Source organism: Copadichromis virginalis, linkage group LG7 (genome assembly GCF_057382275.1).
Source record: "Copadichromis virginalis isolate Kocher_CV1m ecotype Utaka linkage group LG7, C_Virginalis_male_GT1.1, whole genome shotgun sequence".
NCBI lineage: Eukaryota > Metazoa > Chordata > Actinopteri > Cichliformes > Cichlidae > Copadichromis > Copadichromis virginalis.
Window position 1 is genome coordinate 58,478,217 of NC_140624.1, and position 72,089 is coordinate 58,550,305.

The window sequence follows — 72,089 nt, forward strand, 5'->3', positions numbered from 1 at the left end:
CGTTGCATGTTTTGAATAATCTTCTTCAGAGTAGACTTTTGGTGTAAGCTGATAGTGAATGAAAAAAGCTATAAAAAGCTGCTGTGGTTTTAATTTTCCAAGAGAGGTAATGCACATAATGCAGAGACGAGCGCACGGGGGATATCCAAATTCTAGGAAGGCAGCCTGCTGCTGTACACAGGCGGATTCTTCTCAGTCAGAGTTCTTAACAACTTGACTGTTTTCTCCAACCACACAAAGAGTGCTGTTTCCATTCTGGGAAGTCTACTCATTGGTGTAGGTAGTTCTTCAAATTATAAGTAGCTATATATGAGCAGCTATATTAGCTTTGACTTATCATATGTTAAATATTATACTTTCCTGGTTTAAAATTTATGATGGCTCAAAATTCAAACCTTACAAATTAAAACCCTGAATCATCACCACCTGTGTGAACTACAAGGGTGCCATCATTTTTCTTTTCAATCCATTAAGTACCACATTTTACACACTGAGCAAGAAAGGAAGTGAGCTCTTCATGGTGACCCCAGAAATGTTAATGTATCACTTTCTAGCATACTACTGACACTGCTCGACATCTTCTTTTCTTTTTTTTTTTGCCTGTCCCGTTTGGTTCTTTTGCCATCAGAATTATTGTGTAAAGACAAAGAAAGATGCCCAACAGATTTACTTTACCAAATGGACCATCCCAGCCTTGCCTTAATGATCTGTTTGATTCACCTTTGCTTTTATTGTTTATTTTGTTTTATTTTCACTTGCTAAACATGGGACAGATTTGACTGGGGGAAAGAAAACGGAGAAAGAAAGAGGGAAAGAAAAACAGCGGGGAAGAGGAACGTGATAAAGGACAAAAAAGAAAAACAAACAGACAAAAAAATACATATATCAATCACCTGGATCACCTGTCAGGAAAGAAAAAAGAGAAAACGAGCAAAAAAAAAGAGAGCAATATAATAAATAACATCATCGCGATGATCTATGTGAATATAACAGTAAATACTAAATATTGAATATTATTGTGCAGCACGTAAGATCGACAGCGCACAGTGTGCTTTGAGGTAGGAGCCAGAGTGACGGGGGGGGGGGTGTCACTGCTCGACATCTCACAGTACAGTATAAGAGTCCCGCCACAAGGAGACACTAAAGGCTTTCAAACCAACAGTTTCTACTTCCAAAGTGGCGCCAGCCGTCACCACTGATCATCATACTTATGTAACATAGACTGTGGATGCATGTTTAAGTTGATACATCACTTAAAGCCACCACTGTTCAGGCATCACATCTGTCCATTAGGTTTCCCTTTCATACTCAACATTTTTATCCCTGGGTACTAACTTTTTTGTTTTTGCTGACTGTTTATTTATTTGTTTGTTTGTCTAATGCTCTTGTTGCACTGCTAAATAGGCTGTAGCCAACATGATTTATAAAGGGATTATAAAATCTAAGAAATTACTGCATTATTTCACCTACTCTTATTAAACTCACTTTCCTAAAAACTGATTGCAGCTTCTACTTTGTGATGTCAATGTTATGTCTCTAAATTATTTCATATCATTCATGGGAGATATGCTTGACAAATGATAAGTTAACAAGTCACTGCTACCAGCCTAATCTATTCATTGGGGCGACCTGCGTGTTGTGTTGCATTGTCTGATTTGGTCATAGTGTGTAAACACCTCTAGAGGCCACTGTTGTATAGCTGCTGCAAACTGAACGTGCCCGTACCAGAGGTTATACTTAAAATGGCAGCTGCCAGGAAGTCTCTTTGGACATTTGTGTTCGCCCTTTACGAAATAGATATGTTGTATTACAAGGTACTAATGCACCCTTGCATTGGTAAAATAAATTCTACTAGAATAGCTGATACTCCCTTACAGAAGATTTATTTTGACCTTTCTAAAGCCTTCTTTAAAAATTAGAAAATAAAATGAAAACAGGCATATCAAAACAAGCCTACTAGAAATACTACTCTGCATTACATCCTAACACTTGGCTAAATCCTAATATGTAATTCTGGTTTAATAGTTTATTTCACTAAATGTGATTATGCACTGAAAAAAAACATGTTGGTTTAGATAATTCAATAGTGGACACTGGTTGCACACAGATGTTTTGCTTTGGCACGAACTTAAACTATTGAGGTGAATTAACACAAGTTATTCATATTCAATAAACCTGTGCAATTTGTGTTGATAAAATATGATTGAAACATGTTTTGGTGAAGTAATTTGAGCTCCTGGATATTTTAATCCTTCACAATTTTCACACTTTATTCCAACACTATTCAGTAACTTTTACCCAAATACTATTTGGTCACTGAAATACTATATGTTATCTTGTCTGTGAAGGTTCTCAGTCATCCAGGTCATCGTAGTCAAAGGAGCTTGCAACTTCTTTAAGTTACGTCTTCAAGTAACTTAAAGAAGTCCAGATGCTTTTCTTTGCAAGCTTCTTTGACTACATGTTATCTTCAAATTACATGTTGGTATTACATTCCAAATATTTTCCAGTGAAAGCCTTATAACAGATTGTATTGTTCTCTTCCAAGATTGTTGCCAGCATCCCCTAGTAACCTTTCAAAACAAAAACGCTAATATCACTGCAGTGACAGTAGGTAAACCAGGGGTCTCAAACTCACGGCTCAGGGGCCACCTGCGGCCCACGTCACCCCTACTTGCCACCCTTACTGTTGACGTGAAGAAAGGAAATGCAATTTGGCCCTTGAAGTTAGTTTTTGTTACGGGGGATTTTGTGGAAATTGAAAATAAGTTGTTTAAAAAGCAAAAATGTTTTAAAATGAGGGCAATATGAGCAGAGAGTAAAAACATGTTGAGGGATTGGCTGTATTAGTTCAGTGAGAGAGTTATATGTAAAGAAAACAATTTTCACTAGCAGTCAAAAACTAATGTGTTCACTTATGTCTGCATTTTTATTTTGTTAAATATGGACAAAACTATTGTAGAAATGCTTCCACGTGTCTGGCCAGAAAGAGAGTATCTTTCCTTTTTATTTGTTAGTTCAATAACAAGGTTTCAGTTAGTTAAGAGTGAGAAGTTTTTTGCATTCACATTTGCAGTTTTGTTATACAATATTTGAAACTTAAAACAAACAAACAAAACACTACATTTTCTGAAAGATTTGTGGGTGTTTTCTTGTTTGTTTGTTTTTGTACTACTTGAACACTAAAGTGGCCCTCCAATGACATGACAGTACCAGCAGTGGCCCACAGCTCATTTAAGATTGACACCCCTGCTTTAAGGTGTTATTATGTGGATATGTTGGTTTTATTTAGTTGCTGTCAACAAGTGGAAGGTAACCTAATGAAGCCTGTTATGTCTTTCTGTGGCTCAGAAGTTGGAAATTTCAATAACAGTGCGTTATCCAATTACTCAGATTGTCAGAGGAGTTCACATTTCCCTATATACTCGATTAAAATACCCCATCTTCGATCCATCCCATACAGGTCACCCTGACAACACTGAGCAGTCCCTTCAGTGACAGGCTGCTGCTGCTGTCAGACTGTACACTGCACAACAGCAGTGAATGTACACCACATATGAACACACTGGGGTCTTTACATATATCAGTGTGCAATACTAAATACCTGCTACTATTAACACCCAAACACTGCACTATGTTTCATTCTTCTTCTACTAGTAATCTGTATAATTGCATCATATATGTGTATATATGTATGTCTGTATATGTATGTGTGTGTATTTGTGTGTGTGTGTGTGTGTGTGTGTGTGTGTGTACGTGTGTGTGTGTATGTGTAGATAGATAGATAGATAGATAGAGTGATTTACATATATAAGTACATATCTATTCATTGTACCTGCATAGTCTATATTTCTTCTATTTTTGCAAAGCATTATTGCTGTTAGGTATGCTGCATGTGTTCATTTGTTCCTGCCTTGTGTACTCTGCTGCAGTAACAATTTGAATTTCCCAACTTATCTGAACTGTATCTAAACCCAGCTGATATCTGGCTACATTTTCTGCTGAGCATCCAAATCACACTGGACTGAAGTTTACACTGTATAATGCCTGATTTCTTGTAAATATTTAACGAAATCTATCTGACCCCAGTAGGCACTCCCACACTCCGCGACCCGCCAGGGAAAGGGGGCCCAGGCCCATCCAGACCGGGGCCCAGTGCAGCAGCGCCTCCCGGCCCCACAGAGCCCAGGACAGTCCACCCAACCCCACCACAGAGAAAACTGCACCCACCCCACCATCCACTCATCTTCCAGACTACATAAGACAATAAACGCCCAGGCTGAGATCTTCCTCCACCTCTCCTGTATCTCCCCCTCCTGCAGAGAGAGTTCCTGAAGAGAGGAAAGCTCCTGCAAGATGTGACTATCTCCCCCACCAGTTGAAGAGCCCCCCAGGTGGCTCGACGCACCGGCGGCACCCTGCTCCAGGGCCGGGCCCCCATGCACCCACCCGCCCACAACCCCGGCAACACACCAACCAGGACCCAAGCCCCCGAGGCCCGGCCCGGGCCCCAGCCCAGAGACGGAGCGCCCCCAGAACCTCACGCCCATCCCGGACCCACCCAGGGGCAGCAAAGGCCACTCTTAATACAGACAGAAGTCAGGTAGTCAAAAATCTCTTATTCTGCTTTTTGTATTCTGAACTTCTTGAGTGGACAGCCAACAATCCTACAAATAGACTAGAGGATGTGCCTGAAATGTTTGTTAAAACAAATAACTGGACCTTAGTTGTTAAGCTCAATGTTCTGACTGTCACATGGAGTCTTTCAGGTTGTTTTACGTTTACTATCACAAATGAATGTTTTTTCCCCTAATGAATATACATTTTAGGTCTAAAGTGTCTAAAATCTGCAGTTTTGGAATTTTTCATGTGGATAACAAAATTAAAAAACAAAGAAAAAAAAACACTCCAAAAAAACAAGTGATACATGTGATGAAGGACTGACATAATTTGATTCATAAGACTTTATTTGATATTCACATACTGTAAGCAGAAAACAGCTTTAACAAAGCAAACTTGATGGAAAGGACTAACACCAAGCTTATCCATCGTTAAAACTGAAAAATCAAACCAAAGTAATAAATTACAGATCTCCCTTAAATGTAAAGTGAACTTTCTAATAGGCTCTTCTGGCCTTTGTCTGCAGTCATAAAACATGGCACGCAAGGTACCCACAGCTGTTTTGTCCCCGTACAGTTCTTTAAGTTGAAGAAAGATCTTATCTGGCGTATCCCGCTCCACTTGCTCCAAAATAAGAATTTCACGTTGTGGTTCTCCTAATGCACTCAGCACAAAATCACACTGCTGTTCTATAGACCACTTTTGAGCATGGAGCATTGCACTAATCTGGCTCTCCCGGTCTTCGTAATTCGTGTTAAGCCACAAAATTCTGGTACACAGGGTGCACCAATAAAAAATGGTGACACCATATTAACGGTTTCAGATAGTTCATCAGCCATATTGATCAGTCTAAGGCAGGTGGTTTTGTATGCTGGTCAAAAATCCTGTCGACAAACGTCAAATGTTACGTATGGTTCACAATGACTCCCGTACAAGAACGTAGTAAGGTCTACTATTGACCAGTAAGAAACTACCACACTCACACTGCAATGGGGTCCACAAGATTTAGTTTTCTTCCTCCAAGTCAGACTACAGGCTGAGGACACAACTCCGGCCTGGAATCCAAGGCCCAAAGCCATGAACTTCTTCTTTTTGCATGTTGTTGTAAGTTAAAATCCTAATAAAACGTCTAATTATTTATTTACCTGCTGACTGCAAAACAGCCACCACACCTCCGGCTGTCACTTCTCCTCCATTAGAAGCTGCAGCAGACGACATCATGCCTGCAGCGCAGGAGCCTGCAGCTATTCCAGCTGAATTGAAACCTGCAACTCCCAGAAGAGCAGGAGCAGTGACTACAGCACCTACTGCAGGAAGACAAGACATGTATCAGACATGGATTGGGCTTTGATTCAAATTAGCTTACTTGCTCCTGCAGCAGTACACACAGCTGTCACTATAACACAACATAAGAACACACATTAACATCTAACTGGGCCATAGCTCAGCACACAGCTGATCAAGGATTTAGATCAAGTAACTGAGCTACAGAGAAGACGGGGAGGCTCTACGCTACGATGGAGTATTAGAGCCACAAGAAAAAAGTTGTTGATATGGACATTACTGTTCCACAACAAACTGCTATAATTACTGTTTCTGCTACAAAATTCCTTATTTAGATGAGTTAGTGACACAAATTGATCAGCCATTGTGTGATACAACATTCAACCTCTTTATTGCACGAGGATGTAACCATCGATAACCTTGCATCTGTCCATTAGATCGTGGCTCAAGACTTGGCAGTTTGTCTTGTAATTGGAAGGTTGCCGGTTCAAGCCGCGGCTCGGACAGTCTTGGTCGTTGTGTCCTTGGGCAAGACACTTCACCTACCGCCTACTAGTGGAGGCCAGAGGGCCCGATGGCGTGATATGGCAGCCTCGCTTCTGTCGGCCTGCCTCAGGGCAGCTGTGGCTACAACTGTAAAAAAAAGTGCTATATAAATGCAATCCATTATTACTAGCCCTTTTTTTGGTACAACCTAATACTTATCACCACACTGTGTTTATGACCTAAAACTCCTGTGAAAAGCATTTTAAAGTTGTGTTCTGGTTATTTTAGCTCATGTTTCCTTCTTGCTAAAACCAATTCTGAAGTACGATTTCACCAACTCAGATGATATACAGTAGCAACCATGGCAGCTTGCCTTGAGACAGCTGTAATCTCCACATTTTGACTTTATTCTCAAAATGATCGATAATACCTTTCTTAACTTTGCCCTCATACTACATCGTATTATCCTGACTGCAGCACAGTTACATGTAATTGTTTCAGGAAGAAACACTTGGTTACTGATCATCAGGATGCTTCACAATGAATACATGTATTGATATGTATTTACCTATGAGTTTTAGAGATAAAATAAAAATACATAAATAAGCAAATAGGTTTGTTAAATGCCCGGCTGTGATGGCTAAGGCTGTCACTGAAACACAAGAAAGAAAACTAAAGATCTCACCACAGCTGAGTCTGGAAATATTAAGACATTTTCTGTAATGCTAGAATCATCAACTCATATAATGTAGAGATGATCTGAAAAAGGCAGCTGTACTCACATAGACCCATTGTTCCACTCAGGATGAGAAACCTAAGATTGGACTGTGTCTTAAACAGAAGTGAGCATCAGCTGTTATTTCCTGGATAATGAAACTGAATGGGCGTCACTGGGTCTGTGAAGTAAATAAACTTCCTTTAGTCGTCATAGAACAAGTGATTGTGAGGCTGGATCTCAGGAGGTTTGACATATTTATTTATTTTATGTTTTTTATTATGTATTTCACACATGTGTTATTTCAAGGATTGTTCTTTCTATTTTAATCCTTATGTTAAATCATCCATCCATCCATCCATCTTCATCCGCTTATCCGAGGTCGGGTCGCGGGGGTAGCAGCCTAAGCAAAGAGGTCCAGACCTCCCTCTCCCCAGCCACCTCCTCCAGCTTGTCCGGGGGAATACCAAGGCGTTCCCAGGCCAGCCGAGAGATATAATCTCTCCAGCGTGTCCTGGGTCTGCCCCGGGGCCTCCTCCCGGTGGGACATGCCTGGAACACCTCGCCCAGGAGGCGCCCAGGGGGCATCCTTGCCAGATGCCCGAACCACCTCAGCTGGCTCCTTTCGATGTGGAGCAGCAGCTGCTCTACTCTAAGCCCCTCCCGGATGGCCGAACTTCTCACCCTATCTCTAAGGGAGAGGCCAGCCACCCTTCGGAGGAAGCTCATTTCCGCCGCTTGTATCCGCGATCTCGTTCTTTCGGTCACTACCCACAGCTCGTGGCCATAGGTGAGGGTAGGGACGTAGATCGACCGGTAAATTGAGAGCTTCGCTTTTACACTCAGCTCCCTCTTCACCACGACTGACCGGTGCAGCGTCCGCATTACTGCAGCCGCAGCCCCAATCCGTCTGTCGATCTCCGGCTCCCTTCTCCCATCACTCGCGAACAAGACCCCGAGATACTTGAACTCCTCCACTTGGGGCAGGAACTCATCCCCGACCCGGAGTGGGCACTCCACCCTTTTCCGGCTGAGAACCATGGCCTCAGATTTGGAGGTGCTGATCCTCATTCCCGCTGCGTTACACTCGGCTGCGAACCGCTCCAGTGCGAGCTGGAGGCCCTCACCCGATGAAGCCAACAGAACCACATCATCCGCAAAAATCAGAGATGAGATTCTGAGGCCACCAAAGCGAAAGCCCTCCGCCACTTGGCTGCGCCTAGAAATCCTGTCCATAAAAATTATGAACAGAACCGGAGACAAAGGGCAGCCCTGGCGGAGCCCATCACCCACCGGGAACGAGTCCGACTTATTGCCGGCAATGCGAACCAAGCTCTTGCAACGGTTGTATAGGGATTGAATGGCCCGTAGCAATGGGCCAGACACCCCATACTCGCGCAACACCTCCCACAGGACGCCCCGAGGGACACGGTCGAATGCCTTCTCCAGGTCCACAAAACACATGTAGACTGGTTGGGCAAACTCCCATGCACCCTCAAGTATCCTCGAGAGGACAAAGAGCTGGTCCAGTGTTCCGCGACCAGGACGAAAACCGCATTGTTCCTCCTGTATCCGAGGTTCGACTAGCGGACGAACCCTCCTCTCCAGCACCCTGGCATAGACTTTCCCGGGGAGGCTGAGGAGTGTGATCCCCCTGTAGTTGGAACACACCCTCCGGTCCCCCTTCTTGAAGATGGGGACCACCACCCCGGTCTGCCAGTCCACAGGTACTGCCCCTGATCTCCACGCAACATTGCAGAGACGTGTCAACCAAGACAGCCCTACAACGTCCAGAGCCTTCAGGAACTCGGGGCGGACCTCATCGACACCAGGGGCTCTGCCACCAAGGAGTTGTTTAACTGCCTCAGTGACCTCGCCCCCGGAAATCGGTGGGTCACACCCCTCATCCCCAGACTCTGCTTCCTCCCCGGAAGACGTGTCAGTGGGATTAAGGAGGTCCTCGAAGTATTCCTTCCACCGCCCGACAATTTTCTCAGTCGACGTCAACAGCGCTCCGCCAGCACTATACACAGTGCAGGTAGAGCACCGCTTTCCCCTCCTGAGACGCCTGACGGTTTGCCAGAATCTCTTCGAGGCAGTCCGAAAGTCTTTTTCCATGGCCTCTCCGAACTCCTCCCACACCCGAGTTTTTGCTTCAGCCACTGCCCGAGCCGCATTCCGCTTGGCCTGTCGATACCTGTCGGCTGCCTCCGGAGTCCCACAGGCTAACCAAGCCCGATAGGCCTCCTTCTTCAGCCTGGTGGCTCCCTTCACCTCTGGTGTCCACCATTTGGTTCGGGGATTACCACCACGGCAGGCACCAACCACCTTGCGGCCGCAGCTCAATGCAGCAGCTTCGGCAATGGAGACGCTGAACATGGTCCATTCGGACTCAATGTCCCCAGTCTCCCTCGGAATGCTGTTGAAGCTCTGCCGGAGGTGTGCGTTGAAGATCTCGCGGACTGGGGCCTCTGCTAGACGTTCCCAGCACACCCTCACTACGCGTTTAGGTGCACCAGGTCTGTCCAGCGTCCTCCCCCGCCACCTGATCCAACTCACCACCAGGTGGTGATCAGTTGACAGCTCAGCCCCTCTCTTTACCCGAGTGTCCAGAACATATGGTCGCAGGTCTGGTGATACGATTACAAAATCGATCATCGACCTACGGCCTAGAGCATCCTGGTGCCACGTGCACTTATGGACACTCTTATGTTCGAACAGGGTGTTCGTTATGGCCAAACTGTGATTAGCACAGAAGTCCAATAACAAAGCACCGCTCGGGTTCAGATCAGGGAGGCCGTTCCTCCCAATCACGCCCCTCCAGGTCTCGCTGTCGTTACCCACGTGAGCATTGAAGTCTCCCAGCAGGACAACAGAGTCTCCAGGTGGAGCACCTTCCAGCACCCCCCCCAGGGACTCTAAGAAGGCTGGGTACTCCGAACTGCCACTCGGCGCATAAGCGCAGATGACAGTCAGGACCCGTTCCCCGACCCTAAGGCGCAGGGAACAAACCCTCTCGTCCACCGGGAAAAACCCCAACGTACCGGCAGCAAGCCGAGGGGATATAAGAATACCCACCCCAGCCCGCCGCCTCTCACCAGGGGCAACTCCAGACTGAGACAGAGTCCAGCCCCTCTCCAGGAGACTGGTTCCAGAGCCCAGACAATGCGTTATGTTAAATCAACTGCTTAAAATAAACACAAACAAAAAGGAGGTTATGATACGGAGCGTGTTTGAATGTTATTTGGGTCACTGAAAATGTGTCTGCATTATGTGTGCCCTTTCTTTGGGGTGTGGTATGTAACATAAGAAAGACCGCAGGTACCAATTAGTGTAGAATTTCCTCACATACTTGAGTCATACCTTGATTCTGGTTTAATCTTGTTAAGAAAAATAGTGAGAAACAGAAATGGAAATAAAATGGGTGAGTATAAAAGGCTTATCACAGCAGACACAAGAGCAGAAGGTGAGAGGAGTTATAAAAACAACCAACGTTTGAGAAGCCCTGGACAGGAGATCCTATGAAATGGCAGCACTGGAGATCATGACAAGACACACGTTCAGGAAAGTTTATTACACTGCATTTAATCCCAGTCATTTTCAGAGAGAGATTAAAGGTTGAAGACTGATTTATAACAAGTCCCCACACAAACATAGATAAAGCACTAAAAGTGCCTCACTGACGAGCAAGAAGTGCAATAAATAACTGAGAAGTGATACATGCTGTATGGGCGTCGCACATATGACGAGTTAGGAGTGAGAACGTGTTGATCTGTAGGGAAGCAGGAGACTGCTGTTATAGAGTGGATTGAGGATTTTTATTCTTTATTTCTATTTTTCAAGACTTTGTGAATTGTCTTTTTTTTAAATAACTTGGCTTACCCTTTTTGGTTTTGTTAATATTGGCAATAGTGTGAAGTACTATTGTTGGGTTCGAATATATTTATTATATAGGTCATCCAGTTAAGGTAAATGTCATGTTTTGAATTGTTAGAATCTGATGAACATTATTTTATTTTATTTTTTGTTGTTTTGTTTTTCTGTTTTCCCCCTGAGAGATTACCACCTTAACGTGGTCAGGCGATGTGATGGCTGCAGTTACAGCCACACAGTGGTAATATCAGTGTAGAGGCTTACACACAACACTGCATCCACATTGGGCTTTCTTTAAATATAAGGTTTAATTTACAGGATAATAAATAACTGGTTTTGGTCTCAGTTAGGTTTTTGTGTGCTTTACCCCTTTTTGTGATTTTTGTGGGCTGATCAGCCACTATTTAAGTTTCCCCCGTTGTCTTCTTTAGTGAGGTCAGTTTGTTTGAGGTATCAGTATTGGTTGTTGCTAACTTTGAGTAGAGTTCTGTTATTTTGACCTCTTTTATGGGCACATATGATTTTTTTTTTTTTGTATAATTTAACCAACTATGTTGTTGGGTTAAATAAATAAAAAAATGGGGGGGGGGGGGGGGGGGGGGGGGGCTGTACTGCAGTGGCCCTGAGAGGCCAAATGCAAACCATCAAAAAGGAAAGTTATGAGTTTAATGTTAAAATACGAGAGCGTTTCTCTCGTATCTGTCCTGATACTGCTATTTCATCTGCTATAAACAATAACCATACACTATTATTGCAATCTATACTACAGCTCAAAAGTCTGTAGAGAATTAGAAATGTCTTATTTTCTGACAACAGTAAAAATCGTTTAGAAGTTTTACTAAATTAATCAGAAGCGTAAAGAAATATAAATAATTAACGGTAACATTTATCATAAATCACAAATGAGATTTAGTGGAATATCTACTTAGTGTTGTTGAGACTCTCCGATTCTTTTTGTCTCGGTAGAGATCACGCAGAGATGTTTCCAAATTTCACACAATCCTTTTATTACCCATTTTCCTTACAGATGCATCTGGAGATCAGCACACTGCATCCTGTGCAGTCCTACTCTAAAGGCTGATCTGAAGAGTTTCACACAACAGCTACAGTTATAGTCTCTGGTCTCCAATTTCTACAGTAAATCCCCCACAATGGAAAAACACTGGTAAAGTGGCCTGGGGTGCTGACACCCTGACCCCCATCTCCTTTTAAGGTAATGTACATTGGCAATTGTCTGCCCCTCACCCTCAGTAAATCTTGCTACTGTCCTGTGTTTGGGGTTAATTGCCCCACTTCCCTGCACCCCAGTTCTTTGTTCCCATCCCAGGACTATTTTCTATTTTCTAATCTTAAATCCTATCAACAACAAAATCATACTACGACACACACTAATAAACTACATTCACTATGACCTCAATACCTATTACACAGTCCATTATTTCTACAGTGTACTGTTATGAAAACAACAGAATGATGATGAGACACTGTGGTAAAGTCTTACAGGTATATTTGCAGATAGTTATCAATACAGGATAAACACTGTGGGCTCCAGGAGACGGGGCAGAGGTAGGGAAGGTTGTCTGGAGGCACACTCAGACACTGTCACAGAAGGTCATGGAGATCCGTAACACTGAAACGTCTGCACAGAAACAAAGAGTGAGCAACCCATCTTGCCTCAATGATTACCGCCCAGTAGCACTCACCCCCATCATCACTAAGTGCTTAGAGCGACTGGTCCTAGCACACTTCAAATCCTGTCTCCCCCCCACCCTGGACCCCCACCAATTCGCATACCGCCGGAACAGGAGCACAGAGGATGCAGTCTCCATCGCAATGCACTCTGTCCTCTCACACCTGGACAACAACAACACCTACGCCAGAATGCTGTTTATAGACTTCAGTTCAGCATTCAATACAATCCACCCCTCACAACTCATCAGGAAACTGACAGACCTGGGTATCAGTTCCCTCATCTGCAAATGGTTACTGGACTTCCTGACCAACCGCCCCCAACATGTCCGGCTGGATAACCGCTGCTCATCTACCATCACAATGAACTTCGGTGTACCACAAGGCTGTGTGATGAGCCCTTTCCTCTACTCCCTCTTCACCCACGACTGCAGACCTGCTGATGGTTCCAACACCATCATTAAGTTTGCAGATGACACCACGGTGATTGGCCTCATCAGTGACAACGATGAGGCCGCCTACAGGGAGGAGGTGGATCGTCTGGCTGAGTGGTGCGACAGAAACAACCTGCTGCTTAACACCGAGAAGACCAAGGAGCTCATCGTGGACTACAGGAGGAATGCTGACCCACATCCACCCATCCACATTAAGGGGACGGCTGTGGAGCGTGTGAGCAGCTTCAAGTTCCTGGGAGTCCACATCTCCGAGGATCTCACCTGGACGACCAACTGCTCCAAGCTGGTCAAGAAGGCTCACCAGCGCCTCTTCTTCTTGAGGACTCTGAGGAAGAACCACCTGTCCTCAGACATCCTGGTGAACTTCTATCGCTGCACCATCGAGAGCATCCTGACCAACTGTATAACAGTCTGGTACGGGAACTGCTCTGCCTCGGACCGGAAGGCGTTGCAGAGGGTCGTGAAAACTGCCCAGCGCATCGCCGGAGCACCACTTCCTGCCATAAAAGACATCTACAGGAAGCGGTGTCTGAAAAGGGCTGGGAAAATCATCAAAGACCCCAGTCACCCATCACATGGACTCTTCACCCTCCTGCCCTCTGGGAGGCGCCACAGGAGCCTCCGGACTAAGACCACCAGGTACCGGAACAGCTTCTTCCCCACAGCTGTCAGACTCCTGAACTCTGCCTCCTGACATCTGACCCACGTTAAACTCATGGACTGAACATACACACACCCACAATGGACAACTGTACCCTCAAACACAATAATAACATGGACTGAACCACCACTCACAACCACTAGCACTTTATACAGCCTCTGTAGAAACTATCTACACCCTCACTTATCTTAACTGCACTACTGTATAGCTCTGTGTAAATAATCATTCTGTACATTCGATAATTTTTAATCCTACAACTGTTTACAACTTGCATAGTTCCCATTTCTGTATAGCTGTATATCCCAGATTCTGTAAAGTTATTTATTTCATATTCTGTATAGTTTTTCATATTTATATCCTGTTCATATCCTGTACATAGCTTGTACTCACTACAGCCTGTACATACTTATAGTTATAGAATATTCACAACCTACTTCATACCGTGTACATTATAACATACCATAATAGACCCATTTCTGTAATATACTCACATATCTATATTATTGCTAATATATATTGTAATATATCTATATCACTAAAGCACTTCTGGATGGATGCAAACTGCATTTCGTTGCCCTGTACCTGTGCATGTGCAATGACAATAAAGTTGAATTCTATTCTATTCTATTCTATTCTATTCTATTCAATTCAAAGGCAAGAACTGATGGAAAATGTGACATGACTGTGGCATAATACGTTACCTTGGTACTGCAATGATCTGGTTGTTTAGAAGCCAGCATGAAGACCTCGCGAGGAACAGGCGAGTAATCAGCTGATTGTTCACAAGTGACTGAGGGACGGGAAGATGGAGGAGCATCCCCTAAAAAAGACAAGCACACGGACAACAACACAGGCATACACCGAAAGAGGAGAGAGAAAGAAGCAGGCCAGCAAAAGAGAGCAAGGGAACCATGACATCTACTGAGGCCCATTTTTATTTGGTACATCGTATCACCAGATGTCAGTTTGTGATGTTAGATCCCAACTTGTCAGTGAAGAAATCTTTTTCCAAAGATATCAGCACAAACCAAAATCATTGTGTGGATTAAAAAGAGCAAATTGTTGAAGTTTGTGATGGATCACTCCATTTTCTGTTTGCACTTGTCAGATGTGTTGCAGGTATATAACCATGTGATCAGTCCATACAGCAGTGATCGTTACTACAAATGGGCCCATGTATAAGTGTGTAGATATTTCCTAATACATCATGGGTGATTTAACATAAATGATTCATTAAACACACATCTGTGAAAACATTTCTGATAAACTTTGCCTAATTTTATGTTATAGCAAATATAATTTAAAAATTAAAACAAGAATGTTTGAATCTGACCACAAACTTTTGAGCAGTAGTGTGTGTTGTATGCATGTGTCTGTCTGTATCTGATCAGGATTTTGTCATCAGTTTCAACAAAACGCTCATTTTTTAGCTGTTTCTATCATCAAAATTGAGTTGGAGTGTTTTAACTCTGATGGCAATCTCTCCCTAACAAGTCCACTTTATTGCGTGCTCATTTTCTCCTATTAGTGGCTCATACGTATATAATTAGGAAACATGCATTAAGTCAGCAGTCCTCAACCTTTTTCGCGCCACGGACCGGTTTATGCCCGACAATATTTTCACAGACCGGCCTTTAAGGTGTCGCGGATAAATACAACAAAATAAAACTAGTACCGGTACCGAAAAAAAGAAGATTTATTCATAACACACTTGAAAAGACCCAGGGACACCGAGTTAACAATAAAAACGATAACAAAATAACCCTGAAAACCGATAAAAACCCTGAAAACCATACATTTCACAACTGAGCCTCAACTCTCGCGGCCCGGTACCAAACGACTCACGGACCGGCAGCGGTCCGAGGCCCGGGGGTTGGGGACCGCTGCATTAAGTGCACTAATTTCTCACACTTATCAGTGGCTCATGGTTGCTTAAGGCCTATGTCTGTACTTGACCACAGAGGCAGAGCATCATTCAACCTGCCAGCTGCCTATCTTGGGAGCTTTTCAAGGATGACAGACTCCACTTTCTCTGCAGCAAGACAGCTCATAACTTTTTTACAGTGTCTCCCTGTCCTCATACTTCTATATATTCTTCTGTAATACATAACTATACACTATCATTGCAATCTACACTACAGCTCAAACGTTTGAAGTCAATTTTCACCTGGTTTATAACCATGTGATCTGTCCACACAGGAGTGATTGTTTCTAAAATTTGGCGCACGTATAAGTGTGTTGACATTTCCTAATGCATCATGGGTGATTTAACATAAATGATTCATTAAACACACATCTGTGAAAACATTTCTGATCATTTTCATGTAATATTATGTTAAAAGTAAATGTAAATTATTAATTAAAAAGACGACAGTTTGAATCTGACCACAAACTTTTGAGCAGTAGTGTGTGTTGTATGCATGTGTCTGTCTGTATCTGATCAGGATTTTGTCATCAGTGTCAACAAAACGCTCATTTTTTAGCTGTTTCTGTCATCAAAATTTGAGTTGGAGTGTTTTTACACTGATGGCAATCTCTCCCTAACAAGTCCACTTTATTGCGTGCTCATTTTCTCCTATTAGTGGTTCATAGGAGTCTAACTAATGAACTGTATGCATGTTTCCTAATCTGTCACACTTATCAGTGGCTCATGGTTGCTTAAGGCCTATGTCTGTACTTGACCACAGAGGCAGAGCATCATTCAACCTGCCAGCTGCCTATCTTGGGAGCTTTTCAAGGATGACAGACTCCACTTTCTCTGCAGCAAGACAGCTCATAACTTTTTTACAGTGTCTCCCTGTCCTCAGACTTCTATATATTCTTCTGTAATAGATAACTATACACTATCATTGCAATCTACACTACAGCTCAAACGTTTGAAGTCAATTTTCACCTGGTTTATAACCATGTGATCTGTCCACACAGGAGTGATGGTTACTAAAAATGGGCCCATGTATAAGTGTGTAGACATTTCCTAATGCATCATGGGTGATTTAACATAAATGATTCATTAAACACACATCTGTGAAAACATTTCTGATAAACTTTGCCTAATTTTATGTTATAGCAAATATAATTTTAAAATTAAGACAAGAATGTTTGAATCTGACCACAAACTTTTGAGCAGTAGTGTGTGTTGTATGCATGTGTCTGTCTGTATCTGATCAGGATTTTGTCATCAGTTTCAACAAGACGCTCATTTTTTAGCTGTTTCTATCATCAAAATTGAGTTGGAGTGTTTTAACTCTGATGGCAATCTCTCCCTAACAAGTCCACTTTATTGCGTGCTCATTTTCTCCTATTAGTTGCTCATACGTATATAATTAGGAAACATGCATTAAGTCAGTGGTCCTCAACCTTTTTTGCGCCACGGACCGGTTTATGCCCAACAATATTTTCACGGACCGGCCTTTAAGGTGTCGCGGATAAATACAACAAAATAAAACTAGTACCGGTACCGGAAAAAAAGAAGATTTATTTATGACACACTTGAAAAGACCCAGGGACACCGAGTTAACGATAAAAACGATAACAAAATAACGCTGAAAACCGATAAAAACCCTGAAAACCATACATTTCACAACTGAGCCTCAACTCTCGCGGACCGGCACCTTTCCGAGGCCCGGGGGTTGGGGACCGCTGCATTAAGTGCACTAATTTCTCACACTTATCAGTGGCTCATGGTTGCTTAAGGCCTATGTCTGTACTTGACCACAGAGGCAGAGCATCATTCAACCTGCCAGCTGCCTATCTTGGGAGCTTTTCAAGGATGACAGACTCCACTTTCTCTGCAGCAAGACAGCTCATAACTTTTTTACAGTGTCTCCCTGTCCTCAGACTTCTATATATTCTTCTGTAATAGATAACTATACACTATCATTGCAATCTACACTACAGCTCAAACGTTTGAAGTCAATTTTCACCTGGTTTATAACCATGTGATCTGTCCACACAGCAGTGATGGCTACTAAAAATGGGCCCATGTATAAGTGTGTAGACATTTCCTAATGCATCATGGGTGATTTAACATAAATGATTCATTAAACACACATCTGTGAAAACATTTCTGATAAACTTTGCCTAATTTTATGTTATAGCAAATATAATTTTAAAATTAAAACAAGAATGTTTGATTCTGACCACAAACTTTTGAGCAGTAGTGTGTGTTGTATGCATGTGTCTGTCTGTATCTGATCAGGATTTTGTCATCAGTTTCAACAAGACGCTCATTTTTTAGCTGTTTCTATCATCAAAATTGAGTTGGAGTGTTTTAACTCTGATGGCAATCTCTCCCTAACAAGTCCACTTTATTGCGTGCTCATTTTCTCCTTTTAGTGGCCCATACGTATATAATTAGGAAACATGCATTAAGTCAGTGGTCCTCAACCTTTTTTGCGCCACGGACCGGTTTATGCCCGACAATATTTTCATGGACCGGCCTTTAAGGTGTCGCGGATAAATACAACAAAATAAAACTAGTACCGGTACCGGAAAAAAAGAAGATTTATTTATGACACACTTGAAAAGACCCAGGGACACCGAGTTAACGATAAAAACGATAACAAAATAACGCTGAATACCGATAAAAACCGTGAAAACCATACATTTCACAACTGAGCCTCAACTCTCGCAGACCGGCACCTTTCCGAGGCCCGGGGGTTGGGGACCGCTGCATTAAGTGCACTAATTTCTCACACTTATCAGTGGCTCATGGTTGCTTAAGGCCTATGTCTGTACTTGACCACAGAGGCAGAGCATCATTCAACCTGCCAGCTGCCTATCTTGGGAGCTTTTCAAGGATGACAGACTCCACTTTCTCTGCAGCAAGACAGCTCATAACTTTTTTACAGTGTCTCCCTGTCCTCAGACTTCTATATATTCTTCTGTAATAGATAACTATACACTATCATTGCAATCTACACTACAGCTCAAAGGTTTGAAGTCAATTTTCACCTGGTTTATAACCATGTGATCTGTCCACACAGCAGTGATGGTTACTAAAAATGGGCCCATGTATAAGTGTGTAGACATTTCCTAATGCATCATGGGTGATTTAACATAAATGATTCATTAAACACACATCTGTGAAAACATTTCTGATCATTTTCATGTAATATTATGTTAAAAGTAAATGTAAATTATTAATTAAAAAGACGACAGTTTGAATCTGACCACAAACTTTTGAGCAGTAGTGTGTGTTGTATGCATGTGTCTGTCTGTATCTGATCAGGATTTTGTCATCAGTGTCAACAAAACGCTCATTTTTTAGCTGTGTCTGTCATCAAAAATTGAGTTGGAGTGTTTTAACTCTGATGGCAATCTCTCCCTAACAAGTCCACTTTATTGCGTGCTCATTTTCTCCTATTAGTGGTTCATAGGAGTCTAACTAATGAACTGTATGCATGTTTCCTAATCTGTCACACTTATCAGTGGCTCATGGTTGCTTAAGGCCTATGTCTGTACTTGACCACAGAGGCAGAGCATCATTCAACCTGCCAGCTGCCTATCTTGGGAGCTTTTCAAGGATGACAGACTCCACTTTCTCTGCAGCAAGACAGCTCATAGCTTTTTTACAGTGTCTCCCTGTCCTCAGACTTCTATATGTTCTTCTGTAATAGATAACTATACACTATCATTGCAATCAAGCTATACTACAGCTCAAAAGTTTGAAGTCAATTTTCACCTGGTTTATAACCATGTGATCTGTCCACACAGCAGTGATTGTTTCTAAAAATGAGCCCATGTATAAGTGTGTAGACATTTCCTAATGCATCATGGGTGATTTAACATAAATGATTCATTAAACACACATCTGTGAAAACATTTCTGATAAACTTTGCCTAATTTTATGTTATAGCAAATATAATTTTAAAATTAAAACAAGAATGTTTGAATCTGACCACAAACTTTTGAGCAGTAGTGTGTGTTGTATGCATGTGTCTGTCTGTATCTGATCAGGATTTTGTCATCAGTGTCAACAAAACGCTCATTTTTTTAGCTGTTTCTATCATCAAAATTGAGTTGGAGTGTTTTAACTCTGATGGCAATCTCTCCCTAACAAGTCCACTTTATTGCGTGCTCATTTTCTCCTATTAGTGGCTCATACGTATATAATTAGGAAACATGCATTAAGTCAGTAGTCCTCAACCTTTTTTGCGCCACGGACCGGTTTATGCCCGACAATATTTTAAAGGACCGGCCTTTAAGGTGTCGCGGATAAATACAACAAAATAAAACTAGTACCGGTACCGAAAAAAAGAAGATTTATTCATAACACATTTGAAAAGACCTAGGGACACCGAGTTAACGATAAAAACGATAACAAAATAACTCTGAATACCGATAAAAACCCTGAAAACCATACATTTCACACCTGAGCCTCAACTCTCGCGGCCCGGCACCAAACGACTCACGGACCGGCACCGATCCGAGGCCCGGGGGTTGGGGACCGCTGCATTAAGTGCACTAATTTCTCACACTTATCAGTGGCTCATGGTTGCTTAAGGCCTATGTCTGTACTTGACCACAGAGGCAGAGCATCATTCAACCTGCCAGCTGCCTATCTTGGGAGCTTTTCAAGGATGACAGACTCCACTTTCTCTGCAGCAAGACAGCTCATAACTTTTTTACAGTGTCTCCATGTCCTCATACTTCTATATGTTCTTCTGTAATAGATAACTATACGCTATCATTGCAATCTACACTACAGCTCAAACGTTTGAAGTCAGTTTTCACCTGGTTTATAACCATGTGATCTGTCCACACAGGAGGGATTGTTTCTAAAATTTGGCGCACGTATAAGTGTGTTGACATTTCCTAATGCATCATGGGTGATTTAACTTCAATGATTCATTAAACACACATCTGTGAAAACATTTCTGATCATTTTCATGTAATATTATGTTAAAAGTAAATGTAAATTATTAATTAAAAAGACGACAGTTTGAATCTGACCACAAACTTTTGAGCAGTAGTGTGTGTTGTATGCATGTGTCTGTCTGTATCTGATCAGGATTTTGTCATCAGTGTCAACAAAACGCTCATTTTTTAGCTGTTTCTGTCATCAAAAATTGAGTTGGAGTGTTTTAACACTGATGGCAATCTCTCCCTAACAAGTCCACTTTATTGCGTGCTCATTTTCTCCTATTAGTGGTTCATAGGAGTCTAACTAATGAACTGTATGCATGTTTCCTAATCTGTCACACTTATCAGTGGCTCATGGTTGCTTAAGGCCTATGTCTGTACTTGACCACAGAGGCAGAGCATCATTCAACCTGCCAGCTGCCATCTTGGGAGCTTTTCAAGGATGACAGACTCCACTTTCTCTGCAGCAAGACAGCTCATAACTTTTTTACAGTGTCTCCCTGTCCTCAGACTTGTATATGTTCTTCTGTAATAGATAACTATACACTATCATTGCAATCTACACTACAGCTCAAAAGTTTGAAGTCAAATTTCACCTGGTTTATAACCATGTGATCGGTCCACACAGCAGTGATTGTTTCTAAAAATGAGCCCATGTATAAGTGTGTAGACATTTCCTAATGCATCATGGGTGATTTAACATAAATGATTCATTAAACACACATCTGTGAAAACATTTCTGATAAACTTTGCCTAATTTTATGTTATAGCAAATATAATTTTAAAATTAAAACAAGAATGTTTGAATCTGACCACAAACTTTTGAGCAGTAGTGTGTGTTGTATGCATGTGTCTGTCTGTATCTGATCAGGATTTTGTCATCAGTGTCAACAAAACGCTCATTTTTTAGCTGGTTCTATCATCAAAATTGAGTTGGAGTGTTTTAACTCTGGTGTCAATCTCTCCCTAACAAGTCCACTTTATTGCGTGCTCATTTTCTCCTATTAGTTGCTCATACGTATATAATTAGGAAACATGCATTAAGTCAGTGGTCCTCAACCTTTTTTGCGCCACGGACCGGTTTATGCCCGACAATATTTTCACGGACCGGCCTTTAAGGTGTCGCGGATAAATACAACAAAATAAAACTAGTACCGGTACCGGAAAAAAAGAAGATTTATTTATGACACACTTGAAAAGACCCAGGGACACCGAGTTAACGATAAAAACGATAACAAAATAACTCTGAATACCGATAAAAACCCTGAAAACCATACATTTCACACCTGAGCCTCAACTCTCGCGGACCGGCACCTTTCCGAGGCCCGGGGGTTGGGGACCGCTGCATTAAGTGCACTAATTTCTCACACTTATCAGTGGCTCATGGTTGCTTAAGGCCTATGTCTGTACTTGACCACAGAGGCAGAGCATCATTCAACCTGCCAGCTGCCTATCTTGGGAGCTTTTCAAGGATGACAGACTCCACTTTCTCTGCAGCAAGACAGCTCATAACTTTTTTACAGTGTCTCCCTGTCCTCAGACTTCTATATGTTCTTCTGTAATAGATAACTATACACTATCATTGCAATCTACACTACAGCTCAAAAGTTTGAAGTCAGTTTTCACCTGGTTTATAACCATGTGATCTGTCCACACAGCAGTGATGGTTACTAAAAATGGGCCCATGTATATGTGTGTAGACATTTCCTAATGCATCATGGGTGATTTAACATAAATGATTCATTAAACACACATCTGTGAAAACATTTCTGATCATTTTCATGTAATATTATGTTAAAAGTAAATGTAAATTATTAATTAAAAAGACGACAGTTTGAATCTGACCACAAACCTTTGAGCAGTAGTGTGTGTTGTATGCATGTGTCTGTCTGTATCTGATCAGGATTTTGTCATCAGTGTCAACAAAACGCTCATTTTTTAGCTGTTTCTGTCATCAAAAATTGAGTTGGAGTGTTTTAACACTGATGGCAATCTCTCCCTAACAAGTCCACTTTATTGCGTGCTCATTTTCTCCTATTAGTGGTTCATAGGAGTCTAACTAATGAACTGTATGCATGTTTCCTAATCTGTCACACTTATCAGTGGCTCATGGTTGCTTAAGGCCTATGTCTGTACTTGACCACAGAGGCAGAGCATCATTCAACCTGCCAGCTGCCATCTTGGGAGCTTTTCAAGGATGACAGACTCCACTTTCTCTGCAGCAAGACAGCTCATAACTTTTTTACAGTGTCTCCCTGTCCTCAGACTTGTATATGTTCTTCTGTAATAGATAACTATACACTATCATTGCAATCTACACTACAGCTCAAACGTTTGAAGTCAGTTTTCACCTGGTTTATAACCATGTGATCTGTCCACACAGGAGTGATGGTTACTAAAAATGGGCCCATGTATAAGTGTGTAGACATTTCCTAATGCATCATGGGTGATTTAACATAAATGATTCATTAAACACACATCTGTGAAAACATTTCTGATAAACTTTGCCTAATTTTATGTTATATCAAATATAATTTTAAAATTAAAACAAGAATGTTTGAATCTGACCACAAACTTTTGAGCAGTAGTGTGTGTTGTATGCATGTGTCTGTCTGTATCTGATCAGGATTTTGTCATCAGTTTCAACAAAACGCTCATTTTTTAGCTGTTTCTGTCATCAAAATTGAGTTGGAGTGTTTTAACTCTGGTGGCAATCTCTCCCTAACAAGTCCACTTTATTGCGTGCTCATTTTCTCCTATTAGTGGCTCATACGTATATAATTAGGAAACATGCATTAAGTCAGTAGTCCTCAACCTTTTTTGCGCCACGGACCGGTTTATGCCCAAAAATATTTTCACGGACCGGCCTTTAAGGTGTCGCGGATAAATACAACAAAATAAAACTAGTACCGGTACCGAAAAAAAGAAGATTTATTCATAACACACTTGAAAAGACCCAGGGACACCGAGTTAACGATAAAAACGATAACAAAATAACGCTGAAAACCGATAAAAACCCTGAAAACCATACATTTCACACCTGAGCCTCAACTCTCGCGGCCCGGCACCAAACGACTCACGGACCGGCACCGATCCGAGGCCCGGGGGTTGGGGACCGCTGCATTAAGTGCACTAATTTCTCACACTTATCAGTGGCTCATGGTTGCTTAAGGCCTATGTCTGTACTTGACCACAGAGGCAGAGCATCATTCAACCTGCCAGCTGCCTATCTTGGGAGCTTTTCAAGGATGACAGACTCCACTTTCTCTGCAGCAAGACAGCTCATAACTTTTTTACAGTGTCTCCCTGTCCTCAGACTTCTATATATTCTTCTGTAATAGATAACTATACACTATCATTGCAATCTACACTACAGCTCAAAGGTTTGAAGTCAATTTTCACCTGGTTTATAACCATGTGATCTGTCCACACAGGAGTGATGGTTACTAAAAATGGGCCCATGTATAAGTGTGTAGACATTTCCTAATGCATCATGGGTGATTTAACATAAATGATTCATTTAACACACATCTGTGAAAACATTTCTGATCATTTTCATGTAATATTATGTTAAAAGTAAATGTAAATTATTAATTAAAAAGACGACAGTTTGAATCTGACCACAAACTTTTGAGCAGTAGTGTGTGTTGTATGCATGTGTCTGTCTGTATCTGATCAGGATTTTGTCATCAGTGTCAACAAAACGCTCATTTTTTAGCTGTTTCTATCATCAAAAATTGAGTTGGAGTGTTTTAACACTGATGGCAATCTCTCCCTAACAAGTCCACTTTATTGCGTGCTCATTTTCTCCTATTAGTGGTTCATGGGAGTCTAACTAATGAACTGTATGCATGTTTCCTAATCTGTCACACTTATCAGTGGCTCATAGTTGCTTAAGGCCTATGTCTGTACTTGACCACAGAGGCAGAGCATCATTCAACCTGCCAGCTGCCTATCTTGGGAGCTTTTCAAGGATGACAGACTCCACTTTCTCTGCAGCAAGACAGCTCATAACTTTTTTACAGTGTCTCCCTGTCCTCATACTTCTATATATTCTTCTGTAATAGATAACTATACACTATCATTGCAATCTATACTACAGCTCAAAGGTTTGAAGTCAGTTTTCAGCTGGTTTATAACCATGTGATCTGTCCACACAGGAGTGATGGTTACTAAAAATGGGCCCATGTATAAGTGTGTAGACATTTCCTAATGCATCATGGGTGATTTAACATAAATGATTCATTAAACACACATCTGTGAAAACATTTCTGATAAACTTTGCCTAATTTTATGTTATAGCAAATATAATTTTAAAATTAAGACAAGAATGTTTGAATCTGACCACAAACTTTTGAGCAGTAGTGTGTGTTGTATGCATGTGTCTGTCTGTATCTGATCAGGATTTTGTCATCAGTGTCAATAAAACGCTCATTTTTTAGGTGTTTCTGTCATCAAAATTGAGTTGGAGTGTTTTAACTCTGGTGGCAATCTCTCCCTAACAAGTCGAATTTATTGCATGCTCATTTTCTCCTATTAGTGGCTCATACGTATATAATTAGGAAACATGCATTAAGTCAGTAGTCCTCAACCTTTTTTGCGCCACGGACCGGTTTATGCCCAAAAATATTTTCACAGACCGGCCTTTAAGGTGTCGTGGATAAATACAACAAAATAAAACTAGTACCGGTACCAAAAAAAAGAAGATTTATTTATGACACACTTGAAAAGACCCAGGGACACCGAGTTAACGATAAAAACGATAACAAAATAACTCTGAATACCGATAAAAACCCTGAAAACCATACATTTCACACCTGAGCCTCAACTCTCGCGGCCCGGCACCAAACGACTCACGGACCGGCACCGATCCGAGGCCCGGGGGTTGGGGACCGCTGCATTAAGTGCACTAATTTCTCACACTTATCAGTGGCTCATGGTTGCTTAAGGCCTATGTCTGTACTTGACCACAGAGGCAGAGCATCATTCAACCTGCCAGCTGCCTATCTTGGGAGCTTTTCAAGGATGACAGACTCCACTTTCTCTGCAGCAAGACAGCTCATAACTTTTTTACAGTGTCTCCATGTCCTCATACTTCTATATGTTCTTCTGTAATAGATAACTATACACTATCATTGCAATCTACACTACAGCTCAAAGGTTTGAAGTCAGTTTTCACCTGGTTTATAACCATGTGATCTGTCCACACAGCAGTGATGGTTACTAAAAATGGGCCCATGTATATGTGTGTAGACATTTCCTAATGCATCATGGGTGATTTAACATAAATGATTCATTAAACACACATCTGTGAAAACATTTCTGATCATTTTCATGTAATATTATGTTAAAAGTAAATGTAAATTATTAATTAAAAAGACGACAGTTTGAATCTGACCACAAACCTTTGAGCAGTAGTGTGTGTTGTATGCATGTGTCTGTCTGTATCTGATCAGGATTTTGTCATCAGTGTCAACAAAACGCTCATTTTTTTAGCTGGTTCTATCATCAAAATTGAGTTGGAGTGTTTTAACTCTGGTGGCAATCTCTCCCTAACAAGTCCACTTTATTGCGTGCTCATTTTCTCCTATTAGTGGCTCATACGTATATAATTAGGAAACATGCATTAAGTCAGTGGTCCTCAACCTTTTTTGCGCCACGGACCGGTTTATGCCCGACAATATTTTCATGGACCGGCCTTTAAGGTGTCGCGGATAAATACAACAAAATAAAACTAGTACCGGTACCGGAAAAAAAGAAGATTTATTTATGACACACTTGAAAAGACCCAGGGACACCGAGTTAACGATAAAAACGATAACAAAATAACTCTGAATACCGATAAAAACCCTGAAAACCATACATTTCACAACTGAGCCTCAACTCTCGCGGACCGGCACCTTTCCGAGGCCCGGGGGTTGGGGACCGCTGCATTAAGTGCACTAATTTCTCACACTTATCAGTGGCTCATGGTTGCTTAAGGCCTATGTCTGTACTTGACCACAGAGGCAGAGCATCATTCAACCTGCCAGCTGCCTATCTTGGGAGCTTTTCAAGGATGACAGACTCCACTTTCTCTGCAGCAAGACAGCTCATAACTTTTTTACAGTGTCTCCCTGTCCTCAGACTTCTATATATTCTTCTGTAATAGATAACTATACACTATCATTGCAATCTACACTACAGCTCAAAGGTTTGAAGTCAATTTTCACCTGGTTTATAACCATGTGATCTGTCCACACAGCAGTGATGGTTACTAAAAATGGGCCCATGTATATGTGTGTAGACATTTCCTAATGCATCATGGGTGATTTAACATAAATGATTCATTAAACACACATCTGTGAAAACATTTCTGATAAACTTTGCCTAATTTTATGTTATAACAAATATAATTTTAAAATTAAGACAAGAATGTTTGAATCTGACCACAAACTTTTGAGCAGTAGTGTGTGTTGTATGCATGTGTCTGTCTGTATCTGATCAGGATTTTGTCATCAGTGTCAACAAAACGCTCATTTTTTAGCTGGTTCTATCATCAAAATTGAGTTGGAGTGTTTTAACTCTGATGGTAATCTCTCCCTAACAAGTCCACTTTATTGCGTGCTCATTTTCTCCTATTAGTTGCTCATACGTATATAATTAGGAAACATGCATTAAGTCAGTGGTCCTCAACCTTTTTTGCGCCACGGACCGGTTTATGCCCGACAATATTTTCACGGACCGGCCTTTAAGGTGTCGCGGATAAATACAACAAAATAAAACTAGTACCGGTACCGAAAAAAAGAAGATTTATTTATGACACACTTGAACAGACCCAGGGACACCGAGTTAACGATAAAAACGATAACAAAATAACGCTGAATACCGATAAAAACCCTGAAAACCATACATTTCACACCTGAGCCTCAACTCTCGCGGCCCGGTACCAAACGACTCACGGACCGGCACCTTTCCGAGGCCCGGGGGTTGGGGACCGCTGCATTAAGTGCACTAATTTCTCACACTTATCAGTGGCTCATGGTTGCTTAAGGCCTATGTCTGTACTTGACCACAGAGGCAGAGCATCATTCAACCTGCCAGCTGCCTATCTTGGGAGCTTTTCAAGGATGACAGACTCCACTTTCTCTGCAGCAAGACAGCTCATAACTTTTTTACAGTGTCTCCCTGTCCTCAGACTTCTATATATTCTTCTGTAATAGATAACTATACACTATCATTGCAATCTACACTACAGCTCAAAGGTTTGAAGTCAATTTTCACCTGGTTTATAACCATGTGATCTGTCCACACAGCAGTGATGGTTACTAAAAATGGGCCCATGTATATGTGTGTAGACATTTCCTAATGCATCATGGGTGATTTAACATAAATGATTCATTAAACACACATCTGTGAAAACATTTCTGATCATTTTCATGTAATATTATGTTAAAAGTAAATGTAAATTATTAATTAAAAAGACGACAGTTTGAATCTGACCACAAACCTTTGAGCAGTAGTGTGTGTTGTATGCATGTGTCTGTCTGTATCTGATCAGGATTTTGTCATCAGTGTCAACAAAATGCTCATTTTTTAGCTGTTTCTGTCATCAAAATTGAGTTGGAGTGTTTTAACTCTGATGGCAATCTCTCCCTAACAAGTCCACTTTATTGCGTGCTCATTTTCTCCTATTAGTGGTTCATAGGAGTCTAACTAATGAACTGTATGCATGTTTCCTAATCTGTCACACTTATCAGTGGCTCATGGTTGCTTAAGGCCTATGTCTGTACTTGACCACAGAGGCAGAGCATCATTCAACCTGCCAGCTGCCTATCTTGGGAGCTTTTCAAGGATGACAGACTCCACTTTCTCTGCAGCAAGACAGCTCATAACTTTTTTACAGTGTCTCCCTGTCCTCAGACTTCTATATATTCTTCTGTAATAGATAACTATACACTATCATTGCAATCAAGCTATACTACAGCTCAAAGGTTTGAAGTCAATTTTCACCTGGTTTATAACCATGTGATCGGTCCACACAGGAGTGATGGCTACTAAAAATGGGCCCATGTATAAGTGTGTAGACATTTCCTAATGCATCATGGGTGATTTAACATAAATGATTCATTAAACACACATCTGTGAAAACATTTCTGATAAACTTTGCCTAATTTTATGTTATAGCAAATATAATTTTAAAATTAAGACAAGAATGTTTGAATCTGACCACAAACTTTTGAGCAGTAGTGTGTGTTGTATGCATGTGTCTGTCTGTATCTGATCAGGATTTTGTCATCAGTGTAAACAAAACGCTCATTTTTTAGCTGTTTCTGTCATCAAAATTGCGTTGGAGTGTTTTAACTCTGATGGCAATCTCTCCCTAACAAGTCCACTTTATTGCGTGCTCATTTTCTCCTATTTGTGGTTCATAGGAGTCTAACTAATGAACTGTATGCATGTTTCCTAATCTGCCACACTTATCAGTGGCTCATGGTTGCTTAAGGCCTATGTCTGTACTTGACCACAGAGGCAGAGCATCATTCAACCTCAATTCAAATATTATTCCTTAAAACTTGCATAGATCACCAATTATGAATGACGATTGATTAAATATTAAGTGGTGTATGGATTGCAACAATAATAGCGAGTGTGTAGATTATATTACCTTTCCTCAGTTTATCACATTAAATCTCAGCTTACTAGTGACCCAGCATTTTTCTAAGTACAAAAGCGCTAAACAACATCATTTTTTCAAGTAATATAAAAATCATCTTTATATATTACCTTTTTAAACATCCCATTTTTCTTTCTAATGTCATTAAAACAATTTTGCACATTTGAATAACAGTAGTCAGACCTCCAGATCTTTTAAGCTTTCAGTTTTTTTCTCAGTGTCACACATGGATTAGTTTTCGTCTATTTCAATAAGAAAGTCAAATCTTCAAACCCTAAAGCAATCTTTGTTTCTTTCAATCATTCCAATATTTTTCATCTTCTGTTATATAATTGCAGTTAACCAGGGCTTAGCTACTCTGATCTACAGGAATTTTGGGGGTGTGGATACCCATTTTCTTTTTTTCATAGGTGCGGAGCCTTTTTCTACAAAATTACGAATAAACTGCATTTTTTAAAATTACCTTTAACATAAATGTAGACTGACAAGTAACTCAACCTTTAATACAGTGATCAGTAGAGAAGAAAGAAAATAACCCATTTCAAAATTTCTAGTTCAGATCAAAATTATTGTTCTGATTAAGGAAACAGTAAATCTGGCCACATTATTGTCCCGATCCTCCAATCTTCCCTTTCCAATGTGACTAAATAAAATTCAACTTTTTTTTAAATAAAAGCAGTTGCACACCCAGATATTTCTTACAGTAAAAATCCTCCAACAACCTTTCAAAAGAAATTTTTTTGTCTTTCCTCAATTTTGAGACCAACTGAACCCACAAACCTGAAGCTGCAGACCCCAAACTAACCAAATTTAATGTTTCCTTAATCAGCACAGTAATTTTTAAGTCTTTATGTGTTATGTTTACTCACAGTTTTGATGCTTGCTTCTTCGACTTGACTCACGATTAGCTCTGCACCATCGCTCTGCTGTTTTCTCTCTCCTCATGCTTCTCCTTCATGCGTCCTGTCCTCAAATATAATCCAACCTGCCTCCTTGTTTCCTCCTTGACTTGTATTCGCAAAATTTCCAGTTAAATTAAGAGTAATCCAGAAAAGTTTTCCTGCTTCAAAAGCTCTTCCAGTTGCCTGTCTTCTTGTCCTCCTTCAAATGTGCAGTTTATGAATTTGTATTTATTTGACTTCATATTGCCATGACAACATAACACAGAGCATCATGGTAGATTAAAGCAGGTGGTTCTGTCCGCTACAGAAATGCTGATAAACTCAATTTATTTGAGTTGTCTTAACTTAGAAAAACTAAGTAAGATGGAAGTTTTTCTTCTCAGTGTGGAAGGATGAAAGATGTGTTTTGAAAATGCCACGTCACTACCGTCCTCCTCCCTAGCACGGATCAGTCCGCATGTTCATGGTGCCAGCATTTTTTATGGAATATGTTGAGCAAACCTAGAAAAGCGTCAGCTCAAGGGATTATTGTTGTCATTGCTGTGGATCTTTACCTGATACACTGACTTGGTGAGTAAATGTTTACTCTTATTCAAACTGATTTTGTGGCTTCTCTTAGTTTAGCACCAGGTTTATAATCGTGCTAGCTAGTTAGTGTTAGCCTAGCGTTGCTGCTGCGGCTGGGCTCATGTTACTTAAAAATTAACACCACAGCCTTAAAAACCTTATATAAAAATATGTCTGTGAAATTTTCTGTTGATTGTTTGAAATAAAAAAGTGAGATAAGAGCCCAGACAAAATTCTTCGGGGGGGGGGGGTGAAAACAATAAGCCAAGAGTTAGCTGTGCTTGCGGACTCTTATCAAGCCTTGACCTCCCGGTCAGCTATCGCGCTGGTGGGTAACAGAGCTCTCCGAAAACGTGGAAGCACTTTTGCAAATATGTGATATTTTGATAAATTAAGTAGATATTTGAGCATTACACAGCTACATTCTCCGCTGAAAATATCTTAAAAGGTTATTTTGTGACCCAGAAAGGGTAATCTAGGGGAAAGGAGGATCGCATATGTCGGCCATGGTTGTCGGAGCCTGTGCGTACTTGTAAGCTCGCCAATGGCGGAGGAGCGCGGCTTATTGCTTTTTCTGGGTCACAAAATCAACTTTTAAGATATTTTCAGGCGAGAATGTAGCTGTCGAAAGTTCAAATATCTGCTCGATTTATCAAGACATCACATATTTGCAAAAATGCCCCGACGTTTTCTGAGATGTCCATTTTTTTCATGCTTTGTGGCACCTTGAACATCTGTGGCATCTATTAATGTCAAATCTAGCCTTTATTTAACAACATAAGCAAACTCTATGTTACAATGATTGCACAGCCATTAAGGATCAAATCGGTTTCTGAAAAATGTTCTGTTTTTTCTCCCTCTGCTTGCTTCTTACTGTCTTTGAGGCTCGGGACCAGCACTCCTGCTGTTGGACAGAAAGACATCAACTCAGTGGTAAGTATTTTGGTTTTCCAATATATTAGCAACTGTCAGTGACATTTATATTAATCAGGCTGAACTTTAATCATACTTTAGATCAGCCTGTTTTACTTATTGTTTTATTTGTTTTTTGGTTTGGGGAAGTTGTTTCTTTACTGATCTTTTCCTGTCTTCTGTTATTAGACTTGAGATATGACTGCACTAGGCTGTTGCTGGTGACTCCAGTTAATTCTACAAGACATGCTGTGTAAGTAAACAAACAACAACAGTTTGGTCTGCATTTCTTGAAAGATCACATCCCCCAAACTTAGTTTAGAGGGTCTACACTGAATATAGTGAAGTCTGCAAGTTTTCTAACAGCAAAATTTGTTTTGTGCCCAAATCATTTTGCACATCATTAGAATGAAAGTTATTGGCCATGTTTGCATAGCCCTTTTTAAAATGATGCTTTCATGACATTATTGTGTGTCGGGTGGGGGTCAGGGCTATCCAGACTGACAATTGGGACATTGAATGTCACCTCTCCGGTGGGGAAGGAGCCTGAGATTGTCCAAATTGGAGTCTGTTTTATACCAAATGCAGAAAAAAATGTTTTAAGAAAGCAATTAAGTTCATGTTCCAAAAAATATGATTGTTTGCTTGCAGGACACCAGGAGAGATGAGTCCTCCGTCACAGATGGTGTGGTCAGTGAAGATGGTCGCCTGCAGGTTCAAGCTCACTGCATCTCCAACCCACATCCACTGCCACTGTACTTAAGGGAAGTTAAAGACTTTCTTCTGCACCTACATTTGGATCACCTCGATCCATGATAGTCATTCAGGCAGTAATGCCTGGACTGGAAACAAGCCATCCTTAAAACATTACAACATTCCAGCTCATGTGTTGGAATGCAAAACAAATGTGTTGTTTAAATTAGAGACTGCACTTGTGACAGAACAACAAATATTTTATTTTGATTATATAAGTAATGTAAGTACAAAACAAAGTTGTGGTAGGCCTAAACTTATTTTCAGAATAATTACATCTGCGACCTTGTTTCATTGTAAGATTATAACAGTGATGGCAATATAATTGTTTGTTGTTCAGCAGAACAGTGTCCAGTATGTTGGCTGTTATACTTTGTTGTGTTTGAAAATAAAAGTTGGTCTGATTTTAACATCATGACAAAAAGTGTTGTTAATTATTTTTAATCATATTCAGGTTACCACAAATTGTTTTTTCATTTAGTTGAACTTGAAATGTTTGTCAGTAAGTAAACAATTAGCACTGTACAGTCAGAAATATCAAGTTATTCTTAATACTGCAGACTTGCACTGTATAAGTTGTCCTAACAGTCATCTTAAGTAAGCTTTACTTAGTTTTTTTGAGGCAACGAGTTCTGGGAACTAACAAGGCTTTACAGTGTACTCAAAATGAGTAAGTTGCCCTAACTTGGTCAACTTACGTAAACTTGATCCAATTTTCTTGAGTTCTGGGAACAAATGAGCTTGTACAGAGTACTCAAAATAAATAAGTTGTCCTAATTTAGTCATTTTTAGCTAAGCTTTACTCAATTTTTTTGAGGCAACGAGTTTCCTCAATTATTTTGAGTTCTAACTAATTAGATTTTACAGTGTGTAAGAGCAGGAATTTAACTACAAACTCTCATAGTTCCCGTCAGTATCATTCATTCTGCTCTGCCTCAATGGTCACAGTGGCTAGTTTAAGTACGTTTGCCCCATAGAAATCCACTGATGTTCAGTGAGTCCCTTTGATACATGTTTAGACCTTCATAATTTTCAGGGTGCATGAGTGTTACATCTCCATCTCATCCTAAACATTTTACCAACATGTAAAAGGCATACGTCCACAAGATTTTGATTTTTTTAATTGAAACTTGTTTGGGTTTGGGTGACTACTTGGATTAGGGGAGTATTATTTAGAGCAATGTTTGTCACTTTGGTTAATTGCTAAACTCAGGCCGTTTTTGTTCAGTCTTTTTCTAACTGAGCTTTCACATTTAACATGCTAACTGAAGCCTGTAGAGTCTGAGCTGTAGCTCTTTTATTTTCTGTATTGTACAGTCTGACTTAGGGGTGGATTTGCTGGGATTGGTGACTGCGTTGCATGTTTTGAATAATCTTCTTCAGAGTAGACTTTTGGTGTAAGCTGATAGTGAATGAAAAAAGCTATAAAAAGCTGCTGTGGTTTTAATTTTCCAAGAGAGGTAATGCACATAATGCAGAGACGAGCGCACGGGGGATATCCAAATTCTAGGAAGGCAGCCTGCTGCTGTACACAGGCGGATTCTTCTCAGTCAGAGTTCTTAACAACTTGACTGTTTTCTCAAACCACACAAAGAGTGCTGTTTCCATTCTGGGAAGTCTACTCATTGGTGTAGGCAGCTCTTCAAATTATAAGTAGCTATATATGAGCAGCTATATTAGCTTTGACTTATCATGTGTTAAATATTATACTTTCCTGGTTTAAAATTTATGATGGCTCAAAATTCAAACCTTACAAATTAAAACCCTGAATCATCACCACCTGTGTGAACTACAAGGGTGCCATCCTTTTTCTTTTCAATCCATTAAGTACCACATTTTACACACTGAGCAAGAAAGGAAGTGAGCTCTTCATGGTGACCCCAGAAATGTTAATGTATCACTTTCTAGCATACTACTGACACTGCTCGATATCTTCTTTTCTTTTTTTTGCCTGTCCCGTTTGGTTCTTTTGCCATCAGAATTATTGTGTAAAGACAAAGAAAGATGCCCAACAGATTTACTTTACCAAATGGACCATCCCAGCCTTGCCTTAATGATCTATTTGATTCACCTTTGCTTTTGTTGTTTATTTTGTTTTATTTTCACTTGCTAAACATGGGACAGATTTGACTGGGGGAAAGAAAACGGAGAAAGAAAGAGGAAAGGAAAAACAGCGGGGAAGAGGAACGTGATAAAGGACAAAAAAGAAAAACAAACAGACAAAAAAATACATATATCAATCACCTGGATCACCTGTCAGGAAAGAAAAAAGAGAAAACGAGCAAAAAAAAAAGAGAGCAATATAATAAATAACATCATCGCGATGATCTATGTGAATATAACAGTAAATACTAAATATTGAATATTATTGTGCAGCACGTAAGATCGACAGCGCACAGTGTGCTTTGAGGTAGGAGCCAGAGTGACGGGGGGGGGGGTGTCACTGCTCGACATCTCACAGTACAGTATAAGAGTCCCGCCACAAGGAGACACAAAAGGCTTTCAAACCAACAGTTTCTGCTTCCAAAGTGGCGCCAGCCGTCACCACTGATCATCATACTTATGTAACATAAACTGTGGATGCATGTTTAAGTTGATACATCACTTAAAGCCACCACTGTTCAGGCATCACATCTGTCCATTAGGTTTCCCTTTCATACTCAACATTTTTATCCCTGGGTACTAACTTTTTTGTTTTTGCTGACTGTTTATTTATTTGTTTGTTTGTCTAATGCTCTTGTTGCACTGCTAAATAGGCAGTAGCCAACATGATTTATAAAGGGATTATAAAATCTAAGAAATTACTGCATTATTTTACTCTTATTAAACTCACTTTCCTAAAAACTGATTGCAGCTTCTACTTTGTGATGTCAATGTTATGTCTCTAAATTATTTCATATCATTCATGGGAGATATGCTTGACAAATGATAAGTTAACAAGTCACTGCTACCAGCCTAATCAATTCATTGGGGCAACCTGCGTGTTGTGCTGCATTGTCTGATTTGGTCATAGTGTGTAAACACCTCTAGAGGCCACTGTTGTATAGCTGCTGCAAACTGAACGTGCCCGTACCAGAGGTTATACTTAAAATGGCAGCTGCCAGGAAGTCTCTTTGGAAATTTGTGTTCGCCCTTTATGAAATAGATATGTTGTATTACAAGGTACTAATGCACCCTTGCATTGGTAAAATAAATTCTACTAGAATAGCTGATACTCCCTTACAGAAGATTTATTTTGACCTTTCTAAAGCCTTCTTTAAAATTTAGAAAATAAAATGAAAACAGGCATATGAAAAAAAGCCTACTAGAAATACTACTCTGCATTACATCCTAACACTTGGCTAAATCCTAATATGTAATTATGGTTTAATAGTTTATTTCACTAAATGTGATTATGCACTAAAAAAGAACATGTTGGGTTTACTTAATTCAATAGTGGACACTGGTTGCACACAGATGTTTTGCTTTGGCAGGAGCTTAAACAACTGAGGTGAAGTTATTCATATTCAATAAACCTGTGCAATTTGTGTTGATAAAATATGATTGAAACAAAATATCCAATTTGAGCTCCTGGATATTTTAATTCTTCACAAATTTCACACTTTATTCCAACACTATTCAGTGACTTTTACCCAAATACTATTTGGTCACTGAAGTACTATGTTATCTTCAAATGACATGTTGGTATTATATTCTAAATACACAATTTTCCAGTGAAGGCCTTACAACAGATTGTATTGTTCTCTTCCAAGATGGTTGCCAGCATCCACTAGTAACCTTTCAAAACAAAAACAGTAATTTCACTATAGTGACAGTAGGTGAATCAGCGGTCTGAAACACACGGCCCGGGGCCGACTTGCGTGAGGCCCACATCACCCCTACTTGCCACCCGTACTGTTGACGTGAGGAAATATTGTGCATTTTGGTTCTTGAAGTTAGTTTTTGTTACGGGGGATTTTGTTGTTGAGTGCAATGTGAAAATAACTTCTATAAAAAGCAAAAAATGATTTAATATGAAGGCAATATGAGCAGAGAGTAAAACCATGTTGAGGGATTGGCTGTGTTAGTTCAGTGAGAGTTATTTGTAAAGAAAACAATTTTCACTAGTAGACATAAATGTACACTTATGTCTGCATTTTTATTTTGTTAAATAAAACAAAAATTATAGCAAAGTGCTGCCACATGTCTGAGTGCCAATTCTTTTTTTATTCAATGAAAGGTTTTAGTTAATTAAGATTGAGGAAAAAGAATTTGCATTCACATTTGCAGTTTTGCCTTGTTATACAATATTTGAAAATTAAAACAAAACACTACATTTTCTGAAATATTAGTGAGTTTTTTCTTGTTTAAAGACAAACGTTTTTATACTACTTGAACACTAAAGTGACCCTCCAATGTGATGACAGTGCCAGCAGTGGCCCACAGCTCATTTAATGCTTTCTCCTAATTGGCTCATAATGGTCTCTCATATGTATGAACTATGTAGGCTATCTCTATTTTAAAATAATGGGTGGGCAATGAGAGCATCTCCTCGATGTGTACAACAGGACAACAGGGAATACAGAGAACTGACTGAGGACTTTGTCAACTGGTGCCAGCAGAACCACTTCCAGATCAACACTCCGAAAACCAAGGAGCAGGTAGTGGACTCCACCTACACCAGTGAACATCCAGAGAATGGGCATTAAGATAGCTGACTCATATAAGTGATCTGATTAATAAACAGATCTGGAGTAACAACAGAGTGCCCATCTACACAAAAGGATAAAGACGGTTGTATTTGCAACAGAGAAGTCTTTTGGAAGGGAGCAGGGAGAGCTCCTGAAGACCTCAGACGCTGTGGTGGTATTGTCCATGTTTTATGGTGTGGTCTGCTGGGGATAGGAAGAAACTGAACAGGTTCATCAAGAAAACTAGCTCTGTTCTGGGATGTCCTCTTGACCCAGTGGAGGTAGTTATCCCTGTCAGATAACAGCTCCCACCCCATACAGGTCACCCTTCAGTGACAGGCCGTGTTCCAAGTGGACATTTTGGAGGCCTTTCCCTCCAGCTGCTGTCAGACTGTACACTGCACAACAGCAATGAATGTACACCACATATTCACACACTGGGGTCTTTGCATATATCAGTGTGCAATACCTGTTAATACCTATTAACACCCAACCACTGCACTATGAAATGACCACGCCAAGCAAACAAACAATGTTTGGGTGCTGCAGATGGAAACGGACCATAGCTTCATGGTGAAATTCCTCACAAAGAGCAGAATCTACCTTGTCCTTTAAAGTTTTTATGGCCACCACTTGGGTCTGCTCACCAGGTACTGTGCCATATAGGTGGCCCTTGTACACCTTGCCAAACCGGTCCTCACCGAGCCCCTCCATAAATTGCACTGCTGACATGTTAATCTCACGCAGCTTCGCCTGCAGCCATGAAACAATAAATACATGTCACCAAAGACTCTGGCCACCAGAATTCAACAATACTTAAACAAATGTATGTAAATCACATTTACTGTGACCATATTTAATGTTACCTTGTTATTATTATTGCTACCTGTTGTTTTTGATGATTCGGGGGCGACAGCTCCGTGTCCTGGGAGGGTGAGCTGCTGAGCTGGGAACGAGGTGGTGTGTCATTTGAAGCCTTATGTTTATTGCGACACAAGCAAACCAGAAAGAAGAGGCAAGCGATAACCAATGGGATGGCAACTGCAGGTATTAAAATAAACAGGATCTCCTTCCTGGGGTTTTCTTGTGTTTCATTCTTCTTCTAATAGTAATCTGTATTATTACATCATATATAAGTATATGTATGTATGTAGATATATATAGATAGATGGCTATGGATATAGATAAACAGACTTACATATATAAGTACTTATCTATTTCTTAGTCTATATTTCTTCTATTTTTGCATAGCATTATTGCTGTTAGGTATGCTGTGTGTGTTCATTTGTTCCTGCCTTGTGTACTCTGCTGCAGTAACAATTTGAATTTCCCAACTCTGGGACTAACAAAGGTTTTCTTATCTGAAATGTATCTAAACCCAGCTGATATCTGGCTACATTTTCTGCTGAGCATCCAAATCACACTGAAGTTTACACACTGTATAATGCCTGATTTCTTGTAAATATTTAGCGATGGCCTTATGAAATATATTTTGATAAAATGTTTATCAGGCCACAGTGAACAATGGAAAATAAACAAAATTAAAACAAATAATTAAAAACACTGAAAAACACTCAAAAATATATATTTTTAGAGATGTCTTAACCTGGTTATGCTGTACCATCCAGACGTGTATGTGCGCCGGACCCGCGTGATTTGAGACTTCCTGCCATCTTTAGCAGGTAATAAACTCCCGCCAAAGCAAAAAGTTGCTCTGAGTGAATTCAGTCGTTGTTAATGAGTAAATTTTTAGTGTTTTTATTTGGATTGTTTTCTGGTTGTTTGTTGCACACGGACATGTTCACAGACGTGTTTTCGTGAGCAACACTGTTCATACTCCGAGACCGTAGCGGGAAACTGTTGGTTGCCTAGCAGCAGTTAACGAAAAGACCGGAAGTGACTGTGCTTCAACTAGAAAACTTTTGCGTTTATCCTCTTTTTCCCGAGTATCAGACAAACTCGTTTAGCAGCGTGCTTTACCTTTGAGTTAGCTGAACTTCTGGTGGTTTGTTGGTGGATTTAAGGAGGTTAAATGGATGAAAAAAAGTTATCTTTCAGCTAGCTCTTGTTGCGCAGATACAGCAATGCATGATGGGAAATTCTCCCGGTATTTGTAAAGCTAAATAACCTTATGGGGCTCTGTTGGAAACTGCTTCATGTGTATATATAAATAGTGTGTAGTCCCAGCTTCCTACAGGCTGTGTTTGTGTTGATTTTGAGATTGTGAGCACCGTGAGTGTGCAGGGTTTGTGTGTGAAAGACTGCCCCATACGTGAGCTAAAGAATTCATACTTACCTGGTAGGAGAGATACCATGATCACGAAGGTGGTTCTCTCAGGCCGAGGCTCAGCCATTGCACTCTGGCTTTGCTGACAGCCTGCGAATTCCCCAAATGTGGGAATCTCGACTACATAATTTCTGGTAGTGGGGACTGCGTTCGCGCTCTCCCCTCATCATATGTTGAAAGAAAAATGAGTGGGAATGTTTGCGCTTATTTTCAATGACGACGTCATGCAATCTTCTGGCTTCCTAACTACAGTTTTATCAGTGAGTCCAGGGTAAGCAGGAGAGGAGGAGGGGATGCTGTCTTATTTAAAAAAGTCTGTGCAGCATTTGGGAGGCCTGTAAACATTAACAAACACAACTTTGGATGGGGCCTTCAGCTGTAAAGCCACATATTCAAAAGACTGAAAACTTCCAGGAGACAGCTGCTTACATTGAAATGATTCATTAATGACCTCAGTGAACTGCTGTCTGTGATCTGTGTTGATTTCGACTGTGTAATTATTGTTGGGGATTTTAACATCCATGTGGACAACCCTCAGGACAAAGGGACTAAAGACCTGAGTAACACTCTGGGCAACTTTGGGCTGACTCAGCATGTAACAGAGGCCACACATAATAGAGGACACACTCTTGACCTACTGATCTCCAAGCCTGAGCATTTCAAACATTGCTGTGTCTGATGTGGGCTTATCTGATCATTACTGTGTTTTCTTTGAAAGTAAAATCTCAGCCCACACAAATATATCAACAGCAGTGATCACAAAACGGTGTATAACTGAAGACAGTAGTGAGATCTTTAACCAGGTCTTCCCATTAACACCTGACCTGTCCAAAGGTTCAGTCAATGAGCTCGTCAATAGCTTTAAGGCAAAACTGTTAAATGTAATGGATACTATTGCCCCCATTAAGGTGAAGGTTATCTCTGGAAGGAAAAAGTCTCCATGGAGAAACTCCACACTAGTGAAAAATGAAAAAAGAGAGTGTAGGAAAGCTGAGCGCAGATGGAGAAAAACAAACCTCCAGGTTCACTATGACATCTATAAAGAGAAACTTCACAATTATAATTTACAACTGAGGAGTGCAAGAAGGTCCTACTTCTCTGACATCATCACTAAAAACAGCCATAATGCTCGGGTCTTATTTTCTACAGTTGACAGGCTAACAAACCCTCCTGTGCCAGTGGCAGCTGAACTTCATTCAACCATGGCCTGCAATGACTTTGCCAAATTCTTCACAGACAAAATCCAAAAGATTAGACAAGCAGTTGGTACATCAACAGCAGATCCAGGATATGTACTGTGTCCACTGAAAAACTGTTTAAACACCATCAAAGAGTTTCACCCAATTAACAGCAAAGACCTGGAGGACATCTTAGGTCAACTGAACTCCTCCTCTTGCTGTTTAGATGTCCTGCCAACAAGTTTTTTCAAAAAGGTCTCAAAGACTTTAGAGTCAGACCTGTTACAGATCGTCGACTTTTCCTTAATGTCAGGTGTGTTTCCAGAACCACTAAAAACTGCTGTAATCAAACCTATACTGAAAAAGGACAATCTTGACAAGACACAAATGAACAACTACAGGCCGATCTCAAATCTCCCGTTTTTAAGTAAGATCATTGAAAAAGCAGTTTCTCAACTTACATTAACTACTGATCTTATCTATTTCTGATTTTATCTGTTTTGATTTTATATACTGTTTTGTTTGTTTGTTAATTAGTTAAGCTTAAATTTCAAAACTTACATTAACTACTGATTTTATCTACTGTTCTGATTTTATCTGTTTTGATTTTACATACTGCTTTGTTTGTTTGTTTGTTTGTTAAGTGGGTTAGAGCTCTGGGTAGCTCCCCAGCTGGGTCTAGACTGGGTCTAGAGAGTATTTTAAATTCAGGGAATTTAAAATAGAAAGTAGCTCGTCCACAGAAGGACTGGTAGCTCCCCTTACGATAAGGGTTCAGATCGCGCGAACAGGTGTGAAATGTGTGTGTTTAGTTAGTTTGTTTGTTTGCTTGTTTTAATCAATTTTAAATCATACTTTTTATTTGTTTTTGTTTCTAATGTCTCTGTAAAGCACTTTGAATCACCTTGTTGTTGAATTGTGCTATACAAATAAATTTGCCTTGCCTTGCCTTTGTTCAAAATCACTACCCTTTCAGCTTGTTCGTGGCCACCAACAGATTAGGTCTGTTATTTTCATGTTTATTTTGCCATTTTATCTGCATAAAGCTTTTAAGTAACTTCAGTTCTTTTCATAAATATAAAATAATTATTACTTTTTACATTTTTAACCCTTTAAACACCAGTTTGTTTGTCCACTGCGACTAGCTGGAAGACAACCTCAAATCTTGCAATTTTATATAATTGAGTTGCTACTGAAATTTCTTGTATTATTAATAGTAGAGTATGGGTCATGTAATTGATTCACATCAACATTGATTATAATGCATTGTTATTTTTGTGCAGAGAGAGCAAAAACATGAAAACTCCCTCTCAGCTTGTTCGTGGCCAAAAATGGCCACCCCTTGTTTACAACTACAAAATGCTATAAAATTCATATATATTAAGAAAAATTTCCACTTTTTTTTACTTGATTTTTTAGATTAGCATCAGTGCTGTTCATGAAAATCAAAATTTCATTCAAATTCAGAATTCTAACCCTTTAAATACCAGTTAGATCACATAATCCTAGGAACTCATAAATGGAAAAAATCACAAAACCCCAATTTTTTTCCAAATAAAACATGCAAACTGAATTATTTTCTAACCATGATGGAGGTTAGATGCATAGCAATAATTAAAAGTATCAATGAGTTTTATGTATCTTTGTTTTTTTGTGTGCAGTAACAGAAAAACAAAAAAACTCCCTCTCAGCTTGTTCGTGGCCAAAAATGGCCACCCCTGTTTACGTTTACAAAATACTATAAAATTAATATATATTAAAACATTTTTCTACTTTCATTGACTTGACATTTCACACCTGAGCCTCAACTCTCGTGGCCCGGTACCAAAGGACTCACGGACCGGGGGTTGGGGACCGCTGATCCAGATGAAGACGTGAGCCAAAGATCCTTTAAGTTTCATCTGATGAACTTACCTTTTCCTACATATGAAAAATGATGTGGTGTGAAGTAAATCGGGTTTGTATATATGTAGCCTCAGATGAGCATGAAATTTCATTTTTGACCTGCTTAATAGCAGTCTCAAATATTAAAGTCTTGGTGTTACAAAATCAATTGACATGTGCAGCAGCTGAAATAAGACACCAAAGGCCACTCTTAATACAGACAGAAGTCGGGTAGTCAAAAATCTCTTATTCTGCTTTTTGTATTCTGAACTTCTTGAGTGGACAGCCAACAATCCTACAAATAGACTAGAGGATGTGCTTGAAATGTTTGTTAAAACAAATAACTGGACCTTACTTGTTAAGCTCAATGTTCTGACTGTCACATGGAGTCTTTCAGGTTGTTTTACGTTTACTATCACAAATGAATGTTTTTTTCCCCTAATGAATATACATTTTAGGTCTAAAGTGTCTAAAATCTGCAGTTTTGGAATTTTTCATGTGGATAACAAAATTAAAAAACAGAAAAAAAACACTCCAAAAAAAAACAAGTGATACATGTCACGAAGGACTGACATAATTTGATTCATAAGACTTTATTTGATATTCACACACACCATATTAACGGTTTCAGATAGTTCATCAGCCATATTGATCAGTCTAAGGCAGGTGGTTTTGTATGCTGAATAAAAATCCTGTCGACAAACGTCAAATGTTACGTACGGTTCAAAATGACTCCCGTACAAGACTGTAGTAAGGTCTACTATTGACCAGTAAGAAACCACCACACTCACACTGCAATGGGGTCCACAAGATTTAGTTTTCTTCGTCCAAGTCAGACTACAGGCTGAGGACACAACTCCGGCCTGGAATCCAAGGCCCAAAGCCATGAACTTCTTCTTTTTGCATGTTGTTGTAAGTTAAAATCCTAATAAAACATCTAATTATATATTTACCTGCTGACTGCAAAACAGCCACCACACTTCTCCTCCATTAGAAGCTGCAGCAGACGACATCATGCCTGCAGCGCAGGAGCCTGCAGCTATTCCAGCTGAGTTGAAACCTGCAGCTCCCAGAAGAGCAGGAGCAGTGACTACAGCACCTACTGCAGGAAGACAAGACATGTATCAGACATGGATCGGGCTTTGATTCAAATTAGTTAAAGATAAATAAACTGCTTACTTGCTCCTGCAGCAGTACACACAGCTGTCACTATAACACAACATAAGAACACACATTAACATCTAACTGGGCCATAGCTCAGCACACAGCTGATCAAGGATTTAGATCAAGTAACTGAGCTACAGAGAAGACGGGGAGGCTCTACGCTACGATGGAGTTTTAGAGCCACAAGAAAAAAGTTGTTGATATGGACATTACTGTTCCACAACAAACTGCTATAATTACTGTTTCTGCTACAAAATTCCTTATTTAGATGAGTTAGTGAAACAAATTGATCAGCCATTGTGTGATACAACATTCAACCTCTTTATTGCACGAGGATGTAACCATCGATAACCTTGCATCTGTCCATTAGATCGTGGCTCAAGAGTTGGCAGTTTGTCTTGTAATTGGAAGGTTGCCGGTTCAAGCCACGGCTCGGACAGTCTTGGTCGTTGTGTCCTTGGGCAAGACACTTCACCTACCGCCTACTAGTAGAGGCCAGAGGGCCCGATGGCGTGATATGGCAGCCTCGCTTCTGTCGGCCTGCCTCAGGGCAGCTGTGGCTACAACTGTAGCTTGCCTCCACTAGTGTGTGAATGTGAGAGTGAATGAATAGTGGAATTGTAAAGCGCTTTGAGGGTCTTGAAAAGCGCTATATAAATGCAATCCATTATTATTATTACCAGCCCTTTTTTGGTACAACCTAATACTTATCACCACACTGTGTTTATGAGCTAAAACTCCTGGTGAAAAGCATTTTAAAGTTGTGTTCTGGTTATTTTAGCTCATGTTTCCTTCTTGCTAAAACCAATTCTGAAGTACGGTTTCACCAACTCAGATGATATACAGTAGCAACCATGGCAGCTTGCCTTGAGACAGCTGTAATCTCCACATTTTGACTTTATTCTCAAAATGATCGATAATACCTTTCTTAACTTTGCCCTAATACTACATCGTATTATCCTGACTGCAGCACAGTTACATGTAATTGTTTCAGGAAGAAACACTTGGTTACTGATCATCAGGATGCTTCACAATGAATACATGTATTGATATGTATTTATGAGTTTTAGAGACAAAAATAAATAAATAAGCAAATAGGTTTGTTACCTGCCCGGCTGTGATGGCTAAGGCTGTCACTGAAACACAAGAAAGAAAATAAAAGATCTCACCACAGCTCAGTCTGGAATAATTAAGACATTATCTGTAATGCTAGAATCATCAACTCATATAATGTAGAGATGATCTGAAAAAGGCAGCTGTACTCACACTGTATATACATAACACTATTTATACCAATTCCATGTGCAATACTCAACTGTATATACATAACACTATTTATTACATATTACTTACGTCTTGTATATTGTACATTTTATATATATATATATGTTTTTCCTCATGTTAATACTGTCCATATGTACATAGCGCTGCAGAACTGTACCCCCCCCCCCCCCCCCCCCAGCATGTTTACACTGAGTATGAGATGCTCTGTACAACTGTATAGTGACAATAAAGGCATTCTATTCTATTCTATTCTATTCTATTCTATTCTATTCTATAGACCCATTGTTCCACTCAGGATGAGGAACCTAAGATTGGACTGTGTCTTAAACAGAAGTGAGCATCAGCTGTTATTTCCTGGATAATGAAACTGAATGGGCGTCACTGGGTCTATGAAGTAAATAAACTTCCTTTAGTCATCATAGAACAAGTGATTGTGAGGCTGGATCTCAGGAGGTTTGACATAGTTATTTATTTTATTTATTTTATGTTTTTTATTATGTATTTCACACATGTGTTATTTCAAGGATTGTTCTTTCTATTTTAATCCTTATGTTAAATCAACTGCTTAAAATAAACACAAACAAAAAGGAGGTTATGATACGGAGCGTGTTTGAATGTTATTTGGGTCACTGAAAATGTGTCTGCATTATGTGTGCCCTTTCTTTGGGGTGTGGTATGCAACAGAAGAAAGACCGCAGGTACCAATTAGTGTAGAATTTCCTCACATACTTGAGTCATACCTTGATTCTGGTTTAATGTTGTTAAGAAAAATAGTGAGAAACAGAAATGGAAATAAAATGGGTGAGTATAAAAGGCTTATCACAGCAGACACAAGAGCAGAAGGTGAGAGGAGTTATAAAAACAACCAACGTCTGAGAAGCCCTGGACAGGAGATCCTATGAAATGGCAGCACTGGAGATCATGACAAGACACACGTTCAGGAAAGTTTATTACACTGCATTTAATCCCAGTCATTTTCAGAGAGAGATTAAAGGTTGAAGACTGATTTATAACAAGTCCCCACACAAACATAGATAAAGCACTAAAAGTGCCTCACTGACGAGCAAGAAGTGCAATAAATAACTGAGAAGTGATACATGCTGTATGGGCGTCGCACATATGACGAGTTAGGAGTGAGAACGTGTTGATCTGCAGGGAAGCAGGAGACTGTTGTTATAGAGTGGATTGAGGATTTTTATTCTTTATTTCTATTTTTCAAGACTTTGTGAATTGTCTTTTTTTAAATAACTTGGCTTACCCTTTTTGGTTTTGTTAATATTGGCAATAGTGTGAAGTACTATTGTTGGGTTAGAATATATTTATTATATAGGTCATCCAGTTAAGGTAAATGTCATGTTTTGAATTGTTAGAATCTGATGAGCATTATTTTATTTTATTTTTTGTTGTTTTGTTTTTCTGTTTTCCCCCTGAGAGATTACCACCTTAACGTGGTCAGGCGATGTGATGGCTGCAGTTACAGCCACACAGTGGTATTATCAGTGTAGAGGCTTACACACAACACTGCATTCACATTGGTCTTTCTTTAAATATAAGGTTTAATTTACAGGATAATAAATAACTGGTTTTGGTCTCAGTTAGGTTTTTGTGTGCTTTACCCCTTTTTGTGATTTTTGTGGGCTGATCAGCCACTATTTAAGTTTCCCCCGTTGTCTTCTTTAGTGAGGTCAGTTTGTTTGAGGTATCAGTATTGGTTGTTGCTAACTTTGAGTAGAGTTCTGTTATTTTGACCTCTTTTATGGGCACATATGATTTTTTTTTTTTTTGTATAATTTAACCAACTATGTTGTTGGGTTAAGTTAAAAAAAAATGGGGGGGGGGGGGGGGGGGGGGCTGTACTGCAGTGGCCCTGAGAGGCCAAATGCAAACCATCAAAAAGGAAAGTTATGAGTTTAATGTTAAAATACGAGAGCGTTTCTCTCGTATCTGTCCTGATACTGCTATTTCATCTGCTATAAACAATAACCATACACTATTATTGCAATCTATACTACAGCTCAAAAGTCTGTAGAGAATTAGAAATGTCTTATTTTCTGACAACAGTAAAAATCGTTTAGAAGTTTTACTAAATTAATCAGAAGCGTAAAGAAATATAAATAATTAACGGTAACATTTATCATAAATCACAAATGAGATTTAGTGGAATATCTACTTAGTGTTGTTGAGACTCTCCAATTCTTTTTGTCTCGGTAGAGATCACGCAGAGATGTTTCCAAATTTCACACAATCCTTTTATTACCCATTTTCCTTACAGATGCATCTGGAGATCAGCACACTGCATCCTGTGCAGTCCTACTCTAAAGGCTGATCTGAAGAGTTTCACACAACAGCTACAGTTATAGTCTCTGGTCTCCAATTTCTACAGTAAATCCCCCACAATGGAAAAACACTGGTAAAGTGGCCTGGGGTGCTGACACCCTGACCCCCATCTCCTTTTAAGGTAATGTACATTGGCAATTGTCTGCCCCTCACCCTCAGTAAATCTTGCTACTGTCCTGTGTTTGGGGTTAATTGCCCCACTTCCCTGCACCCCAGTTCTTTGTTCCCATCCCAGGACTATTTTCTATTTTCTAATCTTAAATCCTATAAACAACAAAATCATACTACGACACACACTAATAAACTACATTCACTATGACCTCAATACCTATTAGACAGTCCATTATTTCTACAGTGTACTGTTATGAAAACAACAGAATGATGATGAGACACTGTGGTAAAGTCTTACAGGTATATTTGCAGATAGTTATCAATACAGGATAAACACTGTGGGCTCCAGGAGACGGGGCAGAGGTAGGGAAGGTTGTCTGGAGGCACACTCAGACACTGTCACAGAAGGTCATGGAGATCCGTAACACTGAAACGTCTGCACAGAAACAAAGAGTGAGCAACCCATCTTGCCTCAATGATTACCGCCCAGTAGCACTCACCCCCATCATCACTAAGTGCTTAGAGCGACTGGTCCTAGCACACTTCAAATCCTGTCTCCCCCCCACCCTGGACCCCCACCAATTCGCATACCGCCGGAACAGGAGCACAGAGGATGCAGTCTCCATCGCAATGCACTCTGTCCTCTCACACCTGGACAACAACAACACCTACGCCAGAATGCTGTTTATAGACTTCAGTTCAGCATTCAATACAATCCACCCCTCACAACTCATCAGGAAACTGACAGACCTGGGTATCAGTTCCCTCATCTGCAAATGGTTACTGGACTTCCTGACCAACCGCCCCCAACATGTCCGGCTGGATAACCGCTGCTCATCTACCATCACAATGAACACCGGTGTACCACAAGGCTGTGTGATGAGCCCTTTCCTCTACTCCCTCTTCACCCACGACTGCAGACCTGCTGATGGTTCCAACACCATCATTAAGTTTGCAGATGACACCACGGTGATTGGCCTCATCAGCGACAACGATGAGGCCGCCTACAGGGAGGAGGTGGATCGTCTGGCTGAGTGGTGCGACAGAAACAACCTGCTGCTTAACACCGAGAAGACCAAGGAGCTCATCGTGGACTACAGGAGGAATGCTGACCCACATCCACCCATCCACATTAAGGGGACGGCTGTGGAGCGTGTGAGCAGCTTCAAGTTCCTGGGAGTCCACATCTCCGAGGATCTCACCTGGACGACCAACTGCTCCAAGCTGGTCAAGAAGGCTCACCAGCGCCTCTTCTTCTTGAGGACTCTGAGGAAGAACCACCTGTCCTCAGACATCCTGGTGAACTTCTATCGCTGCACCATCGAGAGCATCCTGACCAACTGTATAACAGTCTGGTACGGGAACTGCTCTGCCTCGGACCGGAAGGCGTTGCAGAGGGTCGTGAAAACTGCCCAGCGCATCGCCGGAGCACCACTTCCTGCCATAAAAGACATCTACAGGAAGCGGTGTCTGAAAAGGGCTGGGAAAATCATCAAAGACCCCAGTCACCCATCACATGGACTCTTCACCCTCCTGCCCTCTGGGAGGCGCCACAGGAGCCTCCGGACTAAGACCACCAGGTACCGGAACAGCTTCTTCCCCACAGCTGTCAGACTCCTGAACTCTGCCTCCTGACATCTGACCCACGTTAAACTCATGGACTGAACATACACACACCCACAATGGACAACTGTACCCTCAAACACAATAATAACATGGACTGAACCACCACTCACAACCACTAGCACTTTATACAGCCTCTGTAGAAACTATCTACACCCTCACTTATCTTAACTGCACTACTGTATAGCTCTGTGTAAATAATCATTCTGTACATTCGATAATTTTTAATCCTACAACTGTTTACAACTTGCATAGTTCCCATTTCTGTATAGCTGTATATCCCAGATTCTGTAAAGTTATTTATTTCATATTCTGTATAGTTTTTCATATTTATATCCTGTTCATATCCTGTACATAGCTTGTACTCACTACAGCCTGTACATACTTATAGTTATAGAATATTCACAACCTACTTCATACCGTGTACATTATAACATACCATAATAGATCCATTTCTGTAATATACTCACATATCTATATTATTGCTAATATATATTGTAATATATCTATATCACTAAAGCACTTCTGGATGGATGCAAACTGCATTTCGTTGCCCTGTACCTGTGCATGTGCAATGACAATAAAGTTGAATTCTATTCTATTCTATTCTATTCTATTCTATTCTATTCTATTCAATTCAAAGGCAAGAACTGATGGAAAATGTGACATGACTGTGGCATAATACGTTACCTTGGTACTGCAATGATCTGGTTGTTTAGAAGCCAGCATGAAGACCTCGCGAGGAACAGGCGAGTAATCAGCTGATTGTTCACAAGTGACTGAGGGACGGGAAGATGGAGGAGCATCCCCTAAAAAAGACAAGCACACGGACAACAACACAGGCATACACCGAAAGAGGAGAGAGAAAGAAGCAGGCCAGCAAAAGAGAGCAAGGGAACCATGACATCTACTGAGGCCCATTTTTATTTGGTACATCGTATCACCAGATGTCAGTTTGTGATGTTAGATCCCAACTTGTCAGTGAAGAAATCTTTTTCCAAAGATATCAGCACAAACCAAAATCATTGTGTGGATTAAAAAGAGCAAATTGTTGAAGTTTGTGATGGATCACTCCATTTTCTGTTTGCACTTGTCAGATGTGTTGCAGGTATATAACCATGTGATCAGTCCATACAGCAGTGATCGTTACTACAAATGGGCCCATGTATAAGTGTGTAGATATTTCCTAATACATCATGGGTGATTTAACATAAATGATTCATTAAACACACATCTGTGTAAACATTACTGATAAATTTCATGTAATATTATGTTAAAGTAAATGTAAATTATTAATTAAAAGATGACTGTTTCAATCTGACCACAAACCTTTGAGCAGTAGTGTCACGCTTATCAGTGGCTCATGATTGCTTAAGGCCTATGTCTGTACTTGACCACAGAGGCAGAGCATCATTCAACCTGCCAGCTGCCTATCTTGGGAGCTTTTCAAGGATGACAGACTCCACTTTCTCTGCAGCAAGACAGCTCATAACTTTTTTACAGTGTCTCCCTGTCCTCAGACTTCTATATATTCTTCTGTAATACATAACTATACACTATCATTGCAATCTACACTACAGCTCAAACGTTTGAAGTCAATTTTCACCTGGTTTATAACCATGTGATCGGTCCACACAGGAGTGATTGTTTCTAAAATTTGGCGCACGTATAAGTGTGTTGACATTTCCTAATGCATCATGGGTGATTTAACATAAATGATTTATTAAACACACATCTGTGAAAACATTTCTGATAAACTTTGCCTAATTTTATGTTATAGCAAATATAATTTTAAAATTAAGACAAGAATGTTTGAATCTGACCACAAACTTTTGAGCAGTAGTGTGTGTTGTATGCATGTGTCTGTCTGTATCTGATCAGGATTTTGTCATCAGTGTCAACAAAACGCTCATTTTTTAGCTGTTTCTATCATCAAAATTGAGTTGGAGTGTTTTAACTCTGATGGCAATCTCTCCCTAACAAGTCCACTTTATTGCGTGCTCATTTTCTCCTATTAGTTGCTCATACGTATATAATTAGGAAACATGCATTAAGTCAGTAGTCCTCAACCTTTTTTGCGCCACGGACCGGTTTATGCCCGACAATATTTTCATGGACCGGCCTTTAAGGTGTCGCGGATAAATACAACAAAATAAAACTAGTACCGGTACCGGAAAAAAAGAAGATTTATTTATGACACACTTGAAAAGACCCAGGGACACCGAGTTAACGATAAAAACGATAACAAAATAACTCTGAATACCGATAAAAACCCTGAAAACCATACATTTCACACCTGAGCCTCAACTCTCGCGGCCCGGCACCAAACGACTCACGGACCGGCACCTTTCCGAGGCCCGGGGGTTGGGGACCGCTGCATTAAGTGCACTAATTTCTCACACTTATCAGTGGCTCATGGTTGCTTAAGGCCTATGTCTGTACTTGACCACAGAGGCAGAGCATCATTCAACCTGCCAGCTGCCTATCTTGGGAGCTTTTCAAGGATGACAGACTCCACTTTCTCTGCAGCAAGACAGCTCATAACTTTTTTACAGTGTCTCCCTGTCCTCAGACTTCTATATATTCTTCTGTAATAGATAACTATACACTATCATTGCAATCCACACTACAGCTCAAACGTTTGAAGTCAATTTTCACCTGGTTTATAACCATGTGATCTGTCCACACAGGAGTGATTGTTTCTAAAAATTTGGCGCATGTATAAGTGTGTAGACATTTCCTAATGCATCATGGGTGATTTAACTTCAATGATTAATTAAACAAACATCTGTGAAAACATTTATGATCATTTACATGTAATATTATGTTAAAAGTAAATGTAAATTATTAATTAAAAAACAACTGTTTGAAACTGACCACAAACTTTTGAGCAGTAGTGTGTGTTGTATGCATGTGTCTGTCTGTATCTGATCAGGATTTTGTCATCAGTTTCAACAAGACGCTCATTTTTTAGCTGTTTCTATCATCAAAATTGAGTTGGAGTGTTTTAACTCTGATGGCAATCTCTCCCTAACAAGTCCACTTTATTGCGTGCTCATTTTCTCCTATTAGTGGTTCATAGGAGTCTAACTAATGAACTGTATGCATGTTTCCTAATCTGTCACACTTATCAGTGGCTCATGGTTGCTTAAGGCCTATGTCTGTACTTGACCACAGAGGCAGAGCATCATTCAACCTGCCAGCTGCCTATCTTGGGAGCTTTTCAAGGATGACAGACTCCACTTTCTCTGCAGCAAGACAGCTCATAACTTTTTTACAGTGTCTCCCTGTCCTCAGACTTCTATATATTCTTCTGTAATAGATAACTATACGCTATCATTGCAATCTACACTACAGCTCAAAAGTTTGATGTCAATTTTCACCTGTTTATAACCATGTGATCTGTCCACACAGCAGTGATGGTTACTAAAATTTGGCTCACGTATAAGTGTGTAGACATTTCCTAATGCATCATGGGTGATTTAACATAAATGATTCATTAAACACACATCTGTGAAAACATTTCTGATAAACTTTGCCTAATTTTATGTTATAGCAAATATAATTTTAAAATTAAGACAAGAATGTTTGAATCTGACCACAAACTTTTGAGCAGTAGTGTGTGTTGTATGCATGTGTCTGTCTGTATCTGATCAGGATTTTGTCATCAGTTTCAACAAGACGCTCATTTTTTAGCTGTTTCTGTCATCAAAATTGAGTTGGAGTGTTTTAACTCTGATGGCAATCTCTCCCTAACAAGTCCACTTTATTGCGTGCTCATTTTCTCCTATTAGTTGCTCATACGTATATAATTAGGAAACATGCATTAAGTCAGTGGTCCTCAACCTTTTTTGCGCCACGGACCGGTTTATGCCCAACAATATTTTCACGGACCGGCCTTTAAGGTGTCGCGGATAAATACAACAAAATAAAACTAGTACCGGTACCGGAAAAAAAGAAGATTTATTTATGACACACTTGAAAAGACCCAGGGACACCGAGTTAACGATAAAAACGATAACAAAATAACGCTGAAAACCGATAAAAACCCTGAAAACCATACATTTCACACCTGAGCCTCAACTCTCGCGGCCCGGTACCAAACGACTCACGGACCGGCACCTTTCCGAGGCCCGGGGGTTGGGGACCGCTGCATTAAGTGCACTAATTTCTCACACTTATCAGTGGCTCATGGTTGCTTAAGGCCTATGTCTGTACTTGACCACAGAGGCAGAGCATCATTCAACCTGCCAGCTGCCTATCTTGGGAGCTTTTCAAGGATGACAGACTCCACTTTCTCTGCAGCAAGACAGCTCATAACTTTTTTACAGTGTCTCCCTGTCCTCAGACTTCTATATATTCTTCTGTAATAGATAACTATACACTATCATTGCAATCTACACTACAGCTCAAAGGTTTGAAGTCAGTTTTCACCTGGTTTATAACCATGTGATCTGTCCACACAGCAGTGATGGTTACTAAAAATGGGCCCATGTATATGTGTGTAGACATTTCCTAATGCATCATGGGTGATTTAACATAAATGATTCATTAAACACACATCTGTGAAAACATTTCTGATCATTTTCATGTAATATTATGTTAAAAGTAAATGTAAATTATTAATTAAAAAGACGACAGTTTGAATCTGACCACAAACCTTTGAGCAGTAGTGTGTGTTGTATGCATGTGTCTGTCTGTATCTGATCAGGATTTTGTCATCAGTGTCAACAAAACGCTCATTTTTTAGCTGTTTCTGTCATCAAAATTGAGTTGGAGTGTTTTAACACTGATGGCAATCTCTCCCTAACAAGTCCACTTTATTGCGTGCTCATTTTCTCCTATTAGTGGTTCATAGGAGTCTAACTAATGAACTGTATGCATGTTTCCTAATCTGTCACACTTATCAGTGGCTCATGGTTGCTTAAGGCCTATGTCTGTACTTGACCACAGAGGCAGAGCATCATTCAACCTGCCAGCTGCCTATCTTGGGAGCTTTTCAAGGATGACAGACTCCACTTTCTCTGCAGCAAGACAGCTCATAACTTTTTTACAGTGTCTCCCTGTCCTCAGACTTGTATATGTTCTTCTGTAATAGATAACTATACACTATCATTGCAATCTACACTACAGCTCAAACGTTTGAAGTCAATTTTCACCTGGTTTATAACCATGTGATCTGTCCACACAGCAGTGATGGCTACTAAAAATGGGCCCATGTATAAGTGTGTAGACATTTCCTAATGCATCATGGGTGATTTAACATAAATGATTCATTAAACACACATCTGTGAAAACATTTCTGATAAACTTTGCCTAATTTTATGTTATAGCAAATATAATTTTAAAATTACGACAAGAATGTTTGAATCTGACCACAAACTTTTGAGCAGTAGTGTGTGTTGTATGCATGTGTCTGTCTGTATCTGATCAGGATTTTGTCATCAGTGTCAACAAAACGCTCATTTTTTAGCTGGTTCTATCATCAAAATTGAGTTGGAGTGTTTTAACTCTGATGGCAATCTCTCCCTAACAAGTCCACTTTATTGCGTGCTCATTTTCTCCTTTTAGTGGCCCATACGTATATAATTAGGAAACATGCATTAAGTCAGTGGTCCTCAACCTTTTTTGCGCCACGGACCGGTTTATGCCCGACAATATTTTCATGGACCGGCCTTTAAGGTGTCGCGGATAAATACAACAAAATAAAACTAGTACCGGTACCGGAAAAAAAGAAGATTTATTTATGACACACTTGAAAAGACCCAGGGACACCGAGTTAACGATAAAAACGATAACAAAATAACTCTGAATACCGATAAAAACCCTGAAAACCATACATTTCACAACTGAGCCTCAACTCTCGCGGACCGGCACCTTTCCGAGGCCCGGGGGTTGGGGACCGCTGCATTAAGTGCACTAATTTCTCACACTTATCAGTGGCTCATGGTTGCTTAAGGCCTATGTCTGTACTTGACCACAGAGGCAGAGCATCATTCAACCTGCCAGCTGCCTATCTTGGGAGCTTTTCAAGGATGACAGACTCCACTTTCTCTGCAGCAAGACAGCTCATAACTTTTTTACAGTGTCTCCCTGTCCTCAGACTTCTATATATTCTTCTGTAATAGATAACTATACACTATCATTGCAATCTACACTACAGCTCAAAGGTTTGAAGTCAGTTTTCACCTGGTTTATAACCATGTGATCTGTCCACACAGCAGTGATGGTTACTAAAAATGGGCCCATGTATAAGTGTGTAGACATTTCCTAATGCATCATGGGTGATTTAACATAAATGATTCATTTAACACACATCTGTGAAAACATTTCTGATCATTTTCATGTAATATTATGTTAAAAGTAAATGTAAATTATTAATTAAAAAGACGACAGTTTGAATCTGACCACAAACCTTTGAGCAGTAGTGTGTGTTGTATGCATGTGTCTGTCTGTATCTGATCAGGATTTTGTCATCAGTGTCAACAAAACGCTCATTTTTTAGCTGTTTCTGTCATCAAAATTGAGTTGGAGTGTTTTAACTCTGATGGCAATCTCTCCCTAACAAGTCCACTTTATTGCGTGCTCATTTTCTCCTATTAGTGGTTCATAGGAGTCTAACTAATGAACTGTATGCATGTTTCCTAATCTGTCACACTTATCAGTGGCTCATGGTTGCTTAAGGCCTATGTCTGTACTTGACCACAGAGGCAGAGCATCATTCAACCTGCCAGCTGCCTATCTTGGGAGCTTTTCAAGGATGACAGACTCCACTTTCTCTGCAGCAAGACAGCTCATAACTTTTTTACAGTGTCTCCCTGTCCTCATGCTTCTATATGTTCTTCTGTAATAGATAACTATACACTATCATTGCAATCTACACTACAGCTCAAAGGTTTGAAGTCAGTTTTCAGCTGGTTTATAACCATGTGATCTGTCCACACAGGAGTGATGGCTACTAAAAATGGGCCCATGTATAAGTGTGTAGACATTTCCTAATGCATCATGGGTGATTTAACATAAATGATTCATTAAACACACATCTGTGAAAACATTTCTGATCATTTTCATGTAATATTATGTTAAAAGTAAATGTAAATTATTAATTAAAAAGACGACAGTTTGAATCTGACCACAAACTTTTGAGCAGTAGTGTGTGTTGTATGCATGTGTCTGTCTGTATCTGATCAGGATTTTGTCATCAGTGTCAACAAAACGCTCATTTTTTAGCTGGTTCTATCATCAAAATTGAGTTGGAGTGTTTTAACTCTGGTGGCAATCTCTCCCTAACAAGTCCACTTTATTGCGTGCTCATTTTCTCCTATTAGTTGCTCATACGTATATAATTAGGAAACATGCATTAAGTCAGTGGTCCTCAACCTTTTTTGCGCCACGGACCGGTTTATGCCCGACAATATTTTCACGGACCGGCCTTTAAGGTGTCGCGGATAAATACAACAAAATAAAACTAGTACCGGTACCGGAAAAAAAGAAGATTTATTTATGACACACTTGAAAAGACCCAGGGACACCGAGTTAACGATAAAAATGATAACAAAATAACTCTGAATACCGATAAAAACCCTGAAAACCATACATTTCACAACTGAGCCTCAACTCTCGCGGACCGGCACCTTTCCGAGGCCCGGGGGTTGGGGACCGCTGCATTAAGTGCACTAATTTCTCACACTTATCAGTGGCTCATGGTTGCTTAAGGCCTATGTCTGTACTTGACCACAGAGGCAGAGCATCATTCAACCTGCCAGCTGCCTATCTTGGGAGCTTTTCAAGGATGACAGACTCCACTTTCTCTGCAGCAAGACAGCTCATAACTTTTTTACAGTGTCTCCCTGTCCTCAGACTTCTATATATTCTTCTGTAATAGATAACTATACACTATCATTGCAATCTACACTACAGCTCAAAGGTTTGAAGTCAGTTTTCACCTGGTTTATAACCATGTGATCTGTCCACACAGCAGTGATGGTTACTAAAAATGGGCCCATGTATATGTGTGTAGACATTTCCTAATGCATCATGGGTGATTTAACATAAATGATTCATTAAACACACATCTGTGAAAACATTTCTGATCATTTTCATGTAATATTATGTTAAAAGTAAATGTAAATTATTAATTAAAAAGACGACAGTTTGAATCTGACCACAAACCTTTGAGCAGTAGTGTGTGTTGTATGCATGTGTCTGTCTGTATCTGATCAGGATTTTGTCATCAGTGTCAACAAAATGCTCATTTTTTAGCTGTTTCTGTCATCAAAATTGAGTTGGAGTGTTTTAACACTGATGGCAATCTCTCCCTAACAAGTCCACTTTATTGCGTGCTCATTTTCTCCTATTAGTGGTTCATAGGAGTCTAACTAATGAACTGTATGCATGTTTCCTAATCTGTCACACTTATCAGTGGCTCATGGTTGCTTAAGGCCTATGTCTGTACTTGACCACAGAGGCAGAGCATCATTCAACCTGCCAGCTGCCTATCTTGGGAGCTTTTCAAGGATGACAGACTCCACTTTCTCTGCAGCAAGACAGCTCATAACTTTTTTACAGTGTCTCCCTGTCCTCAGACTTGTATATGTTCTTCTGTAATAGATAACTATACACTATCATTGCAATCTACACTACAGCTCAAACGTTTGAAGTCAATTTTCACCTGGTTTATAACCATGTGATCTGTCCACACAGCAGCAATGGCTACTAAAAATGGGCCCATGTATAAGTGTGTAGACATTTCCTAATGCATCATGGGTGATTTAACATAAATGATTCATTAAACACACATCTGTGAAAACATTTCTGATCATTTTCATGTAATATTATGTTAAAAGTAAATGTAAATTATTAATTAAAAAGACGACAGTTTGAATCTGACCACAAACTTTTGAGCAGTAGTGTGTGTTGTATGCATGTGTCTGTCTGTATCTGATCAGGATTTTGTCATCAGTGTCAACAAAATGCTCATTTTTTAGCTGTTTCTGTCATCAAAATTGAGTTGGAGTGTTTTAACTCTGATGGCAATCTCTCCCTAACAAGTCCACTTTATTGCGTGCTCATTTTCTCCTTTTAGTGGCCCATACGTATATAATTAGGAAACATGCATTAAGTCAGTGGTCCTCAACCTTTTTTGCGCCACGGACCGGTTTATGCCCGACAATATTTTCATGGACCGGCCTTTAAGGTGTCGCGGATAAATACAACAAAATAAAACTAGTACCGGTACCGGAAAAAAAGAAGATTTATTTATGACACACTTGAAAAGACCCAGGGACACCGAGTTAACGATAAAAACGATAACAAAATAACTCTGAATACCGATAAAAACCCTGAAAACCATACATTTCACAACTGAGCCTCAACTCTCGCGGACCGGCACCTTTCCGAGGCCCGGGGGTTGGGGACCGCTGCATTAAGTGCACTAATTTCTCACACTTATCAGTGGCTCATGGTTGCTTAAGGCCTATGTCTGTACTTGACCACAGAGGTAGAGCATCATTCAACCTGCCAGCTGCCTATCTTGGGAGCTTTTCAAGGATGACAGACTCCACTTTCTCTGCAGCAAGACAGCTCATAACTTTTTTACAGTGTCTCCCTGTCCTCAGACTTCTATATATTCTTCTGTAATAGATAACTATACACTATCATTGCAATCTACACTACAGCTCAAAGGTTTGAAGTCAGTTTTCACCTGGTTTATAACCATGTGATCTGTCCACACAGCAGTGATGGTTACTAAAAATGGGCCCATGTATAAGTGTGTAGACATTTCCTAATGCATCATGGGTGATTTAACATAAATGATTCATTTAACACACATCTGTGAAAACATTTCTGATCATTTTCATGTAATATTATGTTAAAAGTAAATGTAAATTATTAATTAAAAAGACGACAGTTTGAATCTGACCACAAACCTTTGAGCAGTAGTGTGTGTTGTATGCATGTGTCTGTCTGTATCTGATCAGGATTTTGTCATCAGTGTCAACAAAACGCTCATTTTTTAGCTGTTTCTATCATCAAAATTGAGTTGGAGTGTTTTAACACTGATGGCAATCTCTCCCTAACAAGTCCACTTTATTGCGTGCTCATTTTCTCCTATTAGTGGTTCATAGGAGTCTAACTAATGAACTGTATGCATGTTTCCTAATCTGTCACACTTATCAGTGGCTCATGGTTGCTTAAGGCCTATGTCTGTACTTGACCACAGAGGCAGAGCATCATTCAACCTGCCAGCTGCCTATCTTGGGAGCTTTTCAAGGATGACAGACTCCACTTTCTCTGCAGCAAGACAGCTCATAACTTTTTTACAGTGTCTCCCTGTCCTCAGACTTGTATATGTTCTTCTGTAATAGATAACTATACACTATCATTGCAATCTACACTACAGCTCAAACGTTTGAAGTCAATTTTCACCTGGTTTATAACCATGTGATCTGTCCACACAGCAGTGATGGCTACTAAAAATGGGCCCATGTATAAGTGTGTAGACATTTCCTAATGCATCATGGGTGATTTAACATAAATGATTCATTAAACACACATCTGTGAAAACATTTCTGATAAACTTTGCCTAATTTTATGTTATAGCAAATATAATTTTAAAATTAAAACAAGAATGTTTGAAACTGACCACAAACTTTTGAGCAGTAGTGTGTGTTGTATGCATGTGTCTGTCTGTATCTGATCAGGATTTTGTCATCAGTGTCAACAAAACGCTCATTTTTTAGCTGGTTCTATCATCAAAACTGAGTTGGAGTGTTTTAACTCTGATGGCAATCTCTCCCTAACAAGTCCACTTTATTGCGTGCTCATTTTCTCCTATTAGTGGCTCATACGTATATAATTAGGAAACATGCATTAAGTCAGTGGTCCTCAACCTTTTTTGCGCCACAGACCGGTTTATGCCCGACAATATTTTCACGGACCGGCCTTTAAGGTGTCGCGGATAAATACAACAAAATAAAACTAGTACCGGTACCGGAAAAAAAGAAGATTTATTTATGACACACTTGAAAAGACCCAGGGACACCGAGTTAACGATAAAAACGATAACAAAATAACGCTGAAAACCGATAAAAACCCTGAAAACCATACATTTCACAACTGAGCCTCAACTCTCGCGGACCGGCACCTTTCCGAGGCCCGGGGGTTGGGGACCGCTGCATTAAGTGCACTAATTTCTCACACTTATCAGTGGCTCATGGTTGCTTAAGGCCTATGTCTGTACTTGACCACAGAGGCAGAGCATCATTCAACCTGCCAGCTGCCTATCTTGGGAGCTTTTCAAGGATGACAGACTCCACTTTCTCTGCAGCAAGACAGCTCATAACTTTTTTACAGTGTCTCCCTGTCCTCAGACTTCTATATATTCTTCTGTAATAGATAACTATACACTATCATTGCAATCTACACTACAGCTCAAAGGTTTGAAGTCAATTTTCACCTGGTTTATAACCATGTGATCTGTCCACACAGCAGTGATGGTTACTAAAAATGGGCCCATGTATAAGTGTGTAGACATTTCCTAATGCATCATGGGTGATTTAACATAAATGATTCATTAAACACACATCTGTGAAAACATTTCTGATCATTTTCATGTAATATTATGTTAAAAGTAAATGTAAATTATTAATTAAAAAGACGACAGTTTGAATCTGACCACAAACCTTTGAGCAGTAGTGTGTGTTGTATGCATGTGTCTGTCTGTATCTGATCAGGATTTTGTCATCAGTGTCAACAAAACGCTCATTTTTTAGCTGTTTCTATCATCAAAAATTGAGTTGGAGTGTTTTAACTCTGATGGCAATCTCTCCCTAACAAGTCCACTTTATTGCGTGCTCATTTTCTCCTATTAGTGGTTCATAGGAGTCTAACTAATGAACTGTATGCATGTTTCCTAATCTGTCACACTTATCAGTGGCTCATGGTTGCTTAAGGCCTATGTCTGTACTTGACCACAGAGGCAGAGCATCATTCAACCTGCCAGCTGCCTATCTTGGGAGCTTTTCAAGGATGACAGACTCCACTTTCTCTGCAGCAAGACAGCTCATAACTTTTTTACAGTGTCTCCCTGTCCTCAGACTTCTATATATTCTTCTGTAATAGATAACTATACACTATCATTGCAATCTACACTACAGCTCAAAGGTTTGAAGTCAGTTTTCACCTGGTTTATAACCATGTGATCTGTCCACACAGCAGTGATGGCTACTAAAAATGGGCCCATGTATAAGTGTGTAGACATTTCCTAATGCATCATGGGTGATTTAACATAAATGATTCATTAAACACACATCTGTGAAAACATTTCTGATAAACTTTGCCTAATTTTATGTTATAGCAAATATAATTTTAAAATTAAAACAAGAATGTTTGAAACTGACCACAAACTTTTGAGCAGTAGTGTGTGTTGTATGCATGTGTCTGTCTGTATCTGATCAGGATTTTGTCATCAGTGTCAACAAAACGCTCATTTTTTAGCTGGTTCTATCATCAAAATTGAGTTGGAGTGTTTTAACTCTGGTGGCAATCTCTCCCTAACAAGTCCACTTTATTGCGTGCTCATTTTCTCCTATTAGTGGCTCATACGTATATAATTAGGAAACATGCATTAAGTCAGTGGTCCTCAACCTTTTTTGCGCCACGGACCGGTTTATGCCCGACAATATTTTCATGGACCGGCCTTTAAGGTGTCGCGGATAAATACAACAAAATAAAACTAGTACCGGTACCGGAAAAAAAGAAGATTTATTTATGACACACTTGAAAAGACCCAGGGACACCGAGTTAACGATAAAAACGATAACAAAATAACTCTGAATACCGATAAAAACCCTGAAAACCATACATTTCACACCTGAGCCTCAACTCTCGCGGACCGGCACCTTTCCGAGGCCCGGGGGTTGGGGACCGCTGCATTAAGTGCACTAATTTCTCACACTTATCAGTGGCTCATGGTTGCTTAAGGCCTATGTCTGTACTTGACCACAGAGGCAGAGCATCATTCAACCTGCCAGCTGCCTATCTTGGGAGCTTTTCAAGGATGACAGACTCCACTTTCTCTGCAGCAAGACAGCTCATAACTTTTTTACAGTGTCTCCCTGTCCTCAGACTTCTATATATTCTTCTGTAATAGATAACTATACACTATCATTGCAATCCACACTACAGCTCAAACGTTTGAAGTCAGTTTTCAGCTGGTTTATAACCATGTGATCTGTCCACACAGCAGTGATGGTTACTAAAAATGGGCCCATGTATAAGTGTGTAGACATTTCCTAATGCATCATGGGTGATTTAACATAAATGATTCATTAAACACACATCTGTGAAAACATTTCTGATAAACTTTGCCTAATTTTATGTTATAGCAAATATAATTTTAAAATTAAGACAAGAATGTTTGAATCTGACCACAAACTTTTGAGCAGTAGTGTGTGTTGTATGCATGTGTCTGTCTGTATCTGATCAGGATTTTGTCATCAGTTTCAACAAGACGCTCATTTTTTAGCTGTTCCTATCATCAAAAATTGAGTTGGAGTGTTTTAACTCTGATGGCAATCTCTCCCTAACAAGTCCACTTTATTGCGTGCTCATTTTCTCCTATTAGTGGCTCATAGGAGTCTAACTAATGAGCTGTATGCATGTTTCCTAATCTGTCACACTTACCAGTGGCTCATGGTTGCTTAAGGCCTATGTCTGTACTTGACCACAGAGGCAGAGTATCATTCAACCTGCCAGCTGCCTATCTTGGGAGCTTTTCAAGGATGACAGACTCCACTTTCTCTGCAGCAAGACAGCTCATAACTTTTTTACAGTGTCTCCCTGTCCTCAGACTTCTATATATTCTTCTGTAATAGATAACTATACACTATCATTGCAATCTACACTACAGCTCAAACGTTTGAAGTCAATTTTCACCTGGTTTATAACCATGTGATCTGTCCACACAGCAGTGATGGTTACTAAAAATGGGCCCATGTATAAGTGTGTAGACATTTCCTAATGCATCATGGGTGATTTAACATAAATGATTCATTTAACACACATCTGTGAAAACATTTCTGATCATTTTCATGTAATATTATGTTAAAAGTAAATGTAAATTATTAATTAAAAAGACGACAGTTTGAATCTGACCACAAACCTTTGAGCAGTAGTGTGTGTTGTATGCATGTGTCTGTCTGTATCTGATCAGGATTTTGTCATCAGTGTCAACAAAACGCTCATTTTTTAGCTGTTTCTGTCATCAAAATTGAGTTGGAGTGTTTTAACTCTGATGGCAATCTCTCCCTAACAAGTCCACTTTATTGCGTGCTCATTTTCTCCTATTAGTGGTTCATAGGAGTCTAACTAATGAACTGTATGCATGTTTCCTAATCTGTCACACTTATCAGTGGCTCATGGTTGCTTAAGGCCTATGTCTGTACTTGACCACAGAGGCAGAGCATCATTCAACCTGCCAGCTGCCTATCTTGGGAGCTTTTCAAGGATGACAGACTCCACTTTCTCTGCAGCAAGACAGCTCATAACTTTTTTACAGTGTCTCCCTGTCCTCAGACTTGTATATGTTCTTCTGTAATAGATAACTATACACTATCATTGCAATCTACACTACAGCTCAAAGGTTTGAAGTCAATTTTCACCTGGTTTATAACCATGTGATCTGTCCACACAGCAGTGATGGCTACTAAAAATGGGCCCATGTATAAGTGTGTAGACATTTCCTAATGCATCATGGGTGATTTAACATAAATGATTCATTAAACACACATCTGTGAAAACATTTCTGATAAACTTTGCCTAATTTTATGTTATAGCAAATATAATTTTAAAATTAAGACAAGAATGTTTGAATCTGACCACAAACTTTTGAGCAGTAGTGTGTGTTGTATGCATGTGTCTGTCTGTATCTGATCAGGATTTTGTCATCAGTTTCAACAAAACGCTCATTTTTTAGCTGTTTCTGTCATCAAAATTGAGTTGGAGTGTTTTAACTCTGACGGCAATCTCTCCCTAACAAGTCCACTTTATTGCGTGCTCATTTTCTCCTATTAGTGGCTCATACGTATATAATTAGGAAACATGCATTAAGTCAGTGGTCCTCAACCTTTTTTGCGCCACGGACCGGTTTATGCCCGACAATATTTTCACGGACCGGCCTTTAAGGTGTCGCGGATAAATACAACAAAATAAAACTAGTACCGGTACCGGAAAAAAAGAAGATTTATTTATGACACACTTGAAAAGACCCAGGGACACCGAGTTAACGATAAAAACGATAACAAAATAACGCTGAATACCGATAAAAACCCTGAAAACCATACATTTCACACCTGAGCCTCAACTCTCGCGGCACGGTACCAAACGACTCACGGACCGGCACCTTTCCGAGGCCCGGGGGTTGGGGACCGCTGCATTAAGTGCACTAATTTCTCACACTTATCAGTGGCTCATGGTTGCTTAAGGCCTATGTCTGTACTTGACCACAGAGGCAGAGCATCATTCAACCTGCCAGCTGCCTATCTTGGGAGCTTTTCAAGGATGACAGACTCCACTTTCTCTGCAGCAAGACAGCTCATAACTTTTTTACAGTGTCTCCCTGTCCTCAGACTTCTATATATTCTTCTGTAATAGATAACTATACACTATCATTGCAATCTACACTACAGCTCAAAGGTTTGAAGTCAATTTTCACCTGGTTTATAACCATGTGATCTGTCCACACAGCAGTGATGGTTACTAAAAATGGGCCCATGTATAAGTGTGTAGACATTTCCTAATGCATCATGGGTGATTTAACATAAATGATTCATTAAACACACATCTGTGAAAACATTTCTGATCATTTTCATGTAATATTATGTTAAAAGTAAATGTAAATTATTAATTAAAAAGACGACAGTTTGAATCTGACCACAAACCTTTGAGCAGTAGTGTGTGTTGTATGCATGTGTCTGTCTGTATCTGATCAGGATTTTGTCATCAGTGTCAACAAAACGCTCATTTTTTAGCTGTTTCTATCATCAAAAATTGAGTTGGAGTGTTTTAACTCTGATGGCAATCTCTCCCTAACAAGTCCACTTTATTGCGTGCTCATTTTCTCCTATTAGTGGTTCATAGGAGTCTAACTAATGAACTGTATGCATGTTTCCTAATCTGTCACACTTATCAGTGGCTCATGGTTGCTTAAGGCCTATGTCTGTACTTGACCACAGAGGCAGAGCATCATTCAACCTGCCAGCTGCCTATCTTGGGAGCTTTTCAAGGATGACAGACTCCACTTTCTCTGCAGCAAGACAGCTCATAACTTTTTTACAGTGTCTCCCTGTCCTCAGACTTGTATATGTTCTTCTGTAATAGATAACTATACACTATCATTGCAATCTACACTACAGCTCAAAGGTTTGAAGTCAGTTTTCACCTGGTTTATAACCATGTGATCTGTCCACACAGCAGTGATGGCTACTAAAAATGGGCCCATGTATAAGTGTGTAGACATTTCCTAATGCATCATGGGTGATTTAACATAAATGATTCATTAAACACACATCTGTGAAAACATTTCTGATAAACTTTGCCTAATTTTATGTTATAGCAAATATAATTTTAAAATTAAAACAAGAATGTTTGAAACTGACCACAAACTTTTGAGCAGTAGTGTGTGTTGTATGCATGTGTCTGTCTGTATCTGATCAGGATTTTGTCATCAGTGTCAACAAAACGCTCATTTTTTAGCTGTTTCTATCATCAAAATTGAGTTGGAGTGTTTTAACTCTGGTGGCAATCTCTCCCTAACAAGTCCACTTTATTGCGTGCTCATTTTCTCCTATTAGTGGCTCATACGTATATAATTAGGAAACATGCATTAAGTCAGTGGTCCTCAACCTTTTTTGCGCCACGGACCGGTTTATGCCCGACAATATTTTCATGGACCGGCCTTTAAGGTGTCGCGGATAAATACAACAAAATAAAACTAGTACCGGTACCGGAAAAAAAGAAGATTTATTTATGACACACTTGAAAAGACCCAGGGACACCGAGTTAACGATAAAAACGATAACAAAATAACTCTGAATACCGATAAAAACCCTGAAAACCATACATTTCACACCTGAGCCTCAACTCTCGCGGACCGGCACCTTTCCGAGGCCCGGGGGTTGGGGACCGCTGCATTAAGTGCACTAATTTCTCACACTTATCAGTGGCTCATGGTTGCTTAAGGCCTATGTCTGTACTTGACCACAGAGGCAGAGCATCATTCAACCTGCCAGCTGCCTATCTTGGGAGCTTTTCAAGGATGACAGACTCCACTTTCTCTGCAGCAAGACAGCTCATAACTTTTTTACAGTGTCTCCCTGTCCTCAGACTTCTATATATTCTTCTGTAATAGATAACTATACACTATCATTGCAATCTACACTACAGCTCAAACGTTTGAAGTCAGTTTTCAGCTGGTTTATAACCATGTGATCTGTCCACACAGCAGTGATGGTTACTAAAAATGGGCCCATGTATAAGTGTGTAGACATTTCCTAATGCATCATGGGTGATTTAACATAAATGATTCATTAAACACACATCTGTGAAAACATTTCTGATAAACTTTGCCTAATTTTATGTTATAGCAAATATAATTTTAAAATTAAGACAAGAATGTTTGAATCTGACCACAAACTTTTGAGCAGTAGTGTGTGTTGTATGCATGTGTCTGTCTGTATCTGATCAGGATTTTGTCATCAGTTTCAACAAGACGCTCATTTTTTAGCTGTTCCTATCATCAAAAATTGAGTTGGAGTGTTTTAACTCTGATGGCAATCTCTCCCTAACAAGTCCACTTTATTGCGTGCTCATTTTCTCCTATTAGTGGCTCATAGGAGTCTAACTAATGAGCTGTATGCATGTTTCCTAATCTGTCACACTTATCAGTGGCTCATGGTTGCTTAAGGCCTATGTCTGTACTTGACCACAGAGGCAGAGTATCATTCAACCTGCCAGCTGCCTATCTTGGGAGCTTTTCAAGGATGACAGACTCCACTTTCTCTGCAGCAAGACAGCTCATAACTTTTTTACAGTAGTGTGTGTTGTATGCATGTGTCTGTCTGTATCTGATCAGGATTTTGTCATCAGTTTCAACAAGACGCTCATTTTTTAGCTGTTTCTATCATCAAAATTGAGTTGGAGTGTTTTAACTCTGATGGCAATCTCTCCCTAACAAGTCCACTTTATTGCGTGCTCATTTTCTCCTATTAGTGGTTCATAGGAGTCTAACTAATGAACTGTATGCATGTTTCCTAATCTGTCACACTTATCAGTGGCTCATGGTTGCTTAAGGCCTATGTCTGTACTTGACCACAGAGGCAGAGCATCATTCAACCTGCCAGCTGCCTATCTTGGGAGCTTTTCAAGGATGACAGACTCCACTTTCTCTGCAGCAAGACAGCTCATAACTTTTTTACAGTGTCTCCCTGTCCTCAGACTTCTATATATTCTTCTGTAATAGATAACTATACACTATCATTGCAATCTACACTACAGCTCAAACGTTTGAAGTCAATTTTCACCTGGTTTATAACCATGTGATCTGTTCACACAGGAGTGATGGTTACTAAAAATGGGCCCATGTATAAGTGTGTAGACATTTCCTAATGCATCATGGGTGATTTAACATAAATGATTCATTAAACACACATCTGTGAAAACATTTCTGATAAACTTTGCCTAATTTTATGTTATAGCAAATATAATTTTAAAATTAAGACAAGAATGTTTGAATCTGACCACAAACTTTTGAGCAGTAGTGTGTGTTGTATGCATGTGTCTGTCTGTATCTGATCAGGATTTTGTCATCAGTTTCAACAAAACGCTCATTTTTTAGCTGTTTCTGTCATCAAAATTGAGTTGGAGTGTTTTAACTCTGATGGCAATCTCTCCCTAACAAGTCCACTTTATTGCGTGCTCATTTTCTCCTATTAGTGGCTCATACGTATATAATTAGGAAACATGCATTAAGTCAGTAGTCCTCAACCTTTTTTGCGCCACGGACCGGTTTATGCCAAAAAATATTTTCACGGACCGGCCTTTAAGGTGTCGCGGATAAATACAACAAAATAAAACTAGTACCGGTACCGGAAAAAAAGAAGATTTATTTATGACACACTTGAAAAGACCCAGGGACACCGAGTTAACGATAAAAACGATAACAAAATAACTCTGAATACCGATAAAAACCCTGAAAACCATACATTTCACACCTGAGCCTCAACTCTCGCGGCCCGGCACCAAACGACTCACGGACCGGCACCGATCCGAGGCCCGGGGGTTGGGGACCGCTGCATTAAGTGCACTAATTTCTCACACTTATCAGTGGCTCATGGTTGCTTAAGGCCTATGTCTGTACTTGACCACAGAGGCAGAGCATCATTCAACCTGCCAGCTGCCTATCTTGGGAGCTTTTCAAGGATGACAGACTCCACTTTCTCTGCAACAAGACAGCTCATAACTTTTTTACAGTGTCTCCCTGTCCTCAGACTTCTATATATTCTTCTGTAATAGATAACTATACACTATCATTGCAATCTACACTACAGCTCAAAGGTTTGAAGTCAATTTTCAGCTGGTTTATAACCATGTGATCTGTCCACACAGCAGTGATGGCTACTAAAAATGGGCCCATGTATAAGTGTGTAGACATTTCCTAATGCATCATGGGTGATTTAACATAAATGATTCATTAAACACACATCTGTGAAAACATTTCTGATAAACTTTGCCTAATTTTATGTTATAGCAAATATAATTTTAAAATTAAAACAAGAATGTTTGAATCTGACCACAAACTTTTGAGCAGTAGTGTGTGTTGTATGCATGTGTCTGTCTGTATCTGATCAGGATTTTGTCATCAGTGTCAACAAAACGCTCATTTTTTAGCTGTTTCTATCATCAAAATTGAGTTGGAGTGTTTTAACTCTGGTGGCAATCTCTCCCTAACAAGTCCACTTTATTGTGTACTCATTTTCTCCTATTAGTGGCTCATACGTATATAATTAGGAAACATGCATTAAGTCAGTGGTCCTCAACCTTTTTTGCGCCACGGACCGGTTTATGCCCGACAATATTTTCATGGACCGGCCTTTAAGGTGTCGCGGATAAATACAACAAAATAAAACTAGTACCGGTACCGAAAAAAAAGAAGATTTATTTATGACACACTTGAAAAGACCCAGGGACACCGAGTTAACGATAAAAACGATAACAAAATAACTCTGAATACCGATAAAAACCCTGAAAACCATACATTTCACAACTGAGCCTCAACTCTCGCGGACCGGCACCTTTCCGAGGCCCGGGGGTTGGGGACCGCTGCATTAAGTGCACTAATTTCTCACACTTATCAGTGGCTCATGGTTGCTTAAGGCCTATGTCTGTACTTGACCACAGAGGCAGAGCATCATTCAACCTGCCAGCTGCCTATCTTGGGAGCTTTTCAAGGATGACAGACTCCACTTTCTCTGCAGCAAGACAGCTCATAACTTTTTTACAGTGTCTCCCTGTCCTCAGACTTCTATATATTCTTCTGTAATAGATAACTATACACTATCATTGCAATCTACACTACAGCTCAAAGGTTTGAAGTCAGTTTTCACCTGGTTTATAACCATGTGATCTGTCCACACAGCAGTGATGGTTACTAAAAATGGGCCCATGTATATGTGTGTAGACATTTCCTAATGCATCATGGGTGATTTAACATAAATGATTCATTAAACACACATCTGTGAAAACATTTCTGATCATTTTCATGTAATATTATGTTAAAAGTAAATGTAAATTATTAATTAAAAAGACGACAGTTTGAATCTGACCACAAACCTTTGAGCAGTAGTGTGTGTTGTATGCATGTGTCTGTCTGTATCTGATCAGGATTTTGTCATCAGTGTCAACAAAACGCTCATTTTTTAGCTGTTTCTATCATCAAAATTGAGTTGGAGTGTTTTAACACTGATGGCAATCTCTCCCTAACAAGTCCACTTTATTGCGTGCTCATTTTCTCCTATTAGTGGTTCATAGGAGTCTAACTAATGAACTGTATGCATGTTTCCTAATCTGTCACACTTATCAGTGGCTCATGGTTGCTTAAGGCCTATGTCTGTACTTGACCACAGAGGCAGAGCATCATTCAACCTGCCAGCTGCCTATCTTGGGAGCTTTTCAAGGATGACAGACTCCACTTTCTCTGCAGCAAGACAGCTCATAACTTTTTTACAGTGTCTCCCTGTCCTCATACTTCTATATGTTCTTCTGTAATAGATAACTATACACTATCATTGCAATCTACACTACAGCTCAAAGGTTTGAAGTCAGTTTTCACCTGGTTTATAACCATGTGATCTGTCCACACAGCAGTGATGGTTACTAAAAATGGGCCCATGTATAAGTGTGTAGACATTTCCTAATGCATCATGGGTGATTTAACATAAATGATTCATTAAACACACATCTGTGAAAACATTTCTGATAAACTTTGCCTAATTTTATGTTATAGCAAATATAATTTTAAAATTAAGACAAGAATGTTTGAATCTGACCACAAACTTTTGAGCAGTAGTGTGTGTTGTATGCATGTGTCTGTCTGTATCTGATCAGGATTTTGTCATCAGTGTCAACAAAACGCTCATTTTTTAGCTGTTTCTATCATCAAAATTGAGTTGGAGTGTTTTAACTCTGATGGCAATCTCTCCCTAACAAGTCCACTTTATTGCGTGCTCATTTTCTCCTATTAGTGGCTCATACGTATATAATTAGGAAACATGCATTAAGTCAGTGGTCCTCAACCTTTTTTGCGCCACGGACCGGTTTATGCCCAACAATATTTTCACGGACCGGTCTTTAAGGTGTCGCGGATAAATACAACAAAATAAAACTAGTACCGGTACCGGAAAAAAAGAAGATTTATTTATGACACACTTGAAAAGACCCAGGGACACCGAGTTAACGATAAAAACGATAACAAAATAACTCTGAATACCGATAAAAACCCTGAAAACCATACATTTCACACCTGAGCCTCAACTCTCGCGGCCCGGTACCAAACGACTCACGGACCGGCACCTTTCCGAGGCCCGGGGGTTGGGGACCGCTGCATTAAGTGCACTAATTTCTCACACTTATCAGTGGCTCATGGTTGCTTAAGGCCTATGTCTGTACTTGACCACAGAGGCAGAGCATCATTCAACCTGCCAGCTGCCTATCTTGGGAGCTTTTCAAGGATGACAGACTCCACTTTCTCTGCAGCAAGACAGCTCATAACTTTTTTACAGTGTCTCCCTGTCCTCAGACTTCTATATATTCTTCTGTAATAGATAACTATACACTATCATTGCAATCTACACTACAGCTCAAAGGTTTGAAGTCAATTTTCACCTGGTTTATAACCATGTGATCTGTCCACACAGCAGTGATGGCTACTAAAAATGGGCCCATGTATAAGTGTGTAGACATTTCCTAATGCATCATGGGTGATTTAACATAAATGATTCATTTAACACACATCTGTGAAAACATTTCTGATCATTTTCATGTAATATTATGTTAAAAGTAAATGTAAATTATTAATTAAAAAGACGACAGTTTGAATCTGACCACAAACTTTTGAGCAGTAGTGTGTGTTGTATGCATGTGTCTGTCTGTATCTGATCAGGATTTTGTCATCAGTGTCAACAAAACGCTCATTTTTTAGCTGTTTCTATCATCAAAAATTGAGTTGGAGTGTTTTAACTGTGATGGCAATCTCTCCCTAACAAGTCCACTTTATTGCGTGCTCATTTTCTCCTATTAGTGGTTCATAGGAGTCTAACTAATGAACTGTATGCATGTTTCCTAATCTGTCACACTTATCAGTGGCTCATGGTTGCTTAAGGCCTATGTCTGTACTTGACCACAGAGGCAGAGCATCATTCAACCTGCCAGCTGCCTATCTTGGGAGCTTTTCAAGGATGACAGACTCCACTTTCTCTGCAGCAAGACAGCTCATAACTTTTTTACAGTGTCTCCCTGTCCTCAGACTTCTATATATTCTTCTGTAATAGATAACTATA

The 72,089-nt window shown here is 39.9% G+C and overlaps 3 long non-coding RNA genes and 1 other non-coding gene across 7 annotated transcripts; 2 read left to right on the forward strand and 2 right to left on the reverse strand.

Annotated features, from left to right (window-relative positions):
• Window positions 1-7,000: 7,000 nt before the first annotated feature.
• LOC146706322 (uncharacterized) lies at window positions 7,001-15,258 on the reverse strand. 2 transcript variants are annotated; one of them, XR_014921499.1, is made up of 3 exons: window positions 14,485-15,255; window positions 12,480-12,617; window positions 7,001-7,042 (listed from the first exon to the last, which is right to left on the reverse strand). It is a non-coding gene; the product is annotated as an uncharacterized LOC146706322 (long non-coding RNA). The 2 variants fall into 2 exon arrangements; XR_014921498.1 differs by lacking the exon at window positions 7,001-7,042 and having other exon boundaries at window positions 11,969-12,617; window positions 14,485-15,258.
• A 15,194-nt stretch (window positions 15,259-30,452) lies between these two features.
• LOC146706323 (uncharacterized) lies at window positions 30,453-32,855 on the forward strand. The gene is made up of 3 exons (XR_014921500.1): window positions 30,453-31,705; window positions 31,874-31,937; window positions 32,336-32,855. It is a non-coding gene; the product is annotated as an uncharacterized LOC146706323 (long non-coding RNA).
• A 6,540-nt stretch (window positions 32,856-39,395) lies between these two features.
• Window positions 39,396-39,559, forward strand: LOC146706324 (U1 spliceosomal RNA). The gene has a single exon (XR_014921820.1). It is a non-coding gene; the product is annotated as a U1 spliceosomal RNA (small nuclear RNA).
• Window positions 39,560-43,439: 3,880 nt separating this feature from the next.
• On the reverse strand, window positions 43,440-50,401 carry LOC146706325 (uncharacterized). 3 transcript variants are annotated; one of them, XR_014921503.1, is made up of 4 exons: window positions 49,666-50,401; window positions 47,651-47,788; window positions 43,636-44,756; window positions 43,440-43,558 (listed from the first exon to the last, which is right to left on the reverse strand). It is a non-coding gene; the product is annotated as an uncharacterized LOC146706325 (long non-coding RNA). The 3 variants fall into 3 exon arrangements; XR_014921501.1 differs by having other exon boundaries at window positions 43,440-44,756; window positions 49,666-50,397; XR_014921502.1 differs by lacking the exons at window positions 43,440-43,558; window positions 43,636-44,756 and having other exon boundaries at window positions 47,140-47,788.
• Window positions 50,402-72,089: the final 21,688 nt, after the last annotated feature.